This window comes from Macaca thibetana, chromosome 6, assembly GCF_024542745.1.
Source record: "Macaca thibetana thibetana isolate TM-01 chromosome 6, ASM2454274v1, whole genome shotgun sequence".
Lineage (NCBI taxonomy): Eukaryota > Metazoa > Chordata > Mammalia > Primates > Cercopithecidae > Macaca > Macaca thibetana.
Genome location: NC_065583.1, coordinates 129,834,053 through 129,906,141, shown reverse-complemented (window position 1 = coordinate 129,906,141; position 72,089 = coordinate 129,834,053).

Sequence of the window (72,089 nt, the reverse complement as noted above, 5' to 3'; positions counted from 1 at the left end):
AACTAGAAAGAAACTTTCTGAGAAAGTTCTTAGAGATGTGTGAATTCATCTCACAGATATACACCGTTATTTTCATGGAACAGTGTGCTAACACTGTTTTTGTGGAATCTGCATTGGGATACTTCAGAGCGCAATGAAGCTTACATTGACAAAGGAAATACGTTAATATAAAAACTAGAAACAAGCCTTCTGAGAAACTGCTTTGTGATGTGTTAATTCATCTCACAGAGTTACATGGTTCTTTTCATGGATCAATTTTTTAGCATTGTTTTTTGGGTATGTGAGTAGGGATATTTTGGATATCATTGAAGCCTAGGGTGACAAAGAAATTATACTCAGATAACAACTAGAAAGAAGCTTTCTGAGAAAGGCTTTTGGGATGTGTGATTTCATCTCACAGAGTTACACTTTTGTTTTCATGGAGGAGTGTGTTAACACAGTTTTCGTGGAATCTGCAAAGGGATATCTGGGAGTGCATTGAGGCCTATGCTGAAAAAGGAAATATCCTCAGATAAAAACCAAAAAGAAGATTTCTGAGAAACTGGTTTGTTATGGGTGAATTCTTCTCACAGAGTTACACCATTCTTTTCTTTGAGATGTATGATAAAACTGTTTCCCTGGAGTCTGCAATAGGATATTTGGGAGTGTATTGAAGCCTACGGTGACAAAGGAAATATCCCCATAGAAAAACCAAAAAGAAGCTATCTGAGAAACTGCTCTGTGATGTGTGAATTCAACTCACAGATTTACAATGTTCTTTTCATTGAGCAGTTTGCTAACACTGTTTTCTTGCAATCTACAATGGTATATTTCAGAGTGCATTGAGTTTCTTTTGAAAAAGTGAATATCCTCAGACAAAAACTAGATAGAAACATTCTGAGAAACCGTTTTGTGATTTGGGAATTCATCGCACAGTGTTACACGATTCTCCTCATGGATCAGTTTCATAGCACTGTTTTTGGGGAATCTGAGAAGGGATATTTTGGATCACATTGAAGCCTATGGTGAGAAAAGAAATATCCTCAGATAAAAACTATAAAGAAGCTTTCTGAGAAAGTTCTTTGTGATGTGTGAATTCATCTCACAGAGTTACACCTTTCTTTTCATGGAGAAGTTTGCTAACACTGTTTTCGTGGAATCTGCAAATGGATATTTGGAAGCGCATTGAGGTCTATACTGAAAAAGGAAATATCCTTATAGAAAAACTAGAAAGAAGCTTTCTGAGAATCAGGTTTGTGATGTTTGAATTCAATGCACAGACTTTCACTGTTATTTTCATAGAGCAGTTAGCTAAAACTGTTTTCTTGTAATCTACAATTGCATATTTCAAAGCGCATTGAAGCTTAGTGTGAATAAGGAAATATCCTCAGGCAAAAACTAGAAAGAAACTTTCAGAGAAACTGCTTTGTGAAGTGTGAATTCATGTCAGAGAATTACACTGTTCTTTTCATTGAGCAGTTTGTTAACATTGCTTTCTTGGAATCTGCAATGGGATATTTCAGAGTGCATTGAAGCTTATGGTGACAAAGGAAATATTCTCATATAAAAACTAGACAGAAGCTTTCTCAGAGACCACTTTGTGATTTGTAAATGGTTATAAAGGAATTATCCTCAGACAAAAACTAGAAAGACGCTTTCTGAGGAACTGCTTTGTGAAGCCTATGGTGTCAAAGGAAATATCCTCAGATTAAAACCAGAAAGAAGCATTAGAGAGACTTCTTTGTGATATGTGAATTCATCTCACAGAGTTACACCTTTCTTTTCATGGACCAGTTTGCTAACACTGTTTTCTTACAGTCTGCAAAGGGATATTTGGGAGTGCACTGAGGCCTATGGTGAAAAAGGAAATATTCTCAGATTAAAACTAGAAAGAAGCTTTCTGAGAATCTGTTTTGTGAAGCGTGTATTCATCTCACAAAGTTACACTGTTGTTTTCATTGAGCAGTTTGGTAACACTGTTTTCTAGGCGTCTGCATTGGGATACTTTGGAGCACTTTGAAGTTCATGGTGAAAAAGGAAATACATTCATATAAAACCTAGAAAGAAGCTTTCTGAGAAAATTCTTTGTGATGTATTAATTCATCCCACAGAGTTACATGATTCTTATTATGGATCAATTTTTTAGCTCTGTTTTTGGGGAATCTTAGTAGAGATATTTTGGATTGCATTGAAGCCTATGCTGACAAAGGAAGTATCCTCAGATAAAAACTTGAAAGACGCTTTCTGAGAAACAGCTTTGTGTTGTGTGAATTCATCTCACAGAGTCACAACACTATTTTCATGGAGCAGTTTGGTAGCACTGTTTTTGGGGAATCCGAGAAGGGATAATTTGAATTGCATTTAAGCCTATGGTGACAAAGTAAATATCATCACATAACCAAAAAGAAGCTTTCTGTGAAACTGCTTTGTGACATGTGAATTTTTCCTACAGAGTTACACCATTCTTTTCATTGAGAAGTTTGTTAACTCTTTTTACATGGAATCTGCAATGGGATATTACGGAGTGCTCTGAGGAATATGGTGTAAAAGAAAATATGCCAAGATAAAAACTAGAAAGAAGCTTTCTGAGAAACAGCTTTGTGATGCGTGGAATCATCTCACATATTTACACCATTCTTTTCATGGAGCAGTTTCATAGCTCTGTTTTTGGGGAATCTGAGAAGAGATATTTCGAATTCCATTGAAACCTACTGTGACAAAGGAAATATCCTCAGACAAAAACCAAATAGAAACTATCTGAGAAACTGCTTTGTCGTGTGAATTCATCTCACAGATTTACACCTTTCTTTTCATGGAGCAGTATGCTAACAGTATTTTCTTGGAAATTGCAATGGGATATTTCTGAGTGCATTGGAGTTTAAGGTAACAAAGCAATTATCCTCAGATAAAAACTAGAAAGATGCTTTCTGAAAAAGTTCTTTGTGAAGTGTGAATCATCTCACAGAATTACACCTTTCTTTTCCTGGAGCAATTTGCTAACACTGTTTTCGTGGAATCTGCAAAGGGATATTTGGGAGCACATTGAGGCCTATTGTGAAAAAGGAAATATGCTTAGTGCATTGGAGTTTAAGGTAACAAAGCAATTATCCTCAGATAAAAACTAGAAAGATGCTTTCTGAAAAAGTTCTTTGTGAAGTGTGAATCATCTCACAGAATTACACCTTTCTTTTCCTGGAGCAATTTGCTAACACTGTTTTCGTGGAATCTGCAAAGGGATATTTGGGAGCACATTGAGGCCTATTGTGAAAAAGGAAATATGCTTAGATAAAAACTAGAAAGAAGCTTTCTGAGAAACTGCTTTTTGATGTTTGAATTAATCTTACAGAGTTGCACTGTTCTTTTCATTGAACAGTTTGCTAAAACTCTTTTCTTGGAATCTGCAATGGCATATTTTGGATCACATTGAGGCCTATAGTGAAAAACTAAATATCCGCAGATAAAACTAGAACAAAGCTTTCTGAAAAGCTGATTTTTGAAGTGTGAATTCATCTTAGAGAGTTACACTGTTCTTTTCATTGAGCAGTTTGATAACACTGTTTTCCTGGAATCTGCAATAGGATATTTGGGAGCACACTGAAGCCAATGGTGACAAAAGAAATATCCACAGAGAAAAACTAGAAAGAAGCTTTCTGAGAAACTGCTTTGTCATTTGGGAATTCATCTCACAGAGTTACACAATTCTATTCATGGAGAAGTTTCGTAGTACTGTTTTTAGGGAATCTGAGAAGGGATATATTGCATCGCATTGAAGCTTATGGTGACAAAGGAAATATCCTCAGACAAGAGGTAGAAAGAAGCTTTCTGAGAAAGGATTTTGCTTTGAGTGAATTCATCTCACAGAGTTACACCTCAATTTTCATGTAGCAGTTTGCTAACACTGTTCTAGTGGAATCTGCAAAGGGGTGTTTGGGAGTGCATGAAGGCTTACAGTGAGAAAGGAAATATCCTCAGACAGAAACTTGAAGGAAGTTTTCTGAGAAACTCCTTGATGATGTGTTAATTCATCTCACAGAGTTACACTGTTCTTTTCATGGAGCAGTTTGCTAACACTCTTTTCTTGGAATCTGCAAAGGGATATTTCTGAGCACGATGAAGCTTATCATGATAAAGGAAATATTCTCAGACAAAAAAAAAAAGACGGTTTCTGAAAAACTGCTTTTTGATTTCTGAATTCATATCACAGACTTACACGATCCTTATCACGAAGCAGTTTGGTAACACTGTTTTTTGGAAATCTGAGAAGGGATATTTTGGATCGCATTGAAACCTATGGTGAAAAAGAAAATATCCTCGGATAAAAACTAAAATTAAGGTTTCTGAGAAAGGACTTTGTGATATGTAAATTCATCTCACATCGTTACACCTCTATTTTCATGGAGCAGTTTGCATAAACTGTTTTTATGGAATCTGAAATGGGATTTTTGAGAGCGCATTGAGGCCGACGTTGAGAAAGGAAATATCCTCAGATAAAAACTAGAAGGAAACTTTCTGAGAAACTGCTTTTTTTAATGTGTGAATTCATCTCACATAGTTACAGCGTTCTTTTCATTGAGTAGTTTTATAAAACTGTTTTCATGGAATCTGCAGTAGGATATTTGGGAGTGCATTGAAGCTTATAGTGACAAACAAAATAATCTCATTGATAAACCAAAAAGAAACTTTCTGAGAAACTGCTTTGTGATGTTTGAATTCATCTCACAGTGTTTACACTGTTCTTTTCATTGAACAGTTTGCTAACCCTGTTTTATTGGAATCTTAAATGGAATATTTTGGAGTGCATTGAAGCTTATGTTGACATAGAAAATATCCTCATTGAAAAAGTAGAAAGATCCTTTCTGATAAATTGATTTGTGATGTGTTAATTCATCTCACAGAGTTACATGATTCTTTTCATGGATCAGTTTGACATCACTGTTTTTGTGAAATCTGAGAAAGGATATTTTGGATTGCATTGAAGCCTATGGTGACAAAGGAAATATCCTCAGATGAAAACTATAAAGAACTTTTCTGAGGAAGTTCTTTGAGATGTGTGAATTCATCCCACAGAGTTACACCCTTCTTTTCATGGAGCCGTTTTTTAACACTGTTTTCATGGAATCTGCAAGTGGATATTTGGGAGGACATTGATGCCTATGGTAAAAAAGTAAATATCCTCACATAAAAATGTGAAAGAAGATTTCTGAGAAACTGCTTTGTGATGTGTGAATTCATCTCACAGAGTTACATGATTCTTTCTATGGATCAGTTTTTTAGCACTGTTTTTGAAGAATCTGAGAAGGGATAACTTGGATCTCATTGAAGCCTATGGTGACAAAGGAAATGCTCTCATATAAAAAACAGAAAAAAGCTTTCTGAGAAACCGGTTTGTGGTGTGGGAATTCATCTCACAGAGTTACACGATTCTTTTCATGGAACAGTTTGGTAGCACTGTTTTTGGTGAATCTGAGAATGCGTATTTTGCATCACATTGAAGCATATTTTGACAAACAAGTATCCTCAGATAAACACTAGAAAGAAGCTTTACAAGAAACTACTTTGTGGTGTGTGAATGAATCACAGACTACAACATTCTTTTCATGGAGCAGTTTGCAAACAGTGTTTTAGTGCAATCTGAAAAGGGATATTTGGGAGCTCATTGAGGTCTACGTTGAAAAAGGAAATATCCTCAGATAAAAATGAGAAAGAAGCTTTATGAGAAATTTCTTTGTGATGTGAGAGTTCATCTCACAGAGTTACACCTTTATTTTCATGGAGCAGTTTGCTAACACTGTTTTCGTGGAATCTGCAAAGGGTTATTTGGGAGCACATTGAGGCCAGTTGTGAAAAAGGAAATATCCTCAGATAAAAAATAGAAAGAAATTTTATGGGAAACTGCTTTGTGATGTATGAATTCATCTGACAGAGTTACACCATTCTTTTTATTGTGCAGTTTGATTACACTGTTTTCATGGAATGTGCAACAGGGTATTTGGGAGCACATTTAGGCCAACTGTGAAAAGGGATATATCCTCAGATAAAAAACAAAACTAAGCTTTCTGAGAAACTGCTTTGTGATGTATGATTCATCTCACAGAATTGTACTGTTCTTTTCATTGAGCAGTATGCTAACACTGTTTTCTTGGAATCTGCAATGTGATATTCTGGATCACATTGAAGCGTGTAGTGACAAAGGAATTATCCTCAGATAAAAACTAGAAAAAAGGTTTCTGACAAACCGCTTTGAGATGTGGTAATTCACCTCACAGTGTTGCATGATTCTTTTCATGAATCAGTCTGTTAGCACTGTTTTCTGGGAATTTGAGTAAGGATATTTTTTATTGTTTTGAAGCGTATGGTGACAAAGGAAATATGCTCAGATAAAAATGAGCAAGAAGCTTTCTGAGAAAATTCTTTGTGGTGTTCAAATTCATATCTCAGTGTTACACCTTTTTTTCATGGAACAGTTTGCTAACACTGTTTTCATGGGTGTGCAAAGGGATATATCAGAGCGTATTGAAGCTTATTTTGCAAAAGAAATATCTCAGACAAACACTGGAAAGAAGCTTTCTGAGAAACTGCTTTGTGATTTGGGAATTTATCTCACAGAGCTACATGATCCTTTTCAAAGAGCAATTTGCTAACACTGTTTTTGTGGAATCTACAAAGAGATATTTACAAGTGCATTGAGTCCTATGGTGAAAAAGGAATTATCCTCAGATAAAAACTAGAAAGAAGCTTTGTGAGAAACTGCTTTGTGACGTGTGAATTCAGCTCACAGGGTTACACTGTTCTTTTCAGTGAGCAGTATCCTAAATCTCTTTCCTTGGAATCTGCAATGGGATATTTCAGAGTGTATTGAAGCTTAGGGTGACAAACGACATATCATCATATAAAAACTAGAAAGACGCTTTCTGAGAAACTGCATTGTGATGTGTTAAGTCATCTCCCAGATTTACACGATGCTTTTCATGGATCAGTTTGGTAGCACTGTTTTTTGGGAATCTTAGAAGGGATATTTTGGATCACACTGAAGCCTATGGTGACAAAGGAAATATTCTCAGATAAAAACCAGAAAGAACCTTTCTGATAAAGTTCTTTGTGATGTGTGAATTCATCTCACAGAGTTACACCTTTGTTTTCATGGAACAGTTTGCTAATACTGTTTTCGTGGAATCTGCAAAGGGATATTTTGGAGCGCATTGATGCCTATACTGAAAAAGGAAATATGCTCAGATAAAAACTGGAAAGAAGCTTTCTGAGAAACTACTTTGTGGTTTATGAATTCATCTCACAGTGTTTCATGATTCTTTTCATGGGGCAGTTTGGTAGCACTGTTTATGCAGAATCTGAGAAGGGATGTTTTGGATCGCATTGAAGCCTACAGTGACAAAGGAAATATCCTCAGATAAAAATTAGAAAGAAACTTTCTGAGAAACTGCTTTGTGATGTGTGAATTCATCTCACAGAGCTACACCATCTTTTTAATTGAGCAGTTTGATAACACTGTTTTCTTGGAATGTCCAATAGGATATTATGGATCACATTGACGCCTATGGTGAAAAAGGGAATATCCTCAGATAAAAACTAGACAGAAGCTGTCTGAGAAAGTTCCTTGTGATGTGTTAATTCATCTCTAAGAGTTTCACATTTCTTTTCATGGAGCAGTTTGCTAACACTGTTTTCATGGAATCTGCAAAGGGATATTTGGCAGCACATTGAGGCCTATGATGAAAAAAGAATTATCCTCAGATAAAAACTAGACAGAAGCTTTCTGAGAAAGTTCTTTGTATGTGTGAATTAATCTCAAAGAGTTACAGCTTACTGCTCATAGATCAACTTGCTAACACTTTTTTTGTGGAATCTGCAAAGGGATATTTGGGAGCACATTGAGGCCTATATTGAAAAAGGAAATATCCTCATAGAAAAACTAGAAAGAAGCTTTCTGAGAATCTGTTTTGTGATGTTTGAATTCAAGGAACAGAGTTACACTGTTCTTTTCATGGAGCAGTTTGCTAACACTGTTTTCTTGAAATTTGCAATGGGATATTCAGGAGTGCATTGAAGCTTATGGTGATAAAGCAAATATCCTCACATAAAAACTAGAAAGAAGCCCTCTGAGAAACTGCTTTATGAAGTGTTAATTCATCTCACAGAGTTACATGATAGCTTTCATGGATCAGTTTGGTAGCACTGTTTTTGGGGAGTCTGAGAAGGGATATTTTGGATCATCATGAAGCCTATGGTGATGAAGGAAACATCCCCAGATAAAAACTAGAAAGAAGGTTTCTGAGAAAGTTCTTTGTGATGTGTGAATTCATCTCACAGTGATACACCTTTCTTTTCATGGAGCAGTTTACTAACACTCTTTTCATGGAATGTGCAAAGGGATATTTTGGAGTACATTGAAGCTTATTTTGACAAAGGAATTATCTCAGACAAAAACTGGAAACAAGTTTTCTGAGACTGCTTTGTGATTTGGGAATTCATCTCACAGAGTTACACAATTCTTTTCAAAAAGATGTTTGGTAACACTGTTTTTGGGGAACCTGAGAAGGGATATTTTGGATTGCATTGACACCTGTGATGACAAAGGAAATATACTCTGATAATAATTATAAAGAAGTTTTCTGAGAAGCTACTTTGTGATTTGGGAATTCATCTCACAATGTTGCATCTTTCTTTCATGGAGCACTTTGCTAACACTGTTTTCATGGAATCTGCAAAGAGATGTTTGGGAGCGTGTTAGGGCCTATGGTGAATAAGGAAATATCCTTAGATAAATACTGGAAAGAGCCTTCCTGGAAACTACTTTGTAATATGTGAATTCATCTCAGAGTTACAATGTTATTTTCATTTAGCAATCTGCTAACACTGGTTTCTTGGAATCTGCAACGGAATATTTTGTGCTGCATTGAAGCTTATAGTGACTAAGGAAATATCTTCATATAAAAACTAGAAAGAAGCTTTCTGAGAAACTGCTTTGTGATGTGTTAATTCACCTCACAGAGATACACTATTCTTTAAATGGATCCGTTTGCTAGCACTGTTTTAGGGGACACTGAGAAGGTATATTTTGGATCACATTGAAGCCTATGGTGACAAAGGAAATATACTCAGAAAAAAACTAGAAAGAGGCTTTCTGAAATAGTTTTTTGTGATGTGTGAATTCATGTCACAGAGTTACACCATTCTTTTCATTGAGCAGTTTGCTAACACTGTTTTCAAGGAATCTGCAATAAGGTATTTGGGAGTGCATTGAAGTCAATGGTGACAAAGAAAGTATAATCAGATAAAAACAAAAAAGAAGCTTTCCGATAAACTGTTGTGTGACATGTGAAGTCATCTCACAGACTTACACTGATCTTTTCATTGAGTAGTTTGCTCATACTGTTTTCTTGGAATCTGCAATAGGATGTTTTGGAACACATTGAAGCTTATGGTGACAAAGGAAATATCCTCAGAGGGAAGTTAGAAACAAGCTTTTTGAGTAACTGTTTTGTGATGTGTGAATCCATCTCATGGAGTTACACGATACTTTTCATGCAGCAGTTTTGTCGCACAGTTTTTGGGGAATCTGAGAGGGAATACTTTGGATTCCCTTAAAGCCTATGGTGACCAAGGGAATCTCCTCAGAGAAAAACTATAAAGAAAATTTCTGAGAAAGTTCCTTGTGATGTGTGAATTCATCTCACAAAGTTACACCTTTCTTTTCTAGGAGCAGTTTGCTAACACTGTTTTCTTGAAATCTGCAAAGGGATATTTTGGAGCTCATTGAGGCCCATGGTGAAAAAGGAATTATTCTCATATAAAAACTAGAAAGAAGCTTTCTGAGAAAGTTCTTTGTGATGTGTGAATTCATCTCACAGAGTTACTCCTTACTTTTCATGGATCAATTTGCTAACACTGTTTTCGTGGAATCACAAAAGAGATATTTGGAAGCACATTGAGGCCTATAGTGAAAAAAGAAATATCCTCCTAGAAAAACTAGAAAGAAACTTTCTGAGAATCTGCTTTGTGATGTTTGAATTCAAGGCATGAGTTACACTGTTCTTTTCATGGAGCATTTTGCTAGCATTGTTTTCTTGGAATCTACAATGGCATATTTCGGAGCATATTGAAGCTTATGGTGACAAAGGAAATATCCTAAGAAAGAAGCTACAAAGAAGCTTTTTGAGAAACTGCTTTTGTGATGTGTGAATCCACCTCACAGAGTTACACGATACTTTTCATGTAGCAGTTTGGTCATGCTGTTTTTGTGGAATTTGAGAAGGGATATTTTGGATTTCCTTAAAGTCTATTGGGACAAAGCAAATATCCTCAGTTAAAAACTAGAAAGAAGCTTTCTGAGAATCTTCTGTGTGATGTGTGAATTCATCTTATAGAGTTACACCTTTCTTTTCTAGGAGCAGTTTGCTAACACTGTTTTCGTGGAATTTACAATGGGATATTTATGAGTGCATTGAGTCCTATGGTGAAAAAGGAATTAGCCTCAGATAAAAACTAGACAGAAGTTTTGTGAGAAACTACTTTGTGATGTGTGAATTCATCTCACAGTGTTACACTGTTATTTTCAGTGAGCACTATCCTAACACTGGTTCCTTGGAATCTGCAATGGGATATTTCTGAGTGCATTGAAGCTTAGGGTGACAAATGACGTATCATCATATAAAAACTAAAAAGATGCTTTCTGAGAAACCACTTTTTGATGTGTTAATTCTTCTCCCAGATTTACATGATTCATTTCATGGATCAGTTTGGCAGCACTGTTTTTGGGGACTCTTAGAAGGGATATTTTGGATCACTTTGAAGCCTATGGTGACAAGGAAATATCCTCAGATAAAAACTAAAAAGAAACTTTCTGACAAAGTTCTTTGTGATGTGTGAGTTCATCTCACAGAATTACACCTTTCTTTTCATGGAACAGTTTGCTAACTCTGTTTTCCTGGAATCTGCAAGGGAATATTTACGAGTGCATTGAGTCCTATGGTGAAAAAGGAATTATCCTCAGATAAAAACTAGAAAGAAGCTTTGTGAGTAACTGCTTTGTGATTTGTGAATTCATCTCACAGTGTCACACTGTTCTTTTCAGTGAGCAGTTTCCTAACACTGTTTCCTTGGAATCTGCAATGGGATATTTCAGAGTGCATTGAAACTTATGGTGACAAAAGACATATCATATAAAAACTAGAAAGAAGCTTTCTGAGAAACTGCTTTCTGATTTGTTAATTCATCTCCCAGATTTACATTATTCATTTCATAGATCAGTTTGGCAGCACTGTTTTTGGGGAATCTTAGAAGGGATATTTTGGATAACATTGAAGTCTACGGTGACAAGGAAATATTCTTAGATAAAAACTAGAAAGAATCTTTCTTTGTGAATTCATCTCACAGAGTTACACCTTTCTTTTCATGGAACAGTTTGCTAACACTGTTTTCCTGGAATGTGCAAAGGAATATTTGGGAACACATTGAGGCCTATAGTGAAAAAGGAAATATCCTCAGATAAAAATTAGAAAGAAGCTTTCTGAGAAACTGCTTTGTGGTTTGTGAACTCATCTCACAATATTACATGATTCTTTTCATGGGGCAGTTCAGTAGCACTGTTTATGCAGAATCTGAAAAGGGATGTTTTGGATTGCATTGAAGCCTATGGTGACAAAGTAAATATCCTCAGATAAAAACTAGAAAGAAGCTTTCTGAGAAACTGCTTTATGATATGTGAGTTCATCTCACAGAGCTAAGCCATGCTTTTCTTTGAGCGTTTTGATAACACTGTTTTCCTGGAGTCTGCAATAGGATATTTGGGAGTGCAATGAGGAAAATGGTGACAAAGGAAATATCTTCATAGAAAAACCAGAAAGAAGCTTTCTGAGAAACCACTTTGTGATGTGTGCATTCAACTCAGAGCGTTACACTGTTCTGGTCATTGATCAGCTTGCTAATACTATTTTCTTGGAATCTGCAATGGGATATTTCAGGTGCATTGAAGTTTATGGTGACAAAGAAAGCATCCTGAGACAGAAACTAGAAAGAAGCTTTCTGAGGAACTGCTTTGTGATTTCTGAAATCATCTCACAGAATTACAGCTTTCTTTTCATGGAGCAATTTGGAAGCCCTGCTTTTGGGGAATGTGAGTAGGGATATTTTGGATTGCATTGAAGCCTATGGTGTCAAAGGAAATTTCCTCAGATTAAAACTAGAAAGAAGCTTTCTGAGAAAGTTCTTTGTGATGTTTGTATTCATCTCACGACGTTAAACTGTTGTTTTCATTAAGTAGTTGCTAACACTGTTTTCTAGGAATCTGCAATGGGATATTTCGGAGTGCATTGAGGCTTATGGTGACAAGGAAATACATTCATATAAAAGCTAGATGGAAGCTTTCTGAGAAACCACTTTGTGATGTGTTAATTCATCTCACAGAGTTACACAATTATTTTCATGGATCAATTTTTTAGCACTGTTTTTGGGGAATCTGAGTAGGGATATTTTGGATAGCATTGAAGTCTAGGGTGACAAGAAATTATCCTCAGACAAAACCTCGAAATAATCTTTCTGAGAAAGTCTTTGGCGATGTCTTAATTCACCTCACAGAGTTACACCTTTGTTTTCATGGAGCAGCTTGCTAAAACTGTTTTCTTGGAATCTGCAAAGGGATATTTGGGAACGTAATGAGGCCTATAGTGAAAAAAGAATTATTCTCAGTTAAAAACTAGAGACAAGCTTTTTGAGAAACTGCTTTGTGATATGTGAATTCATCTCACAGAGATATAGTGTTCATTTCATGGAGCAGTTTGGTATCAGTGTTTTTGGGGAATCTGAGAAGGGATATTTTGGATCGCATTCTCATTTGCCTATGGTGACAAAGGAAATATCCTCTGATGAAAAAGTAGAAAGAAGCTTTCTGAGAAGTTTCCTTGTGTGATTTCATGTGACCGATTTAACCCTTTCTTTTCATGGAGCAGTTTGCTAACACTGTTTTCCTGGAATCTGCAAAGGGATATTTGGGAATGCAATGAGGCACACGGTGAAGAAAGAAGTATATTTAGATAAAATCTAGAAAGAACATTTCTGAGACACAGCTTTGTGATGTGTAATTTCACCTCACACAGTTAAGTCATTCTTATCACTGAGCAGTTTGATGACACTGTTTTCGTGGAAACTGCAATAGGATATTTGGGAGTGCATTGAAGCTTATGGTGACAAAGGAAATATCTGCATATAAAAACCAAAAAGAAGCTTTCTGAGAAACTGCTTTGTGGTGTGTGAATTCACCTCTCTGTGTTACACTGTCCTTTTCACTGAGCTGTTTGCTAACACTGTTTTCTTGGAATCTGCTATGGGATATTTCAAAGTGCATTAAAGCTTCTGGTGACAAAGGAAATATCCTCAGACAAAAAATAGAAAGAAACTTTCTGATAAGCTGCTTTGTGATGTGTGAATTCATCTCACAGAGTTACACAATTCTTTTCATGGCTCAGTTTGTTAGCACTGTTTTTGGTCAATGTAAGAAGGTATATTTGGACCTCATTGAAGCCTATGGTGACAAAGGAAATGTCCTCAATTTATAAGTAGAAAGAAGCTTTATGAGAAAGTTCTTTGTTATGTGTTAATTAACCTCACAGTGTCACACCTTTCCTTTCATGAAGCAGTTTGCTAACACTGTTTTCCTGGAATCTGCAAAGGGATATTTGGGAATGCATTGAGGCTTATCGTGAAGAATGAAGTATCCTCAGATAAAAACTAGAAGGTGCCTTTCTGTGACGTGTGATTTCATCTCACAAAGTGACACCACTCTTTTCATTGAGCAGTTAGATAACACTTTTTCGTAGAATCTGCAATAGGGTATTTGGGAGTGCATGGAAGCCTATGGTGACAAAGGAAATATTCTCGGACAAAAACAAGAAAGAAGGTTTCTGAAAAAGTTCTTTGTGATGTGTGAATTCATCTCATAGAGTTACACCTTTCATTTCATGGAGCAGTTTGCTAACACTGTTCTTGTGGAAACTGCAAAGGGATATTTGGGAGTGCTCTGAGGCTTATAGTGATAAACGAAATATCCTCAGATAAAAACTAGAAAGAAGCTTTCTGACAAACCACTTTGTGATGTGTTAATTAATCTCATGGAATTACATGATTCTTTTCATGGATCACTATGGTAGTACTGTTTTTGGTAAATCTCAGAAGGGATATTTTGGATCACATTGAAGCTTATGGTGACAAAGGAAATATCCCCAGAGAGGAACTAGAAAGAAGCTTTCTGAGAAAGGTCCTTGTGATGTGTGAATTCATCTCAGAGTTACACTGTGTTTTTCAATGAGAAGTTTGCTAACACAGTTTTCTTGGACTCTGCAACGGGATATTTGAAGCTTGTGGTGATAGGAAAATCCTCATATAAAAACTAGAAAGATGCTTTCTCAGAAACCACTTTGTGATATGATAATACTTCTCAGAGAGTTACACAATACTTTTCATGGAGCAGTTTGGCAGCACTGTTGTTGAGGAATCACAATAGATATTTTGAATTGAATTGAAACTTCTGGTGACAAAGGAAATATCCTCAGTTAAAAATTAGAAAGAAGCTTTCTGAGAAAGGTCCTTGTGATGTTGGAGTTCATCTCACAGAGTTACACCATTCTTTTCATGGAGTAGTTTGTCAAAATTGTTTTTTTGGAATATGCGATGGGATATTTGGGAGTGCATTGAGGCCTATAGTGACAAAGGAAATGTCCTCAAATAAAAACTAGAAAGAAGCTTTCTGAGAAACTGCTTTGTGATATGTGAATTCATCTCATGGAATTACACCATTTCTTTCAATGAGCAGTTTGATAACACTCTTTTCATGGAATCTAATATAGGATATTTTGGAGGGCATTGAAGACTATGGTGACAAAGGACATATTCTCAGATAAAAATCAAAAGGAAGCTTTCTGAGAAACTGCTTTGTGATTTGTGAATTCATGTCACAAAGTTACACGATTCTTTTCATGGAGCAGTGTGGTAGCACTGTTTTGGGGGAATCTGAGAAGGGATATTTTGGATTGCTTTCAAGTCTATGGTGACAAAGGAAATATAATCAGATATAAACTAGAAAGAAACTTCCTGAGAAACTGCTTTGTGATGTGTGAGTTCATCTCACAGAGTTACACTGTTCTTTTCATTGAGCACTTTGCCAACACAGTTTTCTTGGAATCTGCAAAGGGATGCTTGAGAGTGCTTTGAGACATATGGTGTCAAAGGAAGTACCTTCATATAAAAACTTGAAAGAAACTTTCTGAGAAAACACTTTCTGATGTGATAATTCATCTCATAGAGTTTCATGATTCTCTTCATGGAACAGTTTCTTAGCTGTGTTTTTGGGGAATCTGAGAAGGGATATTTTGGATCACATTGAAGCCTATGTTGACAAATTAAACATCCTCAGAAAAAAAATAGAAAGAAGCTTTCTGGGAAAACTCTTTGTGTTGTGTGAATTCATCTCACAGAGTAACACCTTTCTTTTCGTGGAACAGTTTGCTAACACTGTTTTCATGGAATCTGCAATGAGATATTCCAGAGTCCTTTGAAGCCTATAGTGAAAAATGAACTTTTCTCAGATAAAAAGTAGGAGGCTTTCTGAAAAACATCTTTTTGATGTGTGAATTCATGTTACAGAATCTCACCGTTTTTTTCATTGAGAAGTTTGATAACACAGTTTTCGTGCAATCTGCAATAGGATATTTGAGAGTGCATTGAAGCCTATGGTGACAAATATCCACAGATAAAAGTACAAAAAGAAGCTTTCTGTGAAACTCCTTAGTGATGTGTGAACTCATATCACAGAGGTACAACATTCTTTTCATTGAGAAGTTTGCTAACACTTTTTTTGATTAATCTGCTATGGGATATTCGGGAGTACATTGATTAATATGGTGAATAAGGAAATATGCTCAGATGAAAACTAGAAAGAAATTTTCTGAGAAACATCTTTGTGATACATGAATTCATCTCAGCGTTACACCATTCTTTTCATGTAACAGATTAATAGCACTGTTTTTGGGAAATCTGAGAAGGGATCCTTTGGGTCACATTGAAGCCTATGGTGACAAAGGTAATATCCTCAATTAAAAACCAGAAGGAAGATTTCTGAGAAACTACTTCATGATGTGTGAATTCATCTCACAGAGTTACACTGTTGTTTTCATTAGGCAGTTTGATTACACTGTTTTCATGGAATCTTCAATAGGATATTTGGGAGAGCATTGAAGCCTATGGTGACAAAGGAAATATCTTCCGACAAAAACCTAAAGGAAGTTTTCTGAGAAAGTACTTGGCGATGTGTGAATTCAACTTACAGATTTTCACTTTTCTTTTTATGTAGCAGTGTGCTAACACTATTTTCGTGGAATCTGCAAAGGGATATTCACGAGCACATTGAGGCAAATGGTGAAAAAGGAAATATCCTCAGATAAAACTAGAAAGAAGTTTTCTGAAAAAGTTCTATGTGATGTGTGGATTCATTGCAGAGAGTTGCACTTTCCTTTTCATGTAGCAGTTTGCTAACACTGTTTTTTCGAATCTGCAAAGGGATATTTCTGAGTGCTTTGAGACCTATGGTGAAAAAGGAAATATACTCACATAAAAACTAGAAAGATGCTTTCTCAGAAACTGTTTTCTGATGTGTAAATTCATCTCATGGAGTTACACGATACTTTTCATGGAGCAGACTGGTAGCACTGTTTTTGGGTAATATGAGAAGGGATACTTTGGATCACTGGAAGACTACGGTGATAAAGGAAATATCCTCAGATAAAAATTAGAAAAAACTTTATGAGAAACTGCTTTGTGATGTGTGAATTCATATCACAGGGTCACACCGTTGTTTTCATTGTGCTGTTTGATAACACTATTTTCTTGGAATCTGCAAATCTGCAAAGGGATATTTCAGAGCACATTGAAGATTAGGGTGACAAAGGAAATATCCTCATATAAAAATTAGAAAGAAGTTTTCTGAGAAACTCTTTTGTGGTTTGTAAATTCTTCTAACAGAGTTGTACGATTATTTTCATGGAATAGTTTGGTAGCACTGTAATTAGGGTATCTGAGAAGGGATATTTTGGATCGTACAGAAGCCTAGATTAACAAAGGATATATCTTCAGATACAAACTAGAAAGAAGGTATCTGAGAAACTTCTTTGTGATGTGTGAATTCACCTCACACAGTTACACCTTTCTTTTCATGGGGCATTTGAATAACACTGTTTTCGTAGAATCTGCAAGGGATATTTGGGAGCAGATTGAAGCCCATGGTAAAAAAGGAAATATTCTCAGATAAATATTAGAAGGAAGCATTCTGAGAAACTGCATTGTGATGTATGAATTCACCTCACAGTGTTACACTGTTCTTTTCATTGAGCAGTTTGGTAACACTGTTTTCTTGAAATATGCAATGGGATATTTCAGTGTGGGTTGAAGTTTATGGTGACAAAGGAAATACCCTCATATAAAAACTAGAAAGAAACTGTCTGAGAAACTGCTTTGTGATGTGTGAATTTATCTCACAGAGTAACAAAATTCTCTTCATTGAACAGTTTCTGAGCCCTGTTTTCATGGAATCTGCAATGAGATATTTCAGAGCTCATTGAAGCTTATGGTGAAAAAGGAAGCAATCTCAGACAAAAACTAGAAAGAAGTTTTCTGAGAAACTGCGATGTGATTTGTGAATTCATCTCACAGCATTACACGAATCTTTTCATGGAGCAGTTTAGTAGCACTGTTTTTGGGGAATCTGAGAAGGGATAGTTTGGATCACCTTGAAGCCTATGATGAAAAAGGAATTATCCTGAGATAAAAACTATAAAGAAATTTTCTGAGAAAGTTCTTTGATGTGTGATTTCAACTCACAGAGTTACACCTTCCTTTTCATGGAGCAGTTTGCTAACACTGTTTTCATGTAATCTGCAAAGGGATATTTGGGAGCGCATTGATGAAAAAGGAAGTATTCTCAGATAAAAACTAGAAGGAAGCTTTCTGAGAAACTGCTTTGTGATGTGTGAATTCATCTCACAGAGTTACATCATTCTTTTCATTGAGCAGTTTGCTAACACTGTTTTCATGGAATCTGCAAAGGGATATATGGGAGTGCATGAGGATTATGGCGAAAAACTAAATATCCTCATATAAACACTAGAAAGAAGCTTTCAGAGAAAATGTTTGTGATGTGTGAATTCATCTCACAGTGTTACACTGTTCTTTACATTGAGCAGTTAGCTAAAATTGTTTTCTTGGAATCTTCAATGCGATATTTCAGAGCTCATTGGTGCCAAAGGAAATATCCTCAGACAAAAACTAGAAAGAAGCTGTCTGAGAAACTGCTTTGAGATTTGTGAATTCATCTCACAGAGTTATCTGATTCTTTTCATGGAGCAGTTTGATAACATTGTTTTTGGGGAATCTGAGAAGCAATATTTCAGATCACAGTGAAGTCTATGGTGGCAAAGGAAATATCCCTACATACAAACTAGAAAGAAGCTTTCTGAGAAAGTTCTTTGTGTTGTATGAATTCATCTCACAGAGTTACACTTACCTTTCATTGAACAGTTTGGTTGCACTGTTTTTGGGGAATCTGAAAAGGGATTTTCGGGAGCTCATAGAGGCCTATGGTGAAAAAGGAAATATCTTCAGTTAAAACCTTGAGAGACTGTTTTTGAGAAGCTGTTTCATGATGTGTGTATTCACCTCATAGAGATCAATCATTTTTTTTTTGATTGAGCAGTGTGGCATCACTGTTTTTGTCATGTCTGAGAAAGGATATTTTGGAGTACATTGAATCTAAGGATGGAAAAGTGAACATGCTCATGTAAAATCTAGAAATTAGCTTTCTGAGAAATTACTTTTTGATGAGTGAATTCATTTTCCAGAGATAAACCATTCTTTTCATTGAGCAGTTTGTTAACCCTGTTTTGGTGGAATCTACAGAGGGATACTCAGAGTGCAGAGAAGCCTAGGGTGAAAAAGGAAATACCCTCAGACAAAAACTAGAAAGAAGCTTTCTGAGAGACTGTTTTGTAATGGGTGAATTTATTTCACAGAGTTCAATCATTCTTTTCATTGAACAGTTTGGTAACCCTGTTTTTGTAAAATACGCAATGGGATATTTTGGAGCGGATAGAGTCCAAAGTTGAAAAAGGAAATATCTTCAGGTAAAAACTGGAGTGAAAGTTTCCTATAACTCCTTTGTAGATGTGAGCATTCATCTCATAGAGGTAAAGCTTTCTGTTGAGAGAGAAGTTTGGCATCACTGTTTTTGTTGTGTCTGAGAAGGGATATTTGGGAGTGCATGGAAGCCGATGGTGGAAAAGGAAACATCCTCAGATAAAAACTAGAAGGAAGCTTTCTAAGAAATATCTTCGGGGGGCGAGAGGGGGCAGAGCGTGGAGGCAGCAGCTGAAACCGTGCAGCGCACAGGGAAGCGTCCCACTCCTTGGGTCTGGTGCGCCGGTCGCGGGAGCCCCACCATGCAGTCGGAGGGTTAGAAATACTAGGTCAAAGTGTTCCTTAGCGACGGGGGCTGGAGCAAGATGGCCGAATAGGAACAGCTCCAGTCTCCAACTCCCAGCACGAGTGACACAGAAGACCGGTGATTTCTGCATTTTCAACTGAGGTACAGGGTTCATCTCACTAGGGAATGCCAGACAATTGGTGCTGGTCAGCTGCTGCAGCCCGACAAGCGAGAGCTGAAGCAGGGCGAGGCATCGCCTCACCTGGGAAGTGCAAGGGGAAAGGGAATCCCTTTTCCTAGCCAGGGGAACTGAGACACACAACACCTGGAAAATCGGGTAACTCCCACCCCAATACTGCGCTTTAAGCAAACAGGCGAAGATGGCCAAATAGGAACAGCTCCAGTCTCCAACTCCAAGCACGAACGACACAGAAGACTCGTGATTTCTGCATTTTCAACTGAGGTACTGGGTTCATCTCACAAGGGACTGCCGGACACTCGGTGCTGGTCAGCTGCTGCAGCCCGACCAGCGAGAGCTGAAGCAGGGCGAGGCATCGCCTCACCTGAGAAGCGCAAGGGGGAAGGGAATCCCTTTTCCTAGCCAGGGGAACTGAGACACACAACACCTGGAAATTCGGATAACTCCCACCCCAATACTGCGCTTTAAGGAAATGGGCACACCAGGAGATTATATCCCACACCTGGCCGGGAGAGTCCTACGCCCACGGAGCCTCCCTCATTGCTAACACAGCAGTCTGTGATCTACCGGCAAGGCAGTAGCGAGGATGGGGGAGGGGCGCCCGCCATTGCTGAGGCTTAAGTAGGTAAACAAAGCCGCTGGGAAGCTCGAACTGGGTGGAGCTCACAGCAGCTCAAGGAAACCTGCCTGTCTCTGTAGACTCCACCTCTGGGGACAGGGCACAGATAAACAACAAAAGCAGCAGAAACCTCTGCAGACACAAACGACTCTGTCCGGCAACTTTGAAGGGAGCAGTGGATCTCCCAACACGGAGGTTGAGATCTGAGAAGGGACAGACTGCTTGCTCAAGTGGGTCCCTGACCCCTGAGTAGCCTAACTGGGAGGCATCCCCAACTAGGGGCAGTCTGACACCCCACACCTCACAGGGTGGAGTACCCCCTGAGAGGAAGCCTCCAAATCAAGAATGAGACAGGTACACTCGCTGTTCAGAAATATTCTATCTTCGGCAGCCTCTGCTGCTGACACCCAGGCAAACGGGGTCTGGAGTGGACCTCAAGCAATCTCCAACAGACCTACAGCTGAGGGTCCTGACTGTTAGAAGGAAAAATATCAAACAGGAAGGACATCTACACCAAAACCCCATCAGTACGTCACCATCATTAAAGACAACAGAGAGATAAAACCACAAAGATGGGGAAAAAGCAGGGCAGAAAAGCTGGAAACTCGAAAAATAAGAGCACATCTCCCCCAGCAAAGGAGCGCAGCTGATCGCCAGCAATGGATCAAAGCTTGATGGAGAATGACTTTGACGAGATGAGAGAAGAAGGTTTCAGTCCATCAAACTTCTCAGAGCTAAAGGAGGAATTATGTACCCAGCACAAAGAAACTAAAAATCTTGAAAAAAAAGTGGAAGAATTGATGGCTACAGTAAATAATGCAGAGAAGGTCATAAACGAAATGAAAGAGATGAAAACTATGACACGAGAAATACGTGACAAATACACCAGCTTCAGCAACCGACACGATCAACTGGAAGAAAGAGTATCAGCGATTGAGGATCAAATGAATGAAATGAAGCGAGAAGAGAAAACAAAAGAAAAAAGAAGAAAAAGAAATGAACATAGCCTGCAAGAAGTATGGGATTATGTAAAAAGACCAAATCTACGCCTGCTTGGGGTGCCTTAAAGTGGGGGGGAAAAGGGAACCAAGTTGGAAAACACTCTTCAGGATATCATCCAGGAGAACTTCCCCAACCTAGCAGGGCAGGCCAACATTCAAATCCAGGAAATACAGAGAACGCCACAAACATACTCCTCGAGAAGAGCAACTTGAAGACACATAATTGCCAGATTCACCAAAGTTGAAATGAAGGAAAAAAATCTTAAGGGCAGCCAGAGAGAAAGGTCGGGTTACCCACAAAGGGAAGCCCATCAGACTAACAGCAGATCTCTCGGCAGAAACTCTCCAAGCCAGAAGAGAGTGGGGGCCAATATTCAACATTCTTAAAGAAAAGAATTTTAAACCCAGAATTTCATATCCAGCCAAACTAAGTTTCATAAGTGAAGGAGAAATAAAATCCTTTACAGATAAGCAAATGCTTAGAGATTTTGTCACCACTAGGCCTGCCTTACAAGAGACCCTGAAGGAAGCACTAAACATGGAAAGGAACAACCGGTACCAGCCATTGCAAAAACATGCCAAAATGTAAAGACCATTGAGGCTAGGAAGAAACTGCATCAACTAACGAGCAAAATAACCAGTTAATATCATAATGGCAGGATCAAGTTCACACATAACAATATTAACCTTAAATGTAAATGGACTAAATGCTCCAATTAAAAGACACAGACTGGCAAACTGGATAAAGAGTCAAGACCCATCAGTCTGCTGTATTCAGGAGACCCATCTCACATGCAGAGACATACATAGGCTCAAGATAAAGGGATGGAGGAAGATTTACCAAGCAAATGGAGAACAAAAAAAAGCAGGGGTTGCAATACTAGTCTGTGATAAAACAGACTTTAAACCATCAAAGATCAAAAGAGACAAAGAAGGCCATTACTTAATGGTAAAGGGATCAATTCAACAGGAAGAGCTAACTATCCTAAATATATATGCACCCAATACAGGAGCACCCAGATTCATAAAGCAAGTCCTTAGAGACTTAAAAAGACACTTAGACTCCCATACAATAATAATGGGAGACTTCAACACTCCACTGTCAACATTAGACAGATCAACGAGACAGAAAATTAACAAGGATATCCAGGAATTGAACTCAGCTCTGCAGCAAGCAGACCTAATAGACATCCATAGAACTCTCCACCCCAAATCAACAGAATATACATTATTCTCAGGACCACATTGCACTTACTCCAAAATTGACCACATAATTGGAAGTAAAGCACTCCTCAGCAAATGTACAAGAACAGAAATTATAACAAACTGTCTCTCAGACCACAGTGCAATCAAACTAGAACTCAGGACTAAGAAACTCAATCAAAACCGCCCAACTACATGGAAACTGAACAACCTGCTCCTGAATGACTACTGGGTACATCACGAAATGAAGGCAGAAATAAAGATGTTCTTTGAAACCAATGAGAACAAAGATACAACATACCAGAATCTCTGGGACACATTTAAAGCAGTGTGTAGAGGGAAATTTATAGCACTAAATGCCCACAAGAGAAAGCAGGAAAGATTTAAATTGACAATCTAACATTGCAATTAAAAGAACTAGAGAAGCAAGAGCAAACACATTCAAAACCTAGCAGAAGGCAAGAAATAACTAAGATCAGAGCAGAACTGAAGGAGATAGAGACACAAAAAACCCTCCAAAAAATCAATGAATCCAGGAGTTGGTTTCTTGAAAAGATCAACAAAATTGAAAGACCGCTAGCAAGATTAATAAAGAAGAAAAGAGAGAAGAATCAAATAGATGCAATAAAAAATGATAAAGGGGATATCACCACCGACCCCACAAAAATGCAAACTACCATCAGAGAATACTATAAACACCTCCATGCAAATAAACTAGAAAATCTAGAAGAAATGGATAATTTCCTGGACACTTACACTCTTCCAAGACTAAACCAGGAAGAAGTTGAATCCCTGAATAGACCAATAGCAGGCTCTGAAATTGAGGCAATAATTAATAGCCTACCAACCAAAACAAGTCCAGGACCAGATGGATTCACAGCTGAATTCTACCAGGAGGAACTGGTACCATTCCTTCTGAAACTATTCCAATCAATAGAGAAAGAGGGAATCCTGCCTAACTCATTTTATGAGGCCAACATCATCCTGATACCAAAGCCTGGCAGAGACACAACAAAAAAAGAGAATTTTAGACCAATATCCCTGATGAACATCAATGCAAAAATCCTCGATAAAATACTGGCAAACAGATTCAGCAACACATCAAAAAGCTTATCCACCATGATCAAGTAGGCTTCATCCCTGGGATACAAGGCTGGTTCAACATTGGCAAAGCAATAAACATAATCCAGCATATAAACAGAACCAAAGACAAGAACCACATGATTATCTCAACAGATGCAGAAAAGGCCTTTGAGGAAATTCAGCAGCCCTTCATGCTAAAAACGCTCAATAAATTCGGTATTGATGGATCGTACCTCAAAATAATAAGAGCTATTTATGACAAACCCACAGCCAATATCATACTGAATGGGCAAAAACTGCAAAACTTCCCTTTGAAAACTGGCACAAGACAGGGATGCCCTCTCTCACCACTCCTATTCAACATAGTGTTGGAAGTTCTGGCTAGGGCAATCAGGCAAGAGAAAGAAATCAAGGGTATTCAGTTAGGAAAAGAAGAAGTCAAATTGTCCCTTTTTGCAGATGACATGATTGTATATTTTGAAAACCCCATTGTCTCAGCCCAAAATCTCCTTAAGCTGATAAGCAACTTCAGCAAAGTCTCAGGATACAAAATTAATGTGCAAAAATCACAAGCATTCTTATACACCAGTAACAGACAAACAGAGAGCCAAATCAGGAATGAACTTCCATTCACAATTGCTTCAAAGAGAATAAAATACCTAGGAATCCAACTTACAAGGGATGTAAAGGACCTCTTCAAGGAGAACTACAAACCACTGCTCAATGAAATAAAAGAGGACACAAACAAATGGAAGGACATACCATGCTCATGGATAGGAAGAATCAATATCGTGAAAATGGCCATACTGCCCAAGGTTATTTATAGATTCAATGCCATCCCCATCAAGCTACCAATGAGTTTCTTCACAAAATTGGAAAAAATTGCTTCAAAGTTCATATGGAACCAAAAAAGAGCCCGCATCTCCAAGACAATCCTAAGTCAAAAGAACAAAGCTGGAGGCATCGCGCTACCTGACTTCAAACTATACTACAAGGCTACAGTAACCAAAAGAGCATGGTACTGGTACCAAAACAGAAAGATAGACCAATGGAACAGAACAGAGTCCTCAGAAATAATACCACACATCTACAGCCATCTGATGTTTGATAAACCTGAGAGAAACAAGAAATGGGGAAAGGATTCCCTATTTAATAAATGGTTTTGGGAAAATTGGCTAGCCATAAGTAGAAAGCTGAAACTGGATCCTTTCCTTACTCCTTATACGAAAATTAATTCAAGATGGATTAGAGACTTAAATGTTAGACCTAATACCATAAAAATCCTAGAACAAAACCTAGGTAGTACCATTCAGGACATAGGCATGGGCAAAGACTTCATGTCTAAAACACCAAAAGCAACGGCAGCAAAAGCCAAAATTGACAAATGGGATCTCATTAAACTGAAGAGCTTCTGCACAGCAAAAGAAACTACCATCAGAGTGAACAGGCAACCTACAGAATGGGAGAAAATTTTTGCAATCTACTCATCTGACAAAGGGCTAATATCCAGAACCTACAAAGAACTCAAACAAATTTACGAGAAAAAAACAAACAACCCCATCAAAAAGTGGGCAAAGGATATGACCAGACATTTCTCAAAAGAAGACATTCATACAGCCAACAGACACATGAAAAAATGCTCATCGTCGCTGACCATCAGAGAAATGCAAATCAAAACCACAATGAGATACCATCTCACACCAGTTAGAATGGCAATCATTAAAAAGTCAGGAAACAACAGGTGCTGGAGAGGATGTGGAGAAATAGGAACACTTTTACACTGTTGATGGGATTGTAAACTAGTTCAACCATTATGGAAAACATTATGGCGATTCCTCAAGGATCTAGAACTTGATGTACATATGACCCAGCCATCCCATTACTGGGTATATTCCCAGAGGATTATAAATGTCCATCAGTGGCTGACTGGATTAAGAAAATATGGCACATATACACCATGGAATACGATGCAGCCATAAAAAAGGATGAGTTTGTGTTCTTTGTAGGGACGTGGATGCAGCTGGAAACCGTCATTCTTAGCAAACTATCACAAGAACAGAAAACCAAATACCACATGTTCTCACTTATAGGTGGGAACTGAACAATGATATCACTTGGACTTGGGAAGGGGAACATCACACACCGGGGCCTATCACGGGGAGGGGGGAGGGGGGAAGGATTGCATTGGGAGTTATACCTGATGTAAATGACGAGTTGATGGGTGCAGCACACCAACATGGCACAAGTATACATATGTAACACACCTGCACGTTATGCTCATGTACCCTAGAACTTAAAGTACAATAAAAAAAAAAAAAAAACTTGAAAGAAGCTCTCTGAGAAAGAAGGTTTCTGGGAATTCATCTCACAGAGTTGCACTGTTGTTTTCATTGACCAGTTTGATAACACTATTTTTGTGGAATCTGCAATAAGATACTTGGGAGCAAATTGAAGCCTATGGTGACAAATTAAATATCCTCAGACTAAAACCAAAAAGAAGCTTTCTGAGAAACTGCTTTGTGATGTGAGAATTCATCTCACAGATTTACACATTTCTTTTCATGGAGCAGTTTGCTAACAGTATTTTTGTGGAATCTGCAAAGGGCTATTCATGAGTGCATTGAGGCAAATGATGAAAAAGGAAATATCCTCAGAGAAAAACTAGAAAGAATCTTTCTGAGATGTTGCTTTGTGATTTGTGAATTCATCTCACAGAGTTACATGACTCTTTTCATGGAGCAGTTTGGTAGCAATGTTCTTGGGGAATCTGAGAGGGCTATTTTGGATCGCATTGAAGCATGTGGTGACAAAGGAACTATCCTTAGATAAAATCTAGAAAGAAACTTTCTAAGAAACTTCTTTGTGAGGTGTGAATTCATCTCACAGGGTTCTTTTCATGGAGCAGTTTGGTAGAATTGTTTTTGGGGAATCTGAAAAGGAATATTTTGGATCTGCATTACGACATTTGGGAGCACATTGAAGCTTACGGTGATGTAGGAAATATCCTCAGACAAAAACCAAAAAGAAGCTTTCTCAGAAATTGCTTTGTGATGTGTGAATTCATCTCACAGATGTACACCTTTCTTTTCTTGGAGCAGTTTGCTAGCACTGATTTCGTGGAATCTGCAAAGGTATATTCAAGAATGCATTGAGGCCTATGGTGAAAAAGGAAATATCCTCAGACAAAAACTAGAAAGAAAATTTCTGAGAAACTGCTTTGTGATGTGTGAATTCATCTCACAGAATTACATCATTCTTTTCATGGAGCAGTTTGGTAGCACTGTTTTTGGAGAATCTCAGAAAGGATATTTTGGACCACATTTAAGCCTAAGGTGACAAAGAAAATGTCTGCAGATAAAAACCAGAAAGAAGTTTTCTGTGAAACTCTTTTGTGACGTGTGAATTCATCTCACTGAGCAACACTCTTCTTTTCATTGAAAAGATTGGTAACACTTTTTTTGTTTAATCTGCAATGGGATATTCTGGAGTGCATTGAGAAATATAGTGAAAAAGGAAATAACCTCAGATAAAAACAAGAAAGAAGCTTTCAGAGAAACTCCTTTGTGATGTGTGCATTCATCTCATAGATGTAAACGTTTCTTTTGAGGGAGCACTTTGGCATCACTCTTTTTGTGGTTTCTGAGAAGGGATATCTGAGAGTGCATTGAAGCCTATGGTGGCAAAGGAAATATCCTCAGAGAAAAACCAAAAAGAATGTTTCTGAGAAACTGCTTTCTGATGTTTGAATTCATCTCACAGATTTACACCTTGCTTTTCATGGAGCAGTTTGCTAACATTATTTTCATGGAATCTGCAAATGGATATTCACAAGTGCATTGAGGCAAACAGTGAAAAAGGAAATATCAACATACAGAAACCAGAAAGAAGGTTTTTGATAAACTGCTTTGTGAATTGTGAATACACCTCACAGATTTACATGATTCTTTTTGTGGAGCAGTTTGGTAGCACTGTTTTTGGAGAATTTGAGAAGGGATAATTTGGATCACATTGAGCCTATGGTGACAAAGGAAATATCCTCAGATAAAATATAGAAAGAATCTTTCTGAGAAACTTCCTTTTGATGTGGGAATTCACCTCACAGAGTTACACCATTCTTTTCATTGAGAAGAAGGGTAACACTTTTTTCATGGAATCTGTGATGGGATATTCTGGAGCACATTGAGGCCTATGGTGTAGAAGGAAATATCCTCAGATAAAAACTAGAAAGAAGCTCTCTAAGAAACAGCTGTGTGATGTGTGATTTCTTCTCACAGATTTACACAATTCTTTTCATGGAGCAGCTTGGTAGCACTGTTTTTGGGGAATCTGAGAAGGGATATTTTGGAACGTGTTGAAGCCTATGGTGACAAAGTTAATATCATCTGATAAAAACAAGAAAGAAGATTTCTGAGAAAGTTCTTTGTGATGTGTGAATTCATCTCACAGGGTTTACACATTTCTTTTCATGGAGCAATTTGTACACACTGCTTTTGAATAATCTGGAAAGTGATGTATGGGAGTGCATTGAGGCCTATCGTGTAAAAGGAAATAAACTCAGATAAAAACTGGAAAGAAGCTTTCTGAGAAACTACTTTGAGATGGGTGAATTCATCTCACAGTGATACACTGATGTTTTCATTGAGCAGTTTGAAAACACTGTTTTCATGGAATCTGTAATAGGATATTTGGGAGCACATTGAAGCCTACGGTAATGTAGGAAGTATTCTCAGACAAAAACCAAAAAGAAGCTTTTGAATAATTGCTTTGTGATGTGTGAATTCATCTCACAGACTTACACCTTTCTTTTCTTGAAGCAGTCTGCTAGTACTGATTTCATGGAATCTGCAAAGGGATATTCGAGAACGCATTGAGGCCTATGGTGAAAAAGGAAATATCCTCAGACAAAAACTAGAAAGAAGATTTTTGAGAAACTGTTTTGTGGTTTCTAAATTCATCTCACAGAGTTACACAATTCTTTTCATTGAGCAGTTTGGTAGCACTGTTTTTGAGGATCTGCAAAGGGATTTCCAGCAGCTCATAGAGGCCTATGGTGAAAAAGGAAATATCTTCAGATAAAAACCGGAGAGAGGTTTTTGAGGAGCTGTTTTGTGATATGTGTATTCACCTCATAGTGATGAACCACTTAGTTGATTGAGCAGTTTGGCATCACTGTTTTTGTGGTGTCTGAGAAGGGATATTTGGGAGCTCATTGACACTGATTGTGGAAAAGTAAATGCGCACAGATAAAAACTAGAAAGGAGCCTTCTGAGAAATTTCTTTGTGATGGGTGAATTCACCTCCCAGAGGTAAACCATTCTTTTCATTGAATAATGTGGTAACCCTGTTTTTGTTTAATATATAAAGGGATATTCGGAGAGCACAGAAGCCTATGGTGAAAAAGGAAATAACCTCAGAAATAAACTATAAAGAAGCTCTCTGAGAGACTGTTTTGGGATGGGTGACTTCATCCAACAAAGGTAAATCTTCCTTTTCATTGAGCAGTTTGGTAACACTGTTTTTGTGGAATATGTAAAGGGATATTCGGGAGTGGATAGAGGTCAAGGTTGAAAGAGAAAATATCTTCAGGTAAAAACTGGAGAGAAAGTTTCCGATAACTCTTTTGTGATGTGTGCATTCATCTCATAGAGGTAAAGCTTTCTGTTGAGGGAGGACTTTGGCATCACTGTTTTTGTGTTGTCTGAGAAGGGATATTTGGGTGTTCATTGAAGCCTATGGTGAAAAAGTAAATATCCTCAGACAAAAACCAAAAAGAAGCTTTCTGAGAAACTGCTTTGTGATGTGTGAATTCATCTCACCAATTTACACCTTTCTTTTCATGGAACAGTTAGCTAACACTATTTTCAAGGAATCTGCTAAGGGATATTCATGAGCGCTTTGAGGCGAATGTTGAAAAAGGAAATATCCTAAGACAAAAACTAGAAAGACGCTCTCTGAGAAACTGGTTTGTGATTTGTGAATTCATCTCACAGAGTTACACAATTCTTTTCATGGAGCAATTGGGTAGCATTGTTTTTGGAGAATCTGAGAAGGGATATTTTGGAATGCATTGATGCCTATGGTGACAAAGGAATATCCTCAGGCAAAATATCGAAAGAAACTTCCTGAAAAACTTCTTTGTGATGTGTGAGTTCATGTCACAGAGTTACACTGTTGTTTTCATTGAGAAGTTGCTAACACTTTTTTTGGTCGAATCTGCGATGGGATATTCTGGAGCGCATTGAGAAATATGGTGAAAAATTAAATATCCTCAGGAAAAAACTAGCAAGACGCTTTCTGAGAAACTGCCATGTGATGTGTGAATTCATCTCACAGAATTACACGATTTTTTTCATGGACTAGTTTGTTAGAATTGTTTTTGGGGAATCTGAAAAGTGATATATGGGAGAGCATTGAGGCCTATGGTGAAAAAGAAAATATCCTCAGATAAAAACTAGAAAGGAGTTTTCTGAGAAACAACTTTTGGATGTGTGAATTCTTCTGGCAGAGATACACTGCTCTTACCATTGAGCAGTTGGATAACACTGTTTTCGCGGAATCTGCAAAGGGATAATTTGGAGAACTTTGAGGCCTATGGTGAAAAAGGAAGTATCCTCAGATTAAAATCAGAAAGAAACATTCTGAGAAACTGCTATGTGATGTGTGAATTCAACTCACAGAATTACACTGTTCTTTTCATTGAACAATTTGCTTACACTGTTTTCTTGGAATCTGCAATCTGATATTTCGGAGTACATTGAAGTTTATGGTGACAAAGGAAATATCCTCACATAAACACTAGAAAAAAGCTTTCTGAGAAACTGCTTTGTTATGGGTGAATTCATCTCACAGAGATATACCTTTTCTTTCATTGAGCAGTTTGGTAGCACTGTTTTTGGGGAATCTGCAAAGGGATTTTTGGGAGCTCACAGAGGCCTATGGTGAAAAAGGAAATATCTTCACGTAAAAACTGAAAAGAAGGTTTTTGAATAACTGTTGTGTGATATGTGTATTCACCTCATATAGATATACCATTTTGTTGATTGAGCAGTTTGGCATTACTATTTGTGGTGTCTGAGAAGGGATATTTGGGAGCACATTGAGGCTGATGGTGGAAAAGTAAATATGCACAGATAAAAACTAGAAAGGAGTTTTCAGAGAAATTTTTTGTGATGGGCGAATTTATCAGACACAGTTACACCTTTCTTTTCTTTGAGCAGTTTGGTAGCACTGTTTCTAGGAATTTGCAAAGGATATTTGGGAGCTCCTAAAGGCCTATGGTGAAAACAGAAATAACTTCAGATTAAAACTTTGGAGAAGCTTTTTGAGATACAGTTTTGTCATGTGCATATTCATCTCAGAGTTTAACGTTTTTGTTGATTAAGAAGTTCGGCATCACTGTTTTTATGGTATCAGAGAGGACATATTTGGGAGCACATTGAAGCCTATGGTGAAAAATGAAATATTCTCATATTTAAACTAGAAAGAAGCTTTCTGACAAACTAATTTTGGATTGCATGAACTCATCTCACAGAAGTACACTGGTGTTTTCAGTGAGCAGTTTGATAACATTGTTTTCATGGGATCTGCAATAGGATATTTGGAAGTGCATTGGAGCCTATGGTGACAAAGGAAATACCGTCAGATAAAAACAAAAAAGCTTTTTGAAAAACTGCTTTGTAAAATGTGAATTCACCTCACAGAGTTATCCTATTCTTTTCATTGAGCAGTTTGCTAACACTGGTATCTTAGAATCTGCAATGGGATATTTTGGAGCATATTGAAGCTTAGGGTGACAAAGGAAATATCCTCATATAAACACTACGAAGAAGCTTTCTGAGAAACTACTTTGTGATGTGTTAATTCATTTCAAACAGTTACACCATAATTTTCATGGATCAGGTTGTTAGCAGTGTTTTGGGGGAAGTCTGAGAAGGGTTATTTTGGATAGCATTGAAATCTATGGTAACAAAGAAATATCCTCAGATAAAAACTAGAAAGAAACTTTCTGAGGAAGTTCTTTATGATGTGTGAATTCATCTCACAGAGTTACACCTTTCTTTTCATGGAACAGTTTGCTAACACTGTTGTCATGTAATCTGTAATGGGATATTCTGGAGCACATTGAGATCTATAGTGTAAAAGGAAATGTCCTCAGATAAAAACTAGAAAGAAGCTTTCTGAGAAACTGCTTTGTGATTGGTGAATTCATCTCAAAGAGTTACACCATTCTTTTCATTGAGCAGTTTGTTAGCACTCTTTTTGTGGAATCTGCAAAGGGATTTTTGGGAGCTCATACAGGCCTATGGTGAAAAAGGAAATATCTTCAGATAAAAACTGGAGAGAAGGTTTTTGAGAAACTGTTTTGTGATGTGTGTATTTATCTCATAGAGATAAACCATTTCGTTGATAGAGCAGTATGGCCTCATTGTTTTTTTGGTGTCTGAGAAGTGATATTTAGGAGTGCATTGAGGCTGAGGGTGGAAAGGTAAATATGCACAGATAAAAACTGGAAAGGACTTTTATGAGAAATTTCTTTGTGATGGGTGAATTCATCTCCCAGAGGTAAACCATTGTTTTCATTGAGCACTTTGATTACCCTGTTTTTGTGGAATCTACAAAGTGATATTTGAAGTGAAGAAGCCTATGGTGAAAAAGGAAATACCCTCAGATAAAAACTAGAAAGAAGTTTTCCAAGAGACTGTTTTGTGATGGGTGAATTCATCTCACAGAGTTAAATCTTTCTCTTCATTGAGGAGTTTGGTAACACAGTTTTTTGGAATACAGAAAGGGATATTCATGAATGGATAAATGCCAATGTTGAAAAAGGAAATATCTTCAGATTGAAACTAGAGAGAAAGTTTCTGAAAACTCCTTTGTGATGCATGCATTCATCTCATAGCGGTAGAGTTTTCTGTTGTGAGAGAAGTTTGGCATCACTGTTTTTGTGGTGTCTGAGAAGGTATATTTGGGAGTGCATGGAAGCCGATGGTGGAAAAGGAAATATCCTGAGATAAAAACGAGAAAGAAGCTTTCTGAGAAATTTCTTTGTGATGGGTGAATTCAACACACAGTGTTCTACCTTCGTTTTCTTTGAGTACTTTGGCTGCACTGTTTTTATGGAATCTGCAAAGGGATATTCGGCAGCTCCTAGAGGTCTACAGTGAAAGAGGAAATAACATCAGATAAAAAATGAAGAGAAGCTTCTCGAGAAATGGTTTTGTGATGTGTGTATTCATCTCATAGAGTTTAACCTCTTTGTTGATGGAGCAGTTCAGCATCACTGTTTTTGTGGTATCTGAGAAGAGTTATTTGTGAGCCAATGGTGAAAAAGAAAATATCATCAGAGATAAACTAGAAAGAAGCTTTCTGAGAAACTACTTTGTGATGAGTGAATTCATCTCAAAGAGTTACACTTTACTTTTCATTGCACCGTTTGGTAGCACTGTATTTGTGGAAACTAAAAAGGAATATTTGGGAGCACATAGAGGCCTCAGGTGAAAAAAGAAAATTGTTCCAGTAAAAACCGGAGGGAAGCTTTTGGAGAAACTCCTCAGTGATGGGTGCATTCATATCATAGGGCTTAATGTTTCTGTTAAGGGAGCACTTTGGCATCACTGTTGTTGTGGGGTCTCAGAAGAGATATTTGGCAGTGCATTGAAGCCTACAGTGGAAAAGGAAATATCCTCAGATAAAAACTAGAGAGAAGCTTTCTGAGAAAGTTCTTTTGGATGGGTGAATTCATCTCAAAGAGATACACTGATGTTTTCATTGAGCAGTTTGATGACCCTTTTTGTGTGGAATCTGCAATAGGATATTTGGGAGTGCACTGAAGAATATGGTGACAAAGGAAATATCCTCAGACAAAAACCAAAAAGAAAATTTCTGGGAAACTGCTTTGTGATGTGTGAATTCATGTCACATATTTACATCTTTTTTTTCATGGACCAGTTTCCTAACACTATTTTCGTGGAATCTGCAAAGAGATATTCGCGAGCGCAGTGAGGCCTGTGGTGAAAAAGGAAATATCCTCAGACAAAAACTAGAAAGAAGCTTTCTGAGAAACTGCTTTGTGATTTGTGAATTCATCTCAGAGAGTTACAATGTTGTTTTCATTGAGCAGTTTGCTAACATTGTTTTCTTGTAATGTACAATTGGATATTTTGGAGTGCATTGAAGCTTATGGTGACAAAGCAAATATACTCTGATAAAAAATAGAAAGAAGCTTTCTGAGAAACTGGTTTGTGATTTATTAGTTCATCTCACAGAGTTACACCATTCTTTTCATTGAGCAGTTTCATAACACTGTATTTGTTGAATATTCAGTAGAATATTTGGGAGTGCATTGAAGCCTATAGTGACAAAGAAAGTATCCTCAGACAAAAACCAGAAATAAGCTTTCTGAGAAACTGCTTTGTGATGTGTGAATTCATCTCACCGAGTCACACTCATCTCTTCAATGAGCAGGTTGTCAACACTGTTTCCTTGGAAACTGCAATGTGATATTTCGGAGCGCATTGAAGCTTGTGTTGACAAAGGAGATATCCACACATAAAAACTAGAGAGAAGCTTTCTGAGAAACTGTTTTGTGGTTTGTGAATTCATCTCACAGAGATACATGATACTTTCCATGTAGCAGTTTGGCAGCACTGCTTTTGGGTAATCTGAGAAGGGATATTTTGGATTGCATGGAAGCCTATGGTTACAAAGAAAATATCTTCAGATAGAAACTAGAGGGGGGCGGAGCAAGATGGCCGAATAGGAACAGCTCCAGTCTCCAACTCCCAGCGCCAGCGACACAGAAGACCGGTGATTTCTGCATTTTCAACTGAGGTACTGGGCTCATCTCACTGGGGAGTGCTGGACGATCGGTGCTGGTCAGCTGCTGCAGCCCGACCAGCGAGAGCTGAAGCAGGGCGAGGCACTGCCTCACCTGGGAAGCGCAAGGGGGAAGGGAATCCCTTTTCCTAGCCAGGGGAACTGAGACACACAACACCTGGAAAATCGGGTAACTCCCACCCCAATACTGCGCTTTAAGCAAACAGGCACACCAGGAGATCATATCCCACACCTGGCCAGGAGGGTTCCACACCTACGGAGCCTCGCTCATTGCTAGCACAGCAGTCTGCGATCTCGCGGCAAGGCAGCAGCGAGGCTGGGGGAGGGGCGCCCGCCTATGCTGAGGCTTAAGTAGGTAAACAAAGCTGCTGGGAAGGTTGAACTGGGTGGAGCTCACAGCAGCTCAAGGAAACCTGCCTGTCTCTGTAGACTCCACCTCTGGGGACACGGCACAGTAAACAAAACAAATGCAACAGAAACCTCTGCAGACGCAAGTGACTCTGTCTGACAGCTTTGAAGAGAGCAGTGGATCTCCCAACACAGAGGTTGAGATCTGAGAAGGGACAGACTCCCTGCTCAAGTGGCTCCCTGACCCCTGAGTAGCCTAACTGGGAGACATCCCCCACTAGGGGCAGTCTGACACCCCACACCTCACAGGGTGGAGTACACCCCTGAGTGGGAGCTTCCAAAGCAAGAATCAGACAGGTACACTCGCAGTTCAGAAATATTCTATCTTCTGCAGCCTCTGCGGCTGATACCCAGGCAAACGGGGTCTGGAGTGGACCTCAAGCAATCTCCAACAGACCTACAGCTGAGGGTCCTGACTGTTAGAAGGAAAACTATCAAACAGGAAGGACACCTACACCAAAACCCCATCAGTACATCACCATCATCAAAGACCAGATGCAGATAAAACCACAAAGATGGGGAAAAAGCAGGGCAGAAAAGCTGCAAATTCAAAAAATAAGAGTGCATCTCCCCCGACAAAGGAGCGCAGCTCATCGCCAGCAACGGATCAAAGCTGGATGGAGAATGACTTTGACGAGATGAGAGAAGAAGGCTGCAGTCCATCAAATTTCTCAGAGCTAAAGGAGGAATTACGTACCCAGCGCAAAGAAACTAAAAATCTTGAAAAAAATGTGGAAGAATTGATGGCTAATTAATGCAGAGAAGGTCATAAACGAAATGAAAGAGATGAAAACCATGACACGAGAAATACGTGACAAATGCACAAGCTTCAGTAACCAACTCAATCAACTGGAAGAAAGAGTGTCAGCGATTGAGGATAAATGAATGAAATGAAGTGAGAAGAGAAACCAAAAGAAAAAAGAAGAAAAAAAAATGAACAAAGCCTGCAAGATGTATGGGATTATGTAAAAAGACCAAATCAACGTCTGACTGGGGTGCCTAAAACTGAGGGGGAAAATGGAAACAAGTTGGAAAACACTCTTCAGGATATCATCCAGGAGAACTTCCCCAACCTAGTAGGGCAGGCCAACATTCAAATCCAGGAAATACAGAGAAGGCCACAAACATACTCCTCGAGAAGAGCAGCTTCAAGACACGTAATTGCCAGATTCACCAAAGTTGAAATGAAGGAAAAAATCTTAAGGGCAGCCAGAGAGAAAGGTCGGGTTACCCACAAAGGGAAGCCCATCAGACTAACAGCAGATCTCTCGGCAGAAACTCTCCAAGCCAGAAGAGAGTGGGGGTCAATATTCAACATTCTTAAAGATAAGAATTTTCAACCCAGAATTTCATATCCAGCCAAACTAAGTTTCATAAGTGAAGGAGAAATAAAATCCTTTACAGATAAGCAAATGCCTAGAGATTTTGTCACCACTAGGCCTGCCTTACAAGAGACCCTGAAGGAGCACTCAACATGGAAAGGAACAACCGGTACCAGCCATTGCAAAAATGTGCCAAAATGTAAAGTGCATCGAGGCTAGGAAGAAACTGCATCAACTAACGAGCAAAATAACCAGTTAATATCATAATGGCAGGATCAAGTTTACACATAATAATCTTAACCTTAAATGTAAATGGACTAAATGCTCCAATTAAAAGACACAGACTGGCAAACTGGATAAAGAGTCAAGACCCATCAGTCTGCTGTATTCAGGAGACCCATCTCACATGCAGAGACATACATAGGCTCAAAATAAAGGGATGGAGGAAGATCTACCAAGAAAATGGAGAACAAAAAAAAGCAGGGGTTGCAATACTAGTCTCTGATAAAACAGACTTTAAACCATCAAAGATCAAAACAGACAAAGAAGGCCATTACATAATGGTAAAGGGATCAATTCAACAGGAAGAGCTAACTATCCTAAATATATATGCACCCAATACAGGAGCACCCAGATTCTTAAAGCAAGTCCTTAGAGACTTACAAAGACACTTAGACTCCCATACAATAATAATGGGAGACTTCAACACTCCACTGTCAACATTAGACAGATCAACGAGACAGAAAGTTAACAAGGATATCCAGGAATTGAACTCAGCTCTGCAGCAAGCAGACCTAATAGACATCCATAGAACTCTCCACCCCAAATCAACAGAATATACATTCTTCTCAGCACCACATCGTACTTACTCCAAAATTGACCACGTAATTGGAAGTAAAGCACTCCTCAGCAAATGTACAAGAATAGAAATTATAACAAACTGTCTCTCAGACCACAGTGCAATCAAACTAGAACTCAGGACTAAGAAACTCAATCAAAACCGCTCAACTACATGGAAACTGAACAACCTGCTCCTGAATGACTACTGGGTACATCACGAAATGAAGGCAGAAATAAAGATGTTCTTTGAAACCAATGAGAACAAAGATACAACATACCAGAATCTCTGGGACACATTTAAAGCAGTGTGTAGAGGGAAATTTAAGCACTAAATGCCCACAAGAGAAAGCAGGAAAGATCTAAAATTGACACTCTAACATCGCAATTAAAAGAACTAGAGAAGCAAGAGCAAACATATTCGAAAGCTAGCAGAAGGCAAGAAATAACTAAGATCAGAGCAGAACTGAAGGAGATAGAGACACAAAAAACCCTCCAAAAAATCAATGAATCCAGGAGTTGGTTTTTTGAAAAGATCAACAAAATTGACAGACCACTAGCAAGACTAATAAAGAAGAAAAGAGAGAAGAATCAAATAGAGGCAATGAAAAATGATAAAGGGGATATCACCACCGACCCCACAGAAATACAAACTACCATCAGAGAATACTATAAACACCTCTACGCAAATAAACTGGAAAATCTAGAAGAAATGGATAATTTCCTGGACACTTACACTCTTCCAAGACTAAACCAGGAAGAAGTTGAATCCCTGAATAGACCAATAGCAGGCTCTGAAATTGAGGTAATAATTAATAGCCTGCCAACCAAAAAAAGTCCAGGACCAGATGGATTCACAGCTGAATTCTACCAGAGGTACAAGGAGGAGTTGGTACCATTCCTTCTGAAACTATTCCAATGAATAGAAAAAGAGGGAATCCTTCCTAACTCATTTTATGAGGCCAATATCATCCTGATACCAAAGCCTGGCAGAAACACACAAAAAAAGAGAATTTTAGACCAATATCCCTGATGAACCTCGATGCAAAAATCCTCAATAAAATACTGGCAAACCGGATTCAGCAACACATCAAAAAGCTTATCCACCATGATCAAGTGGGCTTCATCCCTGGGATGCAAGGCTGGTTCATCATTTGCAAATCAATAAACATAATCCAGCATATAAACAGAACCAAAGACAAGAACCACATGAATATCTCAATAGATGCAGAAAAGGCTTTTGACAAAATTCAGCAGCCCTTCATGCTAAAAACGCTCAATAAATTCGGTATTGATGGAACGTACCTCAAAATCATAAGAGCTATTTATGACAAACCCACAGCCAATATCATACTGAATGGGCAAAAACTGGAAAAATTCCCTTTGAAAACTGGCACAAGACAGGGATGCCCTCTCTCACCACTCCTATTCAACATAGTGTTGGAAGTTCTGGCTAGGGCAATCAGGCAAGAGAAAGAAATCAAGGGTATTCAGTTAGGAAAAGAAGAAGTCAAACTGTCCCTGTTTGCAGATGACATGATTGTATATTTAGAAAATCCCATTGTCTCAGCCCAGAATCTCCTTAAGCTGATAAGCAACTTCAGCAAATTCTCAGGATACAAAATTAATGTGCAAAAATCACAAGCATTCTTATACACCAGTAACAGACAAACAGAGAGCCAAATCAGGAATGAACTTCCATTCACAATTGCTTCAAAGAGAATAAAATACCTAGGAATCCAACTTACAAGGGATGTAAAGGACCTCTTCAAGGAGAACTACAAACCACTGCTCAGTGAAATCAAAGAGGACACAAACAAATGGAAGAACATACCATGCTCATGGATAGGAAGAATCAATATCATGAAAATGGCCATACTGCCCAAGGTTATTTATAGATTCAATGCCATCCCCATCAAGCTACCAACGAGTTTCTTCACAGAATTGGAAAAAAACTGCTTTAAAGTTCATATGGAACCAAAAAAGAGCCCGCATCTCCAAGACAATCCTAAGTCAAAAGAACAAAGCTGGAGGCATCACGCTACCTGACTTCAAACTATACTACAAGGCTACAGTAACCAAAACAGCATGGTACTGGTACCAAAACAGAGATATAGACCAATGGAACAGAACCGAGTCCTCAGAAATAATACCACACTTCTACAGCTATCTGATCTTTGACAAACCTGAGAGAAACAAGAAATGGGGAAAGGATTCCCTATTTAATAAATGGTGCTGGGAAAATTGGCTAGCCATAAGTAGAAAGCTGAAACTGGATCCTATCCTTACTCCTTATACGAAAATTAATTCAAGATGGATTAGAGACTTAAATGTTAGACCTAATACCATAAAAATCCTAGAGGAAGACGTAGGTAGTACCATTCAGGACATAGACATGGGCAAAGACTTCATGTCTAAAACACCAAAAGCAACAGCAGCAAAAGCCAAAATTGACAAATGGGATCTCATTAAACTAAAGAGCTTCTGCACAGCAAAAGAAACTACCATCAGAGTGAACAGGCAACCTACAGAATGGGAGAAAATTTTTGCAATCTACTCATCTGACAAACGGCTAATATCCAGAACCTACAAAGAACTCAAACAAATTTACAAGAAAAAAACAAACAACCCCATCAAAAATTGGGCAAAGAATATGAACAGACATTTCTCAAAAGAAGACATTCATACAGCCAACAGACACATGAAAAAATGCTCATCATCACTGGCCATCAGAGAAATGCAAATCAAAACCACAATGAGATACCATCTCACACCAGTTAGAATGGCCATCATTAAAAAGTCAGGAAACAACAGGTGCTGGGGAGGATGTGGAGAAATAGGAACACTTTTACACTGTTGGTGGGATTGTAAACTAGTTCATCCATTGTGGAAAACAGTATGGCAATTCCTCAAGGATCTAGAACTAGATGTACCATATGACCCAGCCATCCCATTACTGGGTATATACCCAAAGGGTTATAAATTATGCTGCTATAAAGACACATGCACACGTATGTTTATTGTGGCAGTATTCACAATAGCAAAGACTTGGAATCAACCCAAATGTCCATCAGTGACAGAGTGGATTAAGAAAATGTTGCACATATACACCATGGAATACGATGCAGCCATAAAAAAGGATGAGTTTGTGTCCTTTGTAGGGACATGGATGCAGCTGGAAACCATCATTCTTAGCAAACTATCACAAGAACGGAAAACCAAACACCGCATGTTCTCACTCATAGGTGGGAACTGAACAATGAGATCACTTGGACTCAGGAAGGGGAACATCACACACCGGGGCCTATCATGGGGAGGGGGGAAGGGGGAGGGATTGCATTGGGAGTTATACCTGATGTAAATGACGAGTTGATGGGTGCTGACGAGTTGATGGCTGCAGCACACCAATATGGCAAAAGTATACATATGTAACAAACCTGCACGTTATGCACATGTACCCTAGAACTTAAAGTATAATAATAATAAAAAAAAATTAAAAAAATTTAAAAAATTAAAAAAAAAGACACTAGAAGGAAGCTTTCTGAGAAATTTCTTTGTGAGGTGTGAGTTCATTTCACAGAGTTACACGATTTTTTTCTTTCACAAGTTTCATTAAACTGTTTTTGTGGAATCTGCAATAGGATATTTGGGAACGCCCTGAAGCCTATGGTGACAAAGGAAATATCTTCATAGATAAAACAAAAAGAAGATTTCTGAGAAACTGCTTTGTGTTGTGTGAATTCATCTCACAGACTTACACCTTTGTTTTAATGGAGCAGCTTACTAACACTATTTTTGTGGAATTTGCAAAGGGATATTCACGAGTGCTTTGAGACCTATGGTGAACAAGAAAGTATCCTCAGAAAAAACCTTGAAAGATGTTTTCTGAGAAACCACTTTGTGGTGTGTTAATTCGTCTCACAGACTGACACTTTTCTATTCATGGATCAGTTTGGTAGCATTGTTTATGGGGAATCTGAGAAGGGATATTTTGGATTGCATTGAAGCCTATGGTTACAAAGGAAATATCCTGAGACATAAACTAAAAAGAAGTTTTCTGAGAAATTTCCTTGTGATGTATGAATTCATCTCAAAGAGTTAAATGATTCCTTTCTTGGAGCAGTTTGCTAACACTGTTTTCGTGGAATCTGCGTTAGGATACTTGGGAGTGGTTTGAAACATTTGGTGACAAACGAAATACCCTCAGTAAAAAAGCAAAAAGAAGCTTTCTGAGAAACTCCTTTGTGATGTATGAATTCATCGCACAGAGTTACATGATTCTTTTCATGGATCAGTTTGGTAGCACTGTTTTTGGGGAATCTGAGAAGGGATACTTCGGATCGCATTGAAGACTATGGTGACAAATGAAATATCCTCATATATAAACTAGAAAGAAATTTTCTGAGAAAGTTATTTATGGTGTGTGAATTCATCTCACAGAGTTATACCTTTCTTTTCATTGAGCAGTTTGCTAACACTGTTTTCTTGGAACCTGCACAGGAATATTTGGGAGTGCATTGAGGTCTATGGTGAAAAAGGAAATATTCTCAGATAAAAACTAGAAAGAGACTTTCTGAGAAACTGCTTCATGATGTGTGAATTCATCACACACTGTTACACGGTTATTTTCATTGAGCAGTTTGCTAACACTGTTTTCTTGGAATCTGCCATGGGATATTTTGGAGTGCATTGAAACTTATGGTGACAAAAGAATTATCCTCAGATAATAACTAGAAAGAAGCTTTCTGAGAAACTGCGTTGTGATGTGTTAATTCAAATCACAGAGTTACACGATTCTTTTCATGGTTCAGTTTGGTACCACTGTTTTTGGGGAATCTGAGGAGGGATATTTTGGATCACATTGAAGCCTATGGTGTCAATGGAAATAAGCTCAGATAAAAACTAGAAAGATGTTTTCTGAGAAAGTTCGTTGAAAGAAGCTTTCTGAGAAACAGCTTTGAGATGTGTGAATTCATCTCTCAGAGTTACACCTCAGTTTTTATGGAGTTGTTGGGTAGCACTATTTTTGGGTGTCCGAGATGGTATATTTTGAATTGCATTGAAGTCTACGGTGAAAAGGAAATATCCTCAGATTAAAATTAGAAAGAAGCCTCTGTTGAACTCCTTAGTGATGTGTGGTTTCATCTCACAGATTTAAACTGTGCTTTTCATTGAGCGGTTTTCTAACACTGTTTTTGTGGAATCTGCAAAGCCATATTTGGGAGTGCATTGAGGCCTATGGTGAAAAAGGAAGTATCCTCCAATAATAACTAGACAGAAGCTTTCTGAGAAACTCCTTTGTGATGTGTTAATTCATCTCACAGGGTTACACCATTACTTTCATGGAGCTGTTTGATAACACTGTTTTCCTGGAATATGCAATGGAATATTTGGAGCGCTTTGAAGCCTATGGTGTCGAAGGAAATATCCTAAGACAAAACTAGAAAGAAGCTCTCTGAATACATGCTTTGTGATGTGTGAATTCCTCCCTCAGGGTTACACTGTTCTTTTCATTGAGCAGTTTAATAACAGTTTTTGTGGAATCTGTGAAAGGATATTTGGGAGTGTATTGAGGCCTACAGTGAAAAATGAAATATCCTCAGATGAAAACTAGAAAGACAATTTCTGAGAAACTGCTTTTTTGTGCATGAATTCATCTCACAGAGTTAAACCTTTCTTTTCGTTGTGCTGTTTGATAACACTGAATTCGTGGAATCTTCAAGGGGATATCTGGGAGCCCATTGAATCCAATTGTGACACAGGACAGATACTCAGATAAACACAAAAAGAAGCTTTCTGAGAATCTCCTTTGTGATGTGTTCATTCATCTAATAGTGTTACACGAAACTTTTCATGGAGCAGTTTGCCAACTCTGTTTTTGTGAAATCTGGAATAGGATATTTGGGGGCACATTGAAGCTTATGGTGACAAAGGAAATATCCTCAGATAAAAACTAGAAAGAAGCTTTCTGCAGAAATGCTTTGTGATGAGTGAATTCATCTCAAAGAGTTAAACCTTTCTTTTCATGGAGCAATTGGCTAACACTGCCTTCCTGGAATCTGCAAAGGGATAATTGGGAGCACATTGAGTCCTATGGTTAAAAAGGAAATATCTTCAGATTAAAACTAGAAATAAGTTTTCTGATAAACTGCTTTGTGATGTGGGAATTCATTTCACAGAGTTACACCACTCTTTTCTTTGAGTAGTTTGCTAACACTGTTTTCTTCGAATCTGCATTGGCATATTTAGGAGTGACAGAAGCTTATGGTGACAAAGGAAATATCCTCATATAAAAACTAGAAAGAAGATATTTGAGAAACCACTTTGTGATATGTTAATTTATCTCACAGAGTTAAACGATTCTTTTGATGGATCAGTTTAGTAGCACTGTTTTTGGGGAAGCTAACAAGTGATATTTTGGATTGCATTGAAGCCTATGTTGACCTAGTAAATCTTCTCAGATAAAAAGTGGAAAGAAGCTTTCTGAGAAATTCCTTTGTGATGGGTGAACTCATCTAACAGAGTTACACAATTATTTTATTGGAACAGATTGCTAACACTGTTTTCGTGGAATCTGCAATAGGATATTTGGGAGCACATTGAAGCCTATGTTGATAAATGAAACATCCTCAGACAAAATCCAAAAAGAAGCTTTCCGAGAAACTGCTTTGTGATGTGTTTATTCATCTCACAGATTTACAACATTCCTCTCATGGAGCAGTTTGCTGACACTATTTTTGTAGAATCCACAAAGAGATTTTTGCGAGTGCATTGAGGCCTGTGGTGAAAAAGTGTATATCCTCAGAAAAACACTTGAAAGAAACTTTCTGAGAAACTGCTTTCTGAGGTGTGAATTTACCTCAAATAGTTAAAATTTTCCTTTCATGGAGCACTTTGCTCACACTTTTTTCGTGGAATTTGCAATGGGATATTCTGGAGTGCATTGAGGAATGTGGTGAAAATGGAAATATCCTCAGATCAAAACCAGAAAGAAGCTTTCTGAGAAACAGCTTTGTGATGTGTGAATTAATCTCACAGAGTTACATCATTCTTTTCATGGAGCCATTTCATAGCACTGTTTTTCGGATATCTGAGAAGGGATAAATTTGATTACATTGAAGCCTATGGTGACAAAGGAAATATCCTTAGATAAAAACCAAAAAGAAGAGTTCTGAGAAATTGCTTTGTGATTCCTGATTTCATCTCACAGGTTTACACCTTTTTATTCATGGATCCATCTGCTAACACTTTTTTGGTGGAATCTGCAATGGGATATTTGGGAGCGCTTTGAGGAATAGAGTGAAAAAGGAAATATCCTCAGATAAAAGCTAGAAAGAAGCTTTCTGAGAAACAGAATTTGGTGTGTGAATTCATCTCACAGAGATACACCATTCTTCTCATGGAGCAGTTTGGTAGGCCTGTTTTGGGGAATCTGAGAAGGGACATTCTGGATTGCATTGAAGCCTATGTTGAAAAAGGAAATATCCTCAGATAAAAACTAGAAAGAAGCTTTCTGAGAAACTGTTTTGTGATATGTGAATTCATCTCACAGAGTTACAAGATTATTTTCTTGGAGCAGTTTGCTAACACTGTTTTTGTGGAATCTGCAATAGGATAGTTGGGAGTCCATTGAAACCTATGGTGACAAAGGAAATATCTTCAGACAAAAACCAAAAAGAATCTTTCTGAGATACCGGTTTGTGGTGTGTGAATTAATCTCACAGATTTACATCTTTCTTTTCATGGAGCAGTATGCTAACGCTATTTTCATGGAATACGCAAAGGGATATTTGCGAGCACCTTGAGGCCTATGGTGAAAAAAGAAATATCCTCAGATTAAAAAAAAAAAGAAAGAGTGTTTCTGAGAAACTGCATTGCAATGTGTGAATTCATCTCACAGAGTTGCACTGTTCTTTTCATTGAGCAGTTTTTTGTTTTTTTTTTTTTTTTTTTTTTTTTTTGAGGCGGAGTCTCGCTCTGTCGCCCAGGATGGAGTGCAGTGGCGCGATCTTGGCTCACTGCAAGCTCCGCCTCCTGGGTTCCCGCCATTTTCCTGCCTCAGCCTCCCGAGTAGCTGGGACTACAGGCGCCGCCACCACGCCCAGCTAATTTTTTTTTGTATTTTTTTTTTTAGTGGAGACGGGGTTTCATTGTGTTAGCCAGGATGGTCTCGATCTCCTGACCTCGTGATCCGCCCGTCTCGGCCTCCCAAAGTGCTGGGATTACAGGCTTGAGCCACCGCGCCCGGCCTCATTGAGCAGTTTGTTAACTCTGTTTTCTTGGAATCTGCAATGGGATATTGCAGAGTGCTTTGAAGTCTAATTTGACAAAGGAAATATCCTTATATAAAAACTAGAAAGAATCTCTCTGAGAAAGCACTTTGTGATGTGCTAATTCATCTCACAGAGTTACACGATTCTTTTCATGGATCAGTTTGATAGCACTATTTATGGCGAATTTGAGAAGGGACATTTTGGATTGCATTGAAGTCTATGGTGACAGAGGAAATATCCTCAGATAAAAACTAGAAAGAAGTTTTCTGAGAAACTTCCTTGTGATTCATATATTCATCTCACAGAGTAACGCCTTTCTTTTCATGGAGCAGTTTGCTAATACTTTTCGTGGAATCTACAAAGGGATATTTGGGAGCGAGTTGAGGCCTCTGGTGAAAAAGGAAATATCCTTAGGTAAAAACTAGATGAAACTTTCTGTGAAATGGCTTTGTGATGTGTTAATTCAACTAACAGAGTTACACCACTCTTTTCATGGAGCAGTTTGGTAGAACTGTTTTTGTTGAATCTGAGTAGGAATACTTTGGATCGCATTGAAGCATATGGTGTCAACGGAAATATCCTCAGATAGAAACTAGAAAAATACTTTCTGAGAAACTGATGTGTGATATGAGAATTCATCTCAGAGAGTTACACCATTCTTTTCATGGAGCAGTTTGGTAGCACTGTTTATGGGGAATCTGAGAAGAGATATTTGGATTGCATTGAAGCCTATGGTGACAGAGGAAATATCCTCAGGCAAAAACTGAAAAGAAGCTTCCTGAGAAACTGCTTTGTGATGTGTAAATTCATCTCACAGATTTACACCTTCCTTTCATGGAGCAGTTTGTTAACACTGTTTTCATGGAATCTGCAAAGGGATATTCACGAGCATATTGAGGCCTATGGATAAAAAGGAAATATCCTCAGATAAAAATTAGAAAGAAGCTTTCTGAGAAACTGCTTAGTGATGTGTGAATTTATCTCACAGAGTGACACTGTTCTCCTCATATAGAAGTTTACTAACACCGTTTTCTTGGAATCCACAATGTGACAATTCTGAGCTCATTGAATCTTATGGTGACAAAGGGTGTATCCTTAGAGAAAACCTAGAAAGAAGGTGTCCGAGAAACTGATTTCTGATTTGTGAATTCATCTCACAGAGTTACAGCTTTTTTTTCATGGATCAGTTTGGTAGCATTGTTTTTGGGGAATCTGAGAAGGGATATTTTGTATCAAAATGACTCCTATGGTGACAAAGGAAATACCCTCAGATAAATACTAGAAAGAAGCTTTCTGAGAAAGTTCTTCGTGATGTGTGAGTTCATCTCATAGAGTTACACCTTTCTTTTCATGGAATAGTTTGCTAACACTGTTTTTGTGGAATCTGTGAAGGGGTATTTGGGAGAACATTGAGGCCTATTGTGAAAAAGGAAATATCCTCAGATAAAAAATAGAAGTTTTATGAGAAACTGTTTTGCAATGTGTGAATTCATCTCACACAGTTACATCATTCTTGTAATTGTGCAGTTTGATAACACTGTTTTCATGGAATCTGCCGCAGGGTATTTGGGAGCACATTGAAGCCTATGGTGACAAAGGAAATATTCTCAGATAAAAAGATGTAAGAAATTTTCTGTGAAACTGCTTTGTGATGTGTGAATTCATCTCACAGATTTCCACTATTCTTTTCACTGAGAAGTTTCCTAACCCTTTTGTCATGGAATCTGCAAGGGGATATTCCAGAGCGTATTGAGAAATACAGTGAAAAAGAAAATGTCCTCAGATAAAAACTAGAAAGAAACTTTCTAATTTGGGAATTCATCTCACAGAGTTATACCGTTCTTCTCATTGAAAACTTTGCTAACACCTTTTTCATGGAATTTGCAATGGAATATTTGGGAGTGCATTGAGAAATGTGGTCAAAGAGAAAATATCCTCAGATAAAAACAAGAAAGAAGCTTTCTGAGAAATAGCTTTCTGATGTGGGAATTCATCTCACAGAGTTACGTCATCCTTTTCATGTAGCAGTTTAGTACTACTATTTTTGGTGAATATGAAAGTGGATAATTTGGATCATATCGAAGCCCATGGTGACAAAGGAAATATCCTTAGATTAAAACTAGAAAGAAGCTTTCTGAGAAACTGCTTTGCAATGTGTCTTACAGTGCATCTTACAGTGTTACACCATTCCTTTCATTGAGCAGGTTGATAAGAGTGTTTTCGTGGAATCTGTGGTAGGATATTTGGGAGTGCATTGAGTCCGGTAGTGACAAAGGAAATATCCTCAGATAAAAACTAGAGAGAAGCTTTCTGAGAAACTGCTTTGTGATGTGTGAATTCATTTTATGGAGTTACACCGTTCTTTTAATGGAGCAGTTTGATAAGACTGTTTTCGTGGAATCTGCAATATTATATTTTGGGTGCTTAAAGCCTATGTTGACAAAGGAAATATCCTCAGATTAACCAAAAAGAAACTTTCAGTGAAACTGCTTTCTGATGTGTGAATTCATCTCACAGAGTTACACCATTCTTTTCATTGAGAAGTTTGCTAACGCTTTTGTCTTGGAATCTGCAATAGAATATATGGGAGGTCAATGAAGCCTCTGTTGACCAAGGATATAGCCTCATAGAAAAACCAAAAAGAAGCTTTCTAAGAAACTGCTTTGCAATGTGTGAATTCAGTTCACAGAGTTACACTGTTCTTCTCATTGAGCAGATTATTAGCACTGTTTTCTTGGAATCTGCAATGAGATATTTCAGAGTGCATTGAAACTTACTGTGGATAAGGAAGAATCCTCAGACAAAACCTAAAAAAATACTTTCTGAGAAACTGCCTTGTGATTTGTGATTTTATCTCACAGAGTTACATGATTGTTTTCTTGGATCTGTTCGATTGCACTGTTTTTGGGGAATCTGAGAAGGGATATTTTGGATCACATTGAAACCTATAGTGACTAAGGAAATATAATCAGATAAAAACTAGAAAGCGGCTTTCTGAGAAACATTTTTGTGATGTGTGAATTCACTTCACAGAGTTACACCTTTCTTTTCATGGAGCAGTTTGCTAATACTGTTTTCATGGAATCTGCAAAGGGATATTTTGGAGTGCATTGAGGACTATGGTGAAGTAGGAAGTACCCTCAGATAAATACTAGAAGGAACCTTTCTCAGAAATGGCTTTGTGATGTGTGATTTCATCTCACAGAGTTACACCACTCTTTTCCTTGAGCAGTTTGGTAACACTGTTTCCATGGAATCTGCAATAGGGTACTTGGGAGTGCATTGAAGCCTATGGTGACAAAGGAAATACCCTCAGATAAAAACCATAAAGAAACTTCTGAGAAACGGCATTGTGATGTATGAATTCATCTCAGAGTTACACCTTAATTTTCATGGAGCCATTTGCTAACACTGTTTTTGAGTACTCTGCCAAGGGATATTTGGGAGTACATTGAGGCAGGAGGTGAAAAAGGAAATATCCTCAGATAAAAACTAGAATGAAGGTTTCTGAGAAACCACTTTGTGATGTGTTAATTCATCACAAGGAATTATACAATTCTTTCATTGATCAGTATGTTAGTACTGTTTTTGGAAAATCTGAGAAGGAATATTTTGGATCACATTGAAGCCTATGGCAACAAAGGAAATATCCTCAGAGAGGAACTAGAAAGAAGCTTTCTTGGAAAGGTCCTTGTGATGTGTGAATTCATTTCAGAGTTACAGTGTTCTTTTCAATGAACAGTTTGCTAACACAGTTTTCTTGTAATCTGCAGTGGGATATTTGCTAATGCATTGAAGCTTGTGGTGACAAATGAAAATCCTGATATAAAAACTAGAAAGAATCTTTCAGAGAAACAGCTTTGTGATGTGATCATTCATCTCACAGAGTTGCACAATACTTTTAATGGAGCAGTTTGGTAACACTGTTTTTGGGGAATCTGAGAATGGATATTTTGGATCACATTGAAGCCTCTGGTGACAAAGGAAATATCCTCAGTTAAAAACTAAAAGAAGTTTTCTGAGAAAGGTCTTTGCGATGTCTGAGGTCATCTCACAGAAGTACACCATTCTTTTCATGGAGCAGTTTGCCAAAACCGTTTTCGTGGAATATGCAATAGGGCATTTGAGAGCACATTGAGGCCTATAGTGACAAAGGAAATATCCTCAGTTAAAAACTAGAAAGAAGTTTTATGGGAAACTGCTTTGTGATATGTGAGTTCATCTCAAAGAGTTACATGATTCTTTTCATGTGGGAGATTGGTTGCACTGTTATTGGGGAATCTGAGAAGGGACATTTTGGATTGCATTGAATCCTATGGTGACAAAGGAAATATCCTCAGAAAAAAACTAGAAAGAAGTTTTATGTGAAAGTTCTTTTTGATGTGTGAATTCCCCTCACCAAGTTACAGCTTTCTTTTCATTGAGCTGATTGCTAACACTGTTTTTGTGGAATCTGCAAAGGATATTTTGGAGTGTATTGAGGCCTATGGTGAGAAAGGAAATATCCTCTGATTAGAACAAGAAGGAAGCTTTCTGAGAAAGTGCTTTGTGATGTGTGAATTCATCTCACAGAGTTACACTGTTCTTTTCATTGAGCAGTTTGCTAACACTGTTTTGTTGGAATCTGCAATGGAATATTTTAGAGCACATTGAAGCTTATGATGACAATGGAAATTTCCTCAGATAAAAAACAAAAAGAAGCTTTCTGTGAAACTTTGCGATGTGTGAATGCATCTAACAGGTTTAGACCTTTCTTTTGATGGAGCAGTTTGCTAACACTATTTTCCTGGAATCTACAAAAGAATATTTGTGAGTACATTTAGGCAAATGGTGAAAAAGAAAATATCCTCAGACAAAACTAGAAAGAAGTTTACTGAGAATCTGCTTTCTGATTTGTGAATTCATCTCTCAGAGTTACATGATTCTTTTCATGCAGAAGTTTGGTAGTACTGTTTTTGGGGAATCTGAGAAGGGATAATTTGATCACAGTGAAATCTGTGGTGACAAAAGGAAATATCCTCAGATAAAATCTGAAGCAATCATTCTGAGAAACTTCTTCATGATGTGTGAATTCATCTCACATAGTTACACCTTTCTTTTCATGGAGCAGTTTGCTAACACTCTTTTTGTGGAATCTGCAAAGGGATATTTTGGAGTGCATTGAGGCCTATGGTGAGAAAGGAAATATCCTCTGATTAAAACCAGAAAGAAGCTTTCTGAGAAAGTGCTTTTTGATGTGTGAATTCATCTCACTGAGTTACACTAACATTCTCATTGAGCAGTTTTCTACCACCGTTTTCTTGGAATCTGCAATGGGATATTTCAGAGCACATTGAACCTCATGGTGACAAAGGAAATAAGCTCATATAAAAACTAGAGGGAAGATTTCTCAGAAACCACTTTGTGCTGTGTTAGTTCGTATCACAGAGTTACATGACTCTTTTCATGAATCAGTTTAGTAGCACTGTTTTTGGTTAATTTTAGAAGGGGTATTTTGTATAGCACTGAAATTGAGGGTGACAAAGAAAATATCCTCAGATAAAAATTAGATATAAGCTTTCTGAGAAAGTTCTTTGTGATGTTTGAATTCATCTTACAGAGTTACACCATTCTTTTCATGGTGCAGTTTGCTAACACTGTTTCCCTGGAATCTGCAAAGGGATATTTAGGAGCACGTTCATGCCTGTAGTGAAAAAGGAAATATCCTCAAATAAAAACCAAAAAGAAGCTCTCTGAGAAACTGCTTTGTGATGTGTGAATTCATCTCACAGAGTTACACTGTTCTTCTCATTGAGCAGTTTGCTAACTCTGTTTTGTTGGAATCTGCAATGGGATATTTCGGAGCACACTGAAGCTTATGGTGACAAAGGACATATCCTCAGACAAAGACAAGTAAGAAGCTTTCTGGAAACTGCTTTGTGATTTGTGAATTCATCTAACAGAGTTGCACTGATGTTTTCATTGAGCAGTTTTCGAGCACTGTTTTCTTGAAATCTGCAATGGAATATTTCAGAGCATTTTGTACCTTATGGTGACAAAAGAAATAACCTCATATAAAAATTAAAGGGAAGCTTCCTCAGAAACTGCTTCATACTGTGTTATTTCGTATCACAGAGTTACAAGACACTTTTCCTGGATCAGTTTGGTAGCACTGTTTTTGGTTAATTTGAGAAGAGATATTTTGGATAGCATTGAAACCTAGGGTGACAAAGGAAATATCCTCAGATGAAAGTTAGATAGAAGCTTTCTGAGAAAGTTCTTTGTGATATTTGAATACATGACACAGAGTTACACCATTCTTTTCATGGTGCAGTTTGCTAACAGTTTTTCCCTGGAATCTGAAAAGGACCAGGGACCACATTCAGGCCTGTAGTGAAAAAGAAAATATCCTCAAATAAAAACCAAAAAAAGCTCTCTGAGAAACTGCTTTGTGATGTGTGAATTCGTCTCACAGAGTTACACTGTTCTTCTCATTGAGCAGTTTGCTAACACTGTTTCGTGGAATCTGCAATGGGATATTTCGGAGCACATTGAAGCTCATGGTGACAAAGGAAATATCCTCAGACAAAAACTAGTAAGAAGTTTTCTAAGAAATTGGTCTGTGATTTGTGAATTCATCTCACAGAGTTACACATGTCTTTTCATGTACCAGTTTAGTAGCACTGTTTTTGGGGAATCTGAGAAGGGATAATTTGGATTGCATTGAAGCCTATGGTGACAAAGGAAAAACCCAGATAAAAACTAGAAAGAAGCTTTCTGAGAAACTGCTTTGTGATATGTGGTTTCATCTCACAGATTTACACCTTTCTTTTCATGGAGCATTTTACTAACACTGTTTTCATGGAATCTGCAAAGGCATATTCCGGAGCACCTTGAGGGTTGTAATGAAAAAGTAAATATCCCTAGATAAAAGCTAGAAAGAAGCATTCTGAGAAACAGTTTTGTGATGTGTAAATTCATCTTAGAGTGCTACACTGTTCTTTTCATTGAGAAGTTTGCTAATACTTTTTTCATGGAATTTGTTATGGGATATTCCAGAGGGCATTGAAGAATATGATGAAAAACGAAATATCCTCAGATAAAAACTAGAAAGAAGATTTCTGAGAAACAGCTTTGTGATACGTGAATTTATCTCACAGAGTTACACCATTGTCTTCATGGAACAGTTTGGTAGCCCTGTTTTTGGGGAATCTGAGAAGGGATATTTTGGATCGCTTTGAAGCCTATGGTTACCAAGGAACTATGCTCAGATAAAAGATAGAAAGAAGCTTTCTGAGAAACTTCTTTGTGATGTGTGAATTCATCTCAAGCAGATACAGGATTCTTTTGTTGGAACAGTTTGCTAAAACTGTTTTTGTGAAATCTGCAATAGGATATTTGGGCATGCTTTGAAGCCTATGGTGATGATGGAAATATCCTCAGAGAAGAACCAAAAAGAAGCTTTCTGAGAAACTGCTTTGTGAAGTGTGAGTTCTTCTCACAGATTTATACCTTTCTTTTCATGGAGCAGTTTACTATATTCGTGGAATCTCCAAAGGGATATTTGGGAGCGCTTTAAGGCCAATGGTGACAAAGGAAATATCCTCAGATAAAAAATAGAAAGAAGTTTTCCAAGAAACTGCTTTGTGATGTGTGAATTGATCTCAAAGAGTTACACTGTTCTTTTCATAGAGAAGTTTGCTAACACTGGTTTCTTGGAATCTGCAGTGGGATATTTCAGAGCACATTGAAGCTTATGGTGACAAAGGAAATATCCTCATATAAAAACCAGAAAGAAGCCTTCTCAGAAACTGCTTTGTGATGTGTTATTTCCACTCACAGAGTTACATGATATTTTTCATGAATCAGTTTGGTAGCACTGTTTTCGTGGAATCAGCAATAGGATATTTCAGAGTGCATTGAAGCCTATGGTGACAAAGGAAATGTCCTCAGATAAAAATTAGAAAGAAGCTTTCTGAGAAATTTATCTGTAATGTGTGAATTTATCTCACAGAGATACACCTTTGTTTTCATACAAGAGTTTGCTAACACTGCTTTCATGGGATCTGCAAAGGGATATTTGAGAGCGCATTGAGTCCTACGGTGAAAAAGAAAATATCCTCAGATATTAACTAGAAAGAAGCTTTTTGAGAAAGTACTTTGTGACGTTTTAACTAATCTCACAGACTTACAACATTCTTTTCATTGAGCAGTATGCTAAAACTGTTTTCTTGGAATCTGCAATGGGAAATTTTGGAGTGCATTGAAGCTTAGGGTGACAGAGGAAATATCCTCAGACAGAAACTAGAAAGAAGAAAGAAGCTTTCTGAGAAACTGATTTGTGATTTGTGAATTCACCTCAATGCCTTACTTGATTCTTTCATTGAGCAGTTTGGTAGCACTGTATTTGGGAAATCTGAGAAGGGATATTTTGGATCGCATCGAAGCCTATGGTGACAAAGGAAATATCTTCAGATTAAAAACTAGATAGAAGCTTTCTTTGTGATGTCTGAGTTCATCTCACAGACTTACACCTCTCCTTTCATGGAGCAGTTTGCTAACACTCATTTCATGGAATCTGCAAAGGGATAATTGGGAGTGCATGGAAGCCGATGGTGGAAAAGGAAATATCCTGAGATAAAAACTAGAAAGAAGCTTTCTGAGAAATTTCTTTGTGATGGGTGAATTCATCACACAGAGTTACACCTTTGCTTTCTATGAGCAGCTTGTTGGCACTGTTTTTATGGAATTTGCAAAGTTATATTCCGGAGCTCCTGGAAACTTAGGATTAAAAAGTAAATACCTTCAGGTAAAAACTGGAGAGAGTCTTTTTGAGAAACGGTTTTGTGATGTGTGTATTCATCTCATAGAGTTTAACCATTTTTTTTTTAAGGAGCACTTCAGTATCACTGTTTTTGTGGTAACTGAGAGGAGTTGTTTGCGAGCACATTGAAGTCTTTGGTGACAAAGAAAATATCCTCAGATAACAACCAAGAAAAAGCTTTCTGTGAAATTGCTTTGTGATGTTTGAATTCGTCTCACAGAGTTTTACCATTCTTTTCATTGAGAGGTTTGCTAACAGTGTTTAAGTTTAATCTGCAATGGATAATTCAGGAGTGCATTGAGGAATATGGTGAAAAAGAAATATCCTCAGATAAAACCTAGAACGGTTTCTGAGAAACATATTTGTCATTTGTGAATTCATCTCCCAGAATCACACGATACTTTTCATGGATGAGTTTGGTAGCACTGCTTTTAGGGAATCTGAGAAGGGATACTTTGGATCACATTGAAGCCTATGTTGACAAAGGAAATATCCTCAGATTTAAACTAGAAAGAAGCTTTCTGAGAAACTTCTTTGTAATGTGTGAATTCATCTTACAGAGTTACACCATTCTTTTAATTGATCAGTGTGTTAACACTGTTTTCGTGGAATCTGCAAAGGTATACATTGGAGAGCATTGAGACCTATGGTGAAAAAGAAAATATTCTCAGATAAAAAGTAGAAAGAATCTTTCTGAGAAACTGCCTTGTGATGTGTGAATTCATCTCACAGTATTATCCTGTAGTTTTCATTGAGTTGTTTACTAACACTAACACTGTTTTCTTGGAATCTGCAATGGGATATTTTGGACTGCATTGAAGCTTATGTTGACAAAGGAAATATCTTCATATAAAAACTAGAAATAACCTTTCTCAGAAACCACTTTGTGGTGCATTAATTCATCTCACAGAGTTACACAACACTTTTCATGGATCAGTTTGGTAGCAGTGTTTTTGGGGAATCTGAGAAGGGATATTTTGAATTGCATTGAAGCCTATGGTTACAAAGGAAATACCATCAGATGGAAACTAGAAGGAAATTTTCTGAGAAATTTATTTCTGATATGTGAATTCACATCACAGTGTTACATGATTCTTTTCTTCCAGCAGTGTGCTAACACTGTTTTCATGGAATCTGCAATAGGATATTTGGGAACACATTGAAGCCTATGGTGACAAAGGAAATATCCTCATAGATAAACTGAAAAGAAGATTTCAGAGAAACGTCTTTGTAATGTATAAATTCATTTCACAGATTTACACCTTTGTTTTCATGGAGCAGTTTGCTTACACTATTTTTGTGGAATCTGCAAAGGGATATTCATGAGTGCTTTGAGGCCTGTGGTGAACAAGAAAATATCCTCAGAAAAAAATATAAAGAAGCTTTGTTAGAAACAGATTTGTGATGTGTTAATTCATTTCACAGAGTTACACTTTTCTTTTCATGGATCAGTTTGATAACATTGTTTATGGGGAATCTGAGAAGGGATATTTTGGATCGCATTGAAACCTGTGGTGACAAACAAAATATCCTGAGATATAAACTAAAAAGAAGCTTTCTGAGAAATGTCCTTGTGATGTGTGAATTCATCCCACAGAGTTGCACTTTTCTTTTCATGCAGCAGTGTGCTAACACTGTTTTTGTGTAATCTGCAAAGGAATATTTGGGAGTGAATTTAGACCTCTAGTGAAAAAGGTAATATCTGCAGATAAAAACTAGAAAGAAGCTTTCTGAGAAACTGCTTTGTGGTGTGTGAATTCATCTTACAGAATTACACAGTACTTTTCATTAAGCAGTTTGATAATGCTGTTTTCATGGAATATGCAATAGGATATTTGGGAGCATGTTGAAGCCTATGGTGACAAAGGAAATATCCTCAGAAAAAAAGCCAAAAGGAAGCGTTCTGAGAAAACTCTTTGTGATGTGTGAATTAATCTCACTGCATTACACTGTTCTTTTCATTGAGAAGTTTGCTAACACTTTACTCGTGGAATCTGCAATGGGATATTCTGGAGCACATTGAGGAATGTGGTGAAAAAGAAATATCCTCAGATAAAAACTAAAAAGAATCTTTCTGAGAAACAGCTTTGTGATGTTTGAGTTCATCTCACAGAGTTACACCACTGTTTTCATGCAGCATGTTGGTAGCACTGTTTTTGGGGAATCTGATAAGGGATATTTTGGATCGCATTGAAGCGTGTGGTGAAAAAGGAAATATCCTCACATAAAAAGTGGAAAGAAACTTTCTGAGAAACTGCTTTGTGATGTGTGAACTCATCTTACAGAATTACACTGTACTTTTCATTAAGAAGTTTGATAACACTGTTTTCATGGAATATGCAATAGGATATTTGGGAGCACGTTGAAGCCTATGGTGACAAAGGAAATATCCTCAGATAAAAGCCAAAAGGAAGCATTCTGAGAAAGCTCTTTGTGATGTGTGAATTCATCTCACTGTGTTAGACCGTTCTTTTCATTGAGAAGTTTGCTAACACTTTACTCATGGAATCTGCAATGGGACATTCTGGAGGGCATTGAAGAACGTGGTGAAAAAGAAATATTCTCAGATAAAAACTAAAAAGAATCTTTCTGGGAAACAGTTTTGTGCTGTTTGAGTTCATCTGACAGAGTTACACCACTCTTTTCATGCAGCATGTTGGTAGCACTGTTTTTGGGGAATCTGATAAGGGATATTTTGGATCGCATTGAAGCGTGTGGTGAAAAAGGAAATATCCTCACATAAAAAGTGGAAAGAAGCTTTCTGAGAAACTGCTTTGTGATGTGTGAATTCATCTCAAAGAGTTACATGATTCCTTCCTTGGAACAGATTCCTAAAATTGTTTTCATGGAATCTGCATTAGGATATTTGGGAGTGGTTTGAAACATATGGTGACAAATGAAATATCCTTGGACAAAAAGCTAAAAGAAGCTTTCTGAGAAACGGCTTTGTGATGTGTGAATTAATCTCACAGAGTTACACGATTCTCTTTATGGATCAGTTTGGTAGCACTGTTTTTGGGGAATCTGAGAAGGGATATTTTGGATTGTATTGAAGCCTTTGATGACTAAAGAAATACACTGGAATAAAAACTAGAGAGAAACTTTCTGAGGAAGTTCTTTGTGATGTGTGAGTTCATCACACTGAGTTACACCTTCCTTTTCATTGAGCAGTTTGCTAAAATTGCTTTCCTGGAATTTGCAAAGGGATATTTGGGAGCACCTTGAGGCCTATGGTGAAAAAAAGAAATATCCTCAGATAGAAACTAGAAAGAAGCTTTATGAGAAACTGCTTTGTGATGGGTGAATTCATCTGATAGAGTTACACCTTTCTTTTCATTGAGCAGATTGGTAGCACTGTTTTTGGGGAATCTGCAGTGGGATAATTCGGAGTGCATTGAAACTTATGGTGACAAAGGAATTATCCTTATATAAAAACTAGAAGGAAACTTTCTGAATAACTGCATTGTGTTGTGTTAATTCAATTCACAGAGTTACATGGTTCTTTTCATAGTTCAATTTGGTAGCACCATTTCTGGGGAATCTGAGAAGGTATATTTTGGATCACATTGAAGTCTACAGTGTCAAAGAAAATAACCTCAGATAAAACTTGAAAGAAGTTTTCTGAGAAAGTTCTTTGAGATGTTTGAATTCATCTCACAAATGTACACCTTTCTTTTCATGGAGCAATTTGCTAACGCCATTTTCGTGGAACTTGCAAATGGATATTTGGGAGTGCATTGAGGCCTATAGTAAACAAGGAAATGTCCTCAGATAAAAACTAAAAAGAAACTTCCTGAGAAACTGCTTTGTGATGTGTTCATTCATGTTACAGAAACACACAATTCTTTTCATTGAGCAGCTTGATAACACTTTTCGTGGAATCTGCAATGGGATATTTGGGAGTACATTGAAACCTATAGTGACAAAGGAATTATCCTCAGATGAAAACCAAAAAGAAGCTTTCTGTGAAACTGCTTTGGGATGTGTGAATTCACCTCACAGAGTTACACCTTTCTTTTCTTTGAGAAGTTTGCCAACACTTTTTTCGTGGAAACTGCGTTGGGGTATTCCATAGCGCATTGAGGATTGTGGTGAAAAAGAAAATAAAATCTGTGAAAAACTAGAAAGAAGCTTTCTGAGAGAGAGCTTTGAGATGTGTGAATTTATCTCTCAGAGTTACACCACAGTTTTTATGGAATTATTTGGTAGCACTGTTTTTGGGGGTGTGAGAAGGCATATTTTGAATTGCATTGAAATCTACAGTGAAAAATAAATACCCGCTAATTGAAATAAGAAAGAAGTCTTCTGTGAAACTCCTAAGTGATGTGTGAATTCATATCACAGAGTTAAACGGTTTTTTTCATTTAACAGTTTGCTAACACTGTTTTCTTGCAACCTGCTATGTGATATTTCAGACCACATTGAAGCCTATGGTGACATTGGAAATATCCTCATATAAAAACTAGAAAGAGGCCTTCGGATATCTGCTTTGTGATGTGTTAATTCATCTCACAGCTTTGCATGATGCTTTTCATGGATCTGTTTGTTAGCACTGTTTTTGTGGAATCTGAGAGAGGATATTTTGGATCACTTTGAAGCCAATGGTGACAAAGAAAATATCCTCAGATAAAAACTAGAAAGAAGCTTTCTGAGAAAGTTCTTTGTGATGTGTGAATGCATCTCACAGATTTACACCTTTCTTTTCATGGAGCAGTTTGCTAACATTATTTTCATGTAATCTTCAAAGAGATATTCATGAGCCCATTGAGGCCTATGGTGAAAAAGGAAATATCCTCAGAGAAAAATTAGAAAGAAGCTTTCTGAGAAACTGCTTTCTGATTTCTGAATTCATATCACAGAGTAGCACCATTCTTTTCATGGAGCAATTTGGTAGCACTGTTTTTGGGGAATCTGAGAAGGGACATTTAGGATCACATTGAAGCCTAAGGTGACAAAGGAAATATCATCAGATAAAAACTAGAAAGAAACTTTCTAAGAAATTTCTTTGTGATGTGTGAATTTGTCCCACAGAGTTACACTTTTCTTTTCATGGAGCAGTGCTAACACTGTTTTCTTGGCATCTGCATAGGCATATTTGGGAGCGTATTGAGGCATATAGTGAAAAAGGACATATCCTCAGACATGAAATACAAAGAAACCTTCTGAGAAGCTACTTTTTGATGTGTCAATTCATCTCACAGAGTTACACTTTTCTTTTCATTTAGCAGTGTATTATCACTGTGTTTGTGGAAACTGCAAAGGGATATTTGTGAATGCCTTCACGCCTATAGTGAAAAAGGAAATAGCTTCAGATAAAAATCAAAAAGAAACTTTTTGAGAAACTGCTTTGTGATGTGTGAATTCATTTCACAGAGTTACACTGTTCTTTTCATTGAGCAGTTGGCTAACACAGTTTTCTTGGAATCTGCAATGGGATATTTTGGAGCACATTGGGGCTTAGGGTGAAAAAGGAAATATCCTCATGTAAACACTAAAAAGAAGATTTCTGAGAAACCACTTTGTAATGTGTTAATTCATCTCACAGAGTTGCATGATAATTTTCATGGATCAGTTTGTGAGCAGTGTTTTTGGGAAATCTGAGAAGGGATATTTTGGATCGCATTGAAACCTATGGTGACAAAGGAAATATCCTCAGATGAAAACTAGAAAGAAGCTTTCTGAGAAAGTTCTTTGTGATGTGTGAATTCATCTCACAGAGTTACACCTTTCTTTTCATGGAGCAGTTTGCTAACACTGCTTTTGTGGAATCTGCAACGGTATATTTGGGAGGGCTTTGAGGCCTATGGTGAAAAAGGAAATAGCCTCAGATAATAACTGTAAAAAAGCTTTCTGAGAAACTGCTTTGTGATGTGTGAATTCATCTCACAGAGTTACAACTTTCTTTTCATTGAACAGTTTGGTAGCACTATTTTTGGGGTATCTGCAAAGGGATTTTCGGGAGCTCATAGAGGCCTATGGTGAAAAACAAAGTATCTTCAGATAAAAACTGGAGAGAAGGTTTTTGAGAAACTTTTTTGTGATGTGTGTATTCATCTCATAGAGATAAACCATTTTGTTGATACAGCAGTATGGCCTCACTGTTTCTGTGGTTTCTGAGAAGGGATATTTGGGAGCGCATTGAGACTGAGGGTGGAAAAGTAAATATGCAAAGTTTAATACTGGAAAGGATCTTTCTGAGAAATTTCTTTGTGATGGGTGACTTCATCTCCCAGAGGTAAACCATTCTTTTCATTGAGCAGTTTGGTTACCTTGTTTTTGTGGAAACTACAAAGTGATATTTGGAGTACAGAGATGCCTATGGTGAAAAAGGAAATACCGTCAGAAAAAAACTAAAAAGAAGCTTTCTGAGAGACTGTTTTGTGATGGGTGAATTCATCTCACAGGGTTAAATCTTTCTCTTCATTGAGCAATTGGTTAACACATTTCTTTTGGAATACAGAAAGGGATATTCGAGAGCAGATAGATGCCAATGTTGAAAAAGGAATATCTTCAGGTTGAAATTGGAGAGAAAGTTTCTTATAACTCCTCTGTGATGCATGCATTCATCTCATAGAGGTAAAGCTTTCTGTTGGGAGAGCAGTTTGACATCAATGTTTTTGTGGTGTCTGAGAAGGGGTATTTGGGAGTGCATGGAAGCCAATAGTGGAAAAGGAAATATTCTCATATTTAAACTAGAAATAAACTTCCTGAGAAAATACTTTTGGATGGGTGAATTCATCTCACAGTGGTACGCTGTTGTTTTTATTGAGCAGTTTGATAACACTGTTTTCATTGTATCTGCAATCGAATACTTGGAGCTCATTGAAGCCTATGGTGACAAGGGAAATACCTTCAGGTAAAAACCAAAAAGAAGCTTTCTGAGAAACTGCTTTGTGATGTGTGAATTCATCTCAGAGAGTTACACTGTTCTTTTCATTGAGCAGTTTGCTAACACTGTTTTCTTGGAATCTACAATGGCATATTTCGGAGCGCTTCCTAGAAGGCTTCCTAGAAGGAAGCCTAAGGTGACAAAGGAAATATCTTCATATAAAAACTAGGAAAAAGCATTCTGAAAAACTGCTTTGTGATTTGTGATTTTATCTCACAAAGTTACACGACACTTTACATGGAGCAGTTTGGTACCACTGCTTTTATGGAATCTGAAAAGGGATATTCTGGAACTCCTGGAGGCATACGATGAAAAAGGAAATAACTTCAGATAAAAATTGGAGAGAAGCTTTTCGAGTAATTGTTTTTGATGTGTTTATTCACCTCATAGAGTTTAACCTAATTCTTGATTGAGCTGTGTGGCATCACTGTTTTTGTGGTATCTGAGAGGATATATTTAGGAGCACATTGAAGTCTACTGTGAAAAAGCAAATATCGTCAGATTTAAACTAGAAAGAAGCTTTCTGAGAAACTGCTTTGTGTTTGGTGAATTCATCTCACAGAGTTACACCTTTCTTTTCACTGAGCAATTTGGTAGTACTGTTTTTGTGGAATCTGCAGAAGGATATTTGGGAGCACATTGAGGCCTAAGGTGAAAAAACAAATTTCTTCAGGTAAAAACTGGAGAGAAGCTTTCTGAGAAACTATTTTATGATGTGTGCATTCATCTCATAGAGCTAAACATTTCTTCTGAGAGACCACTTTGGCTTCACAATTTTTGCGGTGTCTGAGAAGGGATATTTGTGAGCCCATTGAGGCCAATGGTGACAAAGGAAATATCCTCAGATAAAACCTTGAAAGAAGCTTTCTGAGACACTGCTTTCTACTTTGTTAATTCATCTAACAGAGTTACAATTTCCTTTCATGGAGCAGTTTGTTAACAATGTTTTTGTGGAAACTGAGAAAAGATACTTTGGATCGCATTCTAAGCCTATGCTTACAAAGGAAATATCCTCAGATAAAAACTAGAAACAAGCTTCCTGAGAAACAACTTTGTGATGGATGAATTTATCTCACAGAGTTAAACCTTTCTTTTCAATGTACAGTTTGGTAGCACTGTTTTTGTAGAATTGGCAGAGGCATATATGAGAGCACATAGAAGCCTAAGGTGAAAAAAGGTAATTCTTCAGGTAAAAACTGCGGAGAAGCGTTCTGAGAAACTCCTTTGTGTGGTTTACATTCATCTCTTAGAGTTAAACATTTCTGTTGAGGGAGCACTATGGTATCACTGTTTTTTGTGGTGTCTCAGAAGGGATATTTGCGAGTGCATTGAAGCCTAAGGTGGAAAAGGAAATATCCTGATATAAAAACTAGAAAGAAGCTTTCTGAGAAGCTGCTTTGAAATGTGTTAATTCATCTCACAGAGTTACACAATTAGCAGTTTGGTAGTTCTGTTTGGGGGGAATCTGAGAAGGGGTATCTTGATTCACATTGAAGCCTATGGTGACAAAGGAAATATCCTCACATAAAAACTAGAAGGAAGTTTTCTGAGAAAGTTCTTAGTGACATGTGAATTCATCTCACAGAGTTACACCCTTTAAGATGTGTCCATTCATCTGGCAAAGTTAAACCTTTCTTTTGATTCAGCAGTTTTGAAACCCAAACAGACAATAACTGTCCATTCTGCAAATGGACAATTTGGAGCTCATTAAGGCCAATGGTGAAAAAGCAAATATCCCAGGATATAAACTAGAAGGAAGCTATCTGAGAAACTACTTTGTGATGTGTGCATTTGGCTTGCAGAGTTAAAATTTTCTTTTCATTATGCACTTTGGAAACCCTGTTTTTGTAGTGTCTGTGAAGGGATATTTGGGAACCCATTTAGGACTATGTAGAAAAAGAAAATATCTTCAGGTAAAAACTAGTAAGAAGCTTCATGAGGAACTGTTTTGTGATGTGTGTATTCATCCAACAAAATTAAAACTGACTTTTGATTCAGCAGTTTGGAAACCCTGTGTTTGTACATTCTGCCAATGGACAATTGAGAGTGCATTAAGCCCTATGATGAAAAGGAAAATATCTTCATGTAAAAACTAGAAAGAACTTTCTGAGAAACTGCTTGGTGTTGTGCATTTATGTCACAGAGTTAAACTTTTCTTTTCATTCAGTAGTTTGGAAACATTGCTTGTGTAGAATTTCATAGCACATTGAGGTCTATGGTGAGAAAGAAATCATCTTCAGATAAAAGCTAGAAAGAAGCTTTCTGAGAAACTAACTGTTTTGTGATGTGTGCATTCCTCTCATTGAGTTAAACCTTTCTGTTGATTGAGCAGTTTGGCATCACTGTTTTTGTGTAATCTGAGAAGGGATATCCGGGAGCCCTTTGAAGCCTATGGTGAAAAAGGAAATATCCTCAGATAAAAACTAGAAAGAGGCTAGGCACGGTGGCTCATGCCTGTAATCCTAGCACTTTGGGAGGATGAGATGGATGGATCACGATGTCAGGAGATCGAGACCATCCTGGCTAACACATTGAAACCCCATCTCTACTAAAAAAAATAACAGGAGGCGGAGCAAGATGGCCGAATAGGAACAGCTCCAGTCTCCAACTCCCAGCGCGAGCGACACAGAAGACCGGTGATTTCTGCATTTTCAACTGAGGTACTGGGTTCATCTCACTGGGGAGTGCCGGACGATCGGTGCTGGTCAGCTGCTGCAGCCCGACCGGCGAGAGCTGAAGCAGGGCAAGGCATTGCCTCACCTGGGAAGCGCAAGGGGGAAGGGAATCCCTTTTCCTAGCCAGGGGAACTGAGACACACAACACCTGGAAAATCGGGTAACTCCCACCCCAATACTGCGCTTTAAGCAAACAGGCACACCAGGAGATCATATCCCACGCCTGGCCGGGAGGGTCCCACACCCACGGAGCCTCCCTCATTGCTAGCACAGCAGTCTGTGATCTACCGGCAAGGCAGCAGCGAGGCTGGGGGAGGGGCGCCCGCCATTGCCGAGGCTTAAGTAGGTAAACATAGCCGCTGGGAAGCTCGAACTGGGTGGAGCTCACAGCAGCTCAAGGAAACCTGCCTGTCTCTGTAGACTCCACCTCTGGGGACAGGGCACAACTATACAACAACAAAAGCAGCAGAAAACTCTGCAGACGCAAACGACTCTGTCTGACAGCTTTGAAGAGAGCAGTGGATCTCCCAACACGGAGGTTGAGATCTGAGAAGGGACAGACTCCCTGCTCAAGTGGGTCCCTGACCCCTGAGCAGCCTAACTGGGAGACATCCCCCACTAGGGGCAGTCTGATACCCCACACCTCACAGGGTGGAGTACACCCCTGAGAGGAAGCTTCCAAAGCAAGAATCAGACAGGTACACTCGCTGTTCAGAAATATTCTATCTTCTGCAGCCTCTGCTGCTGATACCCAGGCAAACAGGGTCTGGAGTGGACCTCAAGCAATCTCCAACAGACCTACAGCTGAGGGTCCTGACTGTTAGAAGGAAAACTATCAAACAGGAAGGACACCTACACCAAAACCCCATCAGTACATCACCATCATCAAAGACCAGAGGCAGATAAAACCACAAAGATGGGGAAAAAGCAGGGCAGAAAAGCTGGAAATTCAAAAAATAAGAGCGCATCTTCCCCGGCAAAGGAGCGCAGCTCATCGCCAGCAACGGATCAAAGCTGGACGGAGAATGACTTTGACGAGATGAGAGAAGAAGGCTTCAGTCCATCAAATTTCTCAGAGCTAAAGGAGGAATTACGTACCCAGCGCAAAGAAACTAAAAATCTTGAAAAAAAAAGTGGAAGAATTGATGGCTAGAGTAATTAATGCAGAGAAGGTCCTAAACGAAATGAAAGAGATGAAAACCATGACACGAGAAATACGTGACAAATGCACAAGCTTCAGTAACCGACTCGATCCACTGGAAGAAAGAGTATCAGTGATTGAGGATCAAATGAATGAAATGAAGCGAGAAGAGAAACCAAAAGAAAAAAGAAGAAAAAGAAATGAACAAAGCCTGCAAGAAGTATGGGATTATGTAAAAAGACCAAATCTACGTCTGATTGGGGTGCCTGAAAGTGAGGGGGAAAATGGAACCAAGTTGGAAAACACTCTTCAGGATATCATCCAGGAGAACTTCCCCAACCTAGTAGGGCAGGCCAACATTCAAATCCAGGAAATACAGAGAACGCCACAAAGATACTCCTCGAGAAGAGCAACTCCAAGACACATAATTGCCAGATTCACCAAAGTTGAAATGAAGGAAAAAATCTTAAGAGCAGCCAGAGAGAAAGGTCGGGTTACCCACAAAGGGAAGCCCATCAGACTAACAGCAGATCTCTCGGCAGAAACTCTACAAGCCAGAAGAGAGTGGGGGCCAATATTCAACATTCTTAAAGAAAAGAATTTTAAACCCAGAATTTCATATCCAGCCAAACTAAGTTTCATAAGTGAAGGAGAAATAAAATCCTTTACAGATAAGCAAATGCTTAGAGATTTTGTCACCACTAGGCCTGCCTTACAAGAGATCCTGAAGGAAGCACTCAACATGGAAAGGAACAACCGGTACCAGCCATTGCAAAAACATGCCAAAATGTAAAGACCATCGAGGCTAGGAAGAAACTGCATCAACTAACGACCAAAATAACCAGTTAATATCATAATGGCAGGATCAAGTTCACACATAACAATCTTAACCTTAAATGTAAATGGACTAAATGCTCCAATTAAAAGACACAGACTGGCAAACTGGATAAAGAGTCAAGACCCATCAGTCTGCTGTATTCAGGAGACCCATCTCACACGCAGAGACATACATAGGCTCAAAATAAAGGGATGGAGGAAGATTTACCAAGCAAATGGAGAACAAAAAAAAGCGGGGGTTGCTATACTAGTCTCTGATAAAACAGACTTTAAACCATCAAAGATCAAAAAGAGACAAAGAAGGCCATTACATAATGGTAAAGGGATCAATTCAACAGGAAGAGCTAACTATCCTAAATATATACGCACCCAATACAGGAGCACCCAGATTCATAAAGCAAGTCCTTAGAGACTTACAAAGAGACTTAGACTCCCATACAATAATAATGGGAGACTTCAACACTCCACTGTCAACATTAGACAGATCAACGAGACAGAAAGTTAACAAGGATATCCAGGAATTGAACTCATCTCTGCAGCAAGCAGACCTAATAGACATCTACAGAACTCTCCACCCCAAATCAACAGAATATACATTCTTCTCAGCACCACATCGTACTTACTCCAAAATTGACCACGTAATTGGAAGTAAAGCACTCCTCAGCAAATGTACAAGAACAGAAATTATAACAAACTGTCTCTCAGACCACAGTGCAATCAAACTAGAACTCAGGACTAAGAAACTCAATCAAAACCGCTCAACTACATGGAAACTGAACAACCTGCTCCTGAATGACTACTGGGTACATAACGAAATGAAGGCAGAAATAAAGATGTTCTTTGAAACCAATGAGAACAAAGATACAACATACCAGAATCTCTGGGACACATTTAAAGCAGTGTGTAGAGGGAAATTTATAGCACTAAATGCCCACAAGAGAAAGCAGGAAAGATCTAAAATTGACACTCTAACATCACAATTAAAAGAGCTAGAGAAGCAAGAGCAAACACATTCGAAAGCTAGCAGAAGGCAAGAAATAACTAAGATCAGAGCAGAACTGAAGGAGATAGAGACACAAAAAACTCTCCAAAAAATCAATGAATCTAGGAGTTGGTTTTTTGAAAAGATCAACAAAATTGACAGACCACTAGCCAGACTAATAAAGAAGAAAAGAGAGAAGAATCAAATCTACGCAATTAAAAATGATAAAGGGGATATCACCACCGACCCCACAGAAATACAAACTACCATCAGAGAATACTATAAACACCTCTATGCAAATAAACTGGAAAATCTAGAAGAAATGGATAATTTCCTGGACACTTACACTCTTCCAAGACTAAACCAGGAAGAAGTTGAATCCCTGAATAGACCAATAGTAGGCTCTGAAATTGAGGCAATAATTAATAGCCTACCAACCAAAAAAAGTCCAGGACCAGATGGATTCACAGCTGAATTCTACCAGAGGTACAAGGAGGAGTTGGTACCATTCCTTCTGAAACTATTCCAATCAATAGAAAAAGAGGGAATCCTCCCTAACTCATTTTATGAGGCCAACATCATTCTGATACCAAAGCCTGGCAGAGACACAACAAAAAAAGAGAATTTTAGACCAATATCCCTGATGAACATCGATGCAAAAATCCTCAATAAAATACTGGCAAACCGGGTTCAGCAACACATCAAAAAGCTTATCCACCATGATCAAGTGGGCTTCATCCCTGGGATGCAAGGCTGGTTCAACATTCGCAAATCAATAAACATAATCCAGCATATAAACAGAACCAAAGACAAGAACCACATGATTATCTCAATAGATGCAGAAAAGGCTTGTGACAAAATTGAACAGCCCTTCATGCTAAAAACGCTCAATAAATTCGGTATTGATGGAACGTACCTCAAAATAATAAGAGCTATCTATGACAAACCCACAGCCAATATCATACTGAATGGGCAAAAACTGGAAAAATTCCCTTTGAAAACTGGCACAAGACAGGGATGCCCTCTCTCACCACTCCTATTCAACATAGTGTTGGAAGTTCTGGCTAGGGCAATTAGGCAAGAGAAAGAAATCAAGGGTATTCAGTTAGGAAAAGAAGAAGTCAAATTGTCCCTGTTTGCAGATGACATGATTGTATATTTAGAAAACCCCATTGTCTCAGCCCAAAATCTCCTTAAGCTGATAAGCAATTTCAGCAAAGTCTCAGGATACAAAATTAATGTGCAAAAATCACAAGCATTCTTATACACCAGTAACAGACAAACAGAGAGCCAAATCAGGAATGAACTTCCATTCACAATTGCTTCAAAGAGAATAAAATACCTAGGAATCCAACTTACAAGGGATGTAAAGGACCTCTTCAAGGAGAACTACAAACCACTGCTCAGTGAAATCAAAGAGGACACAAACAAATGGAAGAACATACCATGCTCATGGATAGGAAGAATCAATATCGTGAAAATGGCCATACTGCCCAAGGTTATTTATAGATTCAATGCCATCCCCATCAAGCTACCAATGAGTTTCTTCACGGAATTGGAAAAAACTGCTTTAAAGTTCATATGGAACCAAAAAAGAGCCCGCATCTCCAAGACAATCCTAAGTCAAAAGAACAAAGCTGGAGGCATCACGCTACCTGACTTCAAACTATACTACAAAGCTACAGTAACCAAAACAGCATGGTACTGGTACCAAAACAGAGATATAGACCAATGGAACAGAACAGAGTCCTCAGAAATAATACCACACATCTACAGCCATCTGATCTTTGACAAACCTGAGAGAAACAAGAAATGGGGAAAGGATTCCCTATTTAATAAATGGTGCTGGGAAAATTGGCTAGCCATAAGTAGAAAGCTGAAACTGGATCCTTTCCTTACTCCTTATACGAAAATTAATTCAAGATGGATTAGAGACTTAAATGTTAGACCTAATACCATAAAAATCCTAGAGGAAAACCTAGGTAGTACCATTCAGGACATAGGCATTGGCAAAGACTTCATGTCTAAAACACCAAAAGCAACGGCAGCAAAAGCCAAAATTGACAAATGGGATCTCATTAAACTAAAGAGCTTCTGCACAGCAAAAGAAACTACCATCAGAGTGAACAGGCAACCTACAGAATGGGAGAAAATTTTTGCAATCTACTCATCTGACAAAGGGCTAATATCCAGAACCTACAAAGAACTCAAACAAATTTACAAGAAAAAAACAAACAACCCCATCAAAAAGTGGGCAAAGGATATGAACAGACATTTCTCAAAAGAGGACATTCATACAGCCAACAGACACACATGAAAAAATGCTCATCATCACTGGCCATCAGAGAAATGCAAATCAAAACCACAATGAGATACCATCTCACACCAGTTAGAATGGCGATCATTAAAAAGTCAGGAAACAACAGGTGCTGGAGAGGATGTGGAGAAATAGGAACACTTTTACACTGTTGGTGGGATTGTAAACTAGTTCAACCATTATGGAAAACAGTATGGCGATTCCTCAAGGATCTAGAACTAGATGTACCATATGAGCCAGCCATCCCATTACTGGGTATATACCCAAAGGATTATAAATTATGCTGCTATAAAGACACATGCACACGTATGTTTATTGCGGCACTATTCACAATAGCAAAGACTTGGAATCAACCCAAATGTCCATCAGTGACAGATTGGATTAAGAAAATGTGGCACATATACACCATGGAATACTATGCAGCCATCAAAAAGGATGAGTTTGTGTCCTTTGTAGGGACATGGATGCAGCTGGAAACCATCATTCTTAGCAAACTATCACAAGAACAGAAAACCAAACACCGCATGTTCTCACTCATAGGTGGGAACTGAACAATGAGATCACTCGGACTCAGGAAGGGGAACATCACACACCGGGGCCTATCATGGGGGGGGGGGGGAAGGGGGAGGGGGGGGGAGGGGGGAGGGATTGCATTGGGAGTTATACCTGATGTAAATGACGAGTTGATGGGTGCAGCACAGCAACAAGGCACAAGTATACATATGTAACAAACCTGCACGTTATGCACATGTACCCTACAACTTAAAGTATAATAATAATAAATAAAAAAAAAAAAAAAAAAAAAAAACAAAAAAAAATAAAAATAAAAATAAAAAAAAAAAAAAAAAAAAAAAAAAAAAAAAAAAATAACAAAAAAAGATTAGCCAGGCGTGGTGGCCAGTGCCTGTAGTCCCAGCTACTTGGAAGGCTGAGGATGAGGCAAGAGAATGGCATGAACCCGGGAGGTGGAGCGTGCAGTGAGCCGAGATCGCACCACTGCACTCCAGCCTGGGCGACAGAGCGAGATTCCATCTCAAAAAAAAAAAAAAAAAAAAAAAAACTAGAAAGAAGCATTCTGAGAAAATTCTTTGTGATGGGTGAATTCATCCCACAGAGTTAAACCTTTCTTTTCATTGAGCAGTTTGGTAGCACTGTTTTTGTGGAATATGCAATGGGATATTGGGGAGTACTGGAGGGAAGCTCTCTGAGCAACTACTTTGTGATGTGCATATCCCTCTCAGAGGGTTCTACCTTTCTTTATATAGAAGAGTTTGGGAAAATTGTTTGTGTAAATTCTACAAAGGGATACTTGGGAGCACATTGAAGCTTAAGGTGATGAAGGAAGTATCTTCAGAAGAAAACTAGAAAGAAGCTTTCTGAGAAACTGCTTTGTGATGTGTGAATTCATCTCACAGAATTACACTTTTCTTTTTATTGAGCAGTCATATAACACTGTTTTTGTGGAATCTGCAGTGGGATATTTGGGAACGCATTGAGGCCCACTGTGAAAAAGTAAATATCCTCAGATAAAAACTGGAGAGAAGGCTTCTGAGAAACTCGTTTGTGATGTGTGCATTCATCTCAAAGAGTTAAACCTTTCTGTTTAGGGGGTTGTTTGGCATCAATGCCGTTGTGGAATCTGAGAACGGATATTTTGGAGTGCATTGAAGTCTATGGTGGTAAAGGACATATCCTCAGATTACAACTGGAAAGAAGCTTTGTGAGAAACTGCTTTGTGAAGGTTCAACCTTTCTTTGGATTCAGCAGTTTGGAAACACTGTTTTTGTTCATTCTGAGAACTGACAGGAGCTCATAGAGGTCAATGGTGAAAAAGTGAATATCGTAAGATAAAAACTAGAAGAAAGCTATCTGGGAAACTGCTTTGTGATGTATGCATTCATCTGGCTGAGTTAAACCTTTCTTTTCATTCAGCACTTTGGAAACACTGTATTTGTATCTGTGAAGGGATATTGAGGAGTGCATTTAGCCCTATGGTGAAAAAGAAAATATCTTTAGAAAAGAATTAGAAAGAAGCTTTTGAGTAACTGATTTGTGAAGTGAGCATTCATCTCGCAGAGTTAAACCTTTCTTTTCATTCAACAGTTTGGAAACACTGCTTTTGTAGAATCTGCAAAGGGATATTTGGGAGCCTATTGATGCCTATGGTGAAAAATAAAATGTCTTCAGAGAAAACTAGAAAGAAGGTCTCTGAGAAAGTGCTTTGTGATATGTGCATTCACCTCAGAGAGCTAAAGCTTTCTTTTGATTCAGCAGTTTGCAAACACTGTTTTTGTCCATTCTGCAAATGTACATTTTGGAGCTCTTTGAGGACAATGGCAAAAAGTGAATATCCCAGGATAAAAATTGGAAGGAATGTATCTGGGAAACTGCTTTGTGATGTGCACACTCATCTCACAGAGGTAAAATTTTCTTTTGATTCAGCACTTTAAAAACGTTGTTTTTGTCCATTCTGTGAATGCACATTGGGGAGTTCATTGAGGCCAATGTCAAAAAAGCGAATATCCCCGGATAAAAACTAGAAGAAACTTATCTGGGAAACCGCTTTGTGATGTGTGTATTCATCTCGCAGAGTTAAACCTTTCTTTTGATTATTCAGTTTTTTAAAATGCTCTTTTTCTTCATTCTGCAAATGGACACTTGGGAGCTCATTGAGGGCATTGGTGAAAAAGCAAATATTCCAGGGTAAAAACTAGAAGAAAGCTATCTGAGAAACTGCTTTGGATGTTGGCGATCATCTCTTAGAGGTAAACCTTTCTTTTCATTCCACAGTTTGGAAACACTTTTTGTCAAATCTGGGAAGGCATATTTGTGAGCACATTGAGGCCTATGGTGAAAAAGAAAATATCGTAAGATAAAAACGAGAAAGAAGCCTTCTGAGAACCTACTTTGTGATGTGTGCAGTCATCTCAAGGCACTAAGCCTTTCTTTTTATTCCGTAGTTTGGCAACTCTCCTTTTGTAGAATTTTCAAAGGGATATTCGGGAGCGCATTGAGGCCTATGGTGAAAAAGGAAATATCTTCAGATGTAAACTAGAAAGAAGCTTTCTGAGAAACTACTTTAAGATGTGTCCATTCATCTGGCAAAGTTAAACCTTTCTTTTGATTCAGCAGTTTTGAAACCCAGTTATTGTTCGTTCTGCAAATGGACGTTTTGGAGCTCATTGAGGCCAATGGTGAAAAAGCAAAT